The sequence below is a fragment of the Electrona antarctica genome, assembly GCF_951216825.1.
Source record: "Electrona antarctica genome assembly, chromosome: 21".
Taxonomy (NCBI): domain Eukaryota; kingdom Metazoa; phylum Chordata; class Actinopteri; order Myctophiformes; family Myctophidae; genus Electrona; species Electrona antarctica.
In genome coordinates, this window is record NC_136802.1 from 42,727,845 (window position 1) to 42,799,933 (window position 72,089).

The 72,089-nt window shown below is 42.4% G+C and overlaps 1 protein-coding gene across 1 annotated transcript; it reads left to right on the top strand.

Annotated features, from left to right (window-relative positions):
* Positions 1-39,226: 39,226 nt before the first annotated feature.
* LOC306914045 (uncharacterized protein) lies at positions 39,227-46,848 on the top strand. Its single transcript, XM_079490933.1, has 3 exons — positions 39,227-39,367; positions 43,700-43,985; positions 44,196-46,848. The coding sequence occupies exons 2-3, from the start codon at positions 43,760-43,762 to the stop codon at positions 45,479-45,481; spliced, it is 1,512 nt and encodes a 503-aa protein (XP_079347059.1). The 5' UTR covers positions 39,227-39,367; positions 43,700-43,759; the 3' UTR covers positions 45,482-46,848.
* The last annotated feature ends 25,241 nt before the right edge of the window (positions 46,849-72,089 follow it).

Genomic DNA, 72,089 nt, shown 5'->3' on the forward strand with positions numbered 1-72,089 from the left:
TGGAACCTGAAAATGAGGATATGGTTGCAATTAAACTGGTTAAGGTGTGGAACACTGCAAGTTGTCTCGGTGCACTCTTGTGGAGACCCGATGTTGTCCTATCCTGAGTAGGCAATTGCGACGGGGCGCAAGCAATTTCTGAAGTGGTGACAAAAAACTTCCCCTTGGCGGCGGAAGAAAAGTCAGGCTGACCAGACTCTAGGTCTGGAAAAGGGAGGGAGGGAGGGATACGAAGAACCAAGCACGAAATGGCAGGTAGACGTGCAGGTATAAATACGTGGAGAAAGGGGAGGGGTTTGGGTGGAAGGTTATCAGTTACCATGGTAGATAAGTCGAGGGGAGGTACTGGATGGGTTACCATGGTGATTGATCACAGAGTGTTGCAGGAAGTTGGCCGAGGATGGAGCTTAGGGTAGATTGAGGAGGAGCAGTGTTAGTCAACGATTTATCATTGAAGGCGTGGTCTTCCTCCTGAACTTATGTTGTACCAACTCCATTTCACTAGTACAGACCACACATTCAATCGAACATCGTTTGACATGGTTTAGCGTTTATTTAGAAGAGAAGTGGAACATGAAAAGGAATGATAGAAATGAGGTGCATGTTGATATGCGTGCATATTGATATGCGTGGGATGGCCTTGGCTGTCCGTGGGGATGAGGGGGAAGGGAGGAGGATGAGGGGTTGGGAATAGGGGAAGGAGGGGGGGAGTGAGGATGTAGGAGGTTTCCGAGGGGCTGGGTGACGGGTGAAGGGGGGGGGGGAGGGTCGAGGGGTGAGGGAGACATGGATGATTTGGCGTTACAGGAGGGGGGAGGGGGTGAGGGGGGGGATGAAGGGCGAAGCCCTGATAGTGAAGACTAAGCCCCTGGGGGAGGTGAAGGAAGAGCCAGCTCGTTGCGAAGCTCTGTGGGGGGGGGAGGTGGTGGACGAAGGCCAGGTAGGATGAAGGGCGAAGCCCTGAGGGGGGATGAAGGGCGAAGCCCTGAGGGGGGAGGATGAAGGGCGTAGCCCGGGATTGAGGGGCGGCGGCCCTGAGAGATGCCCGTGTGGGCTCCGATGGGGGTATTGGACCCTGAGTATTGGCCTGGGGTCCGAAGAGAGAGGCGTCCGTCTTGGCTGACATCTGAGACGGCCCGGAGAGAGAGGCGTCCGTCTAGGCTGACGTCTGAGACGGCGCACTCCGTCATTACAGGACCCCAAGAGAGGAGTGCGTAAGAAACAGTTACTTGACGGTGGCGAGGTGGGCGTTTCTTAGACCCGAGGGCGCCTTGTCTGATGCGTGCGAGGTTGCATGCGAGATTGAAGTACTGAATTCCGAGTACCCTAGGAACCCAGGGAATGCAGGAGAGGTTGACGTGGTCCGAGGAGAGAGTCGATTCGTCCTACGTGGGTTTGAGGTGATGGTTTGAGGCGAGGAGGATGACGTGACTAGTTCTTTAGAGGCTCTCGGGAAGCCGGGGTGACGTGGAATGAGACGAGGGGTAGGAGCTTCCGACAGGAGTCTGTAGGGAAGTTGTTGCTTGATGGTGGGATTTGCGAAGCAGGTCTATGGTGTTAGAGAATGGGGGTGAGTAGCGCCGACGGAGAGCTTGGTAGGTAGGTGTGGTTTATAGTCGTGCCGGTGACCCGGGATGAGTCGTCGTAGGGTCTTCCCCCCATGATGGTTTGGGACGGAATGGTAGGTTGGAGGTGGTTAGGGTGGAGTTTAATGGTCTGGACGAGCTTCCGTTTGGTGTTGTGAACTGTGATGGTTGTTTGAGCGTGGAGAAGCGGGCGGCTGGTCAATTAAGCCCAAAGGAAGCCGCGACGATGATCTGGTAGATTCGATTGATTCTTGTAATGGACCGATGTCACTGGGTAGTTGATCCTTGTCATCGAACGGCATCACGGGGTAATCGATTCTTGAGCATGTAGTGCAGAGGGGCGGTGGCACGCTGTGTCGATGGAGGGAGGCAGGGAGGGGAAGGAGGGAGTAAAGGGGGCACGCTGTGCCGGGGGAGGTAGGAAGGAGTGGAAGGAGGCACGCTGTGCCGAGGGAGGTAGGAAGGGGTGGAAGGAGGCACGCTGTGCCGAGGGAGGGAAGGAGGGAGGCACCCTGTGCCGAGGGAGGGAAGGAGGGAGGGAAGGGAGGCGGGAAGGAAGCGCCCTGCCGAGGGAGGTAGGGAGGGAGCACGCTGTGCCGGGGGAGGCGGGAGGGGAGGGGAAGGAGGGAGGGAAGGAGGGCTGGAAGAAGGCTGCAAAGGGGGAGGGAGGCGCCCTGTGCCGAGGGAGGGAAGGAGGGAGGGAAGGGAGGCGGGAAGGAAGCGCCCTGCCGAGGGAGGGAAGGAGGGAGCACGCAGTGCCAGGAGAGGTGGGGGGGAGGGGAAGGAGGGCTGGATGAAGGCTGCAAGTCAAAGTTAATGAGCACACGATCAGTAAATTGTTTAGACTGAAGATGTCCGATGATGTTAGCGGATGCCCAGCATGCGGGCAGATAACTGGGTAAATGCTCGTTACATCAGATGTTAATGAGCAGACGATCAGTAAATTGTTTTGACTGTAGATGTCAAAGAGAGGGGACTAGTAGAACTGGGTGGGTGAGGGGTGGGTGGGTAAAAGGCTGAATGGAGGGTGAATGAATTCAATAGGTTAGGAGGGGGTGATCTGCATGATCGTGGAGCATGAGGAAACGAACACACGGATGATTGAATTGTAGCGCAATAGAATGCGTGGTTGTGATGAAAACTAGAGGCTGTCAGTACGGCCAATAGCTACGGCGAGTGGGCGTGAAGGGCACCGCAGAGAGAACGTTGTCCAGCTGTGCTTACACGGCGGTTTGTAAAGGGGGGCCCTTTGTGGAAACTGGATGCACGGCCCACTTGGAACCCGAGCCCATTAGCCCATGTCAAAACCCATGTGGGGCCCAGATGGACATGTTGGCTGGGTAGTATGAATGAAAGGTGTTGAAGGAAACTTAGCTTTGTGTGTTGTAGTTGCTTGGTGGGCGGGTGTGTAACTCAGCCTCAGTCAGCGCAGCATTTGGGAGTGACGTCATCGAATCAGCGAAAGTGACAGGTCCGTGGCAAGAAGTGTGCCGGTTTTGAAGTTGCAGCGGGGGGGGAGAGAGGTGGTCTCTCGGATCGCGGTGGTGTTTGTGTCCCGCGACGTCGATGGGCCAGGTTGGCGTTGGAAGAATAAACTGAACGGCGGTTCAGTGAGACGGCATTAACGAGATCGATGAGGAAGCAGTTGATGGCGGGGTGTCAGCGCTGGAATACGGGGTGGCTGGCTGGCGTTGGTGGCGTCTGTCCGAGGTTTCTCCGACGGGGGACGGTGCTGAATGCTGATAGTGTGGTCCGTCCGTGGTGGCAAGGTAACTTAAGTTGAGGGTAAGTTAAGTAATGATTACTTTGAAATCGGACGGGGATTCGGCGGAGGAGCAAACACGGAAGCGGCCGTGTGACTGAGAGATACGTGACGTGAGTCATACGAAGAACCAAGCACGAAATGGCAGGTAGACGTGCAGGTATAAATACGTGGAGAAAGGGGAGGGGTTTGGGTGGAAGGTTATCAGTTACCATGGTAGATAAGTCGAGGGGAGGTACTGGATGGGTTACCATGGTGATTGATCACAGAGTGTTGCAGGAAGTTGGCCGAGGATGGAGCTTAGGGTAGATTGAGGAGGAGCAGTGTTAGTCAACGATTTATCATTGAAGGCGTGGTCTTCCTCCTGAACTTATGTTGTACCAACTCCATTAGTCTATCAGCATAAAAACAAATTGATTAGGCTATAGATTATATAAAAACAACAAAAAATCCAGATGAATATCAATATTGTGATCATTTTTGAAAAGATATTGTGATATAATATTTTGCCATATTGCCCGCCCCTGCCTCATATCACTTTATTAAAGAAAAATCACACATGTGTGAAGTGAGGGGCACTCTTATCATCATACATCATCATGAATCATCTCATACTGGCCAATCAGAATGCCTGTTAGCTGATTTGCTCGTTTACATATGACGTACATTTTCCTTTCAATGTCAATGGCGTTTAATGTTTTGATGTTTAATTTATGTCATATTTAGCTGAATTTTGACCTCATTTCTCCGTTCATTGTCAATGGCAAATCTTGAGACGTGTGGGGACTAAAGCTGTATAGGAGGGGAAAAACACATTATTTGCTAACTTTTCATCGTGCTCCTAAAATAATTTGTGTGCTACTAGATTTTTCAACTTAGTAGCACACGTGCTACTTGGAAAAATGCTAAGCGTCAAGCCCTGGTTGTAGTTTTGGGTGAAGCGGTGGTCACCCCATCACCGAAAATCCAGACTATGAATAGGCCTTTACAGTCTTTCAGGGGCTGGGTAGAGCTAACCAGGCACGAGTAACATGTTCACAGCTGCATTCTTTCACCGAATGTAAAGAGGTCTGTGAAAGAAAAACTATTGTGGGCAATAAACAACAGTTAAGAACTTGCTTTCAGAGGTAGGCTACTGCTGGGATTTGAACCCAGGGTCTCCTGTTTACAAGACAGGCGCTTTCACCGCTAAGCTACAGTACCTGCCTACTAGCATGATGTTATTGATGACCTGAGATTAAGAGTCTCATGCTCTACCGACTGAGCTTACGAGGCACACATACTATTTACACAGCTGCATTTTTTCACCAGAAGCATCTCTGGAAATCTAAGCATGCATGCAAAATTTAAATCAAATGTGACCAGATTTGATCGAAGGACTGCCATTGGATTTTTTTCATTTTTGTTTGTATCATGTCATATGAAAGCAGGGAATCATAGCTTCAAATTGACATATTGGTTGTGCAGTTTGACCCACTAGTTTTTGAGATATGGCTTATAGAGTAATGTCTTGCAGAGATACAGCAATCTGAGAATTTGGTCTTCAAAGATGCAGTTCCACGGTCAGTGGCATTTGGGGGCGCTGTTTCCTCTTCATTGCTAAAATGAGGTACTCTACCCCCCCAGGCGGGGGCAGTATTGAGTCGAAAACAAGAGTGAAGCTATAGTTATTAATTCTGGGTCAGGGTATAGTAAGGAAATGAGCCTTTATAAAATTGTCAAATTCAAAAAAGTAGTAGTCCTATACTATAAATTACCCAATTGATTTACTTAAGTTAAAGTACTACTACCCTATTCATACTAATGCATATAAGGTTGAAGTGGTTAATGTATGTTTTATAATAATTATCAAAATCTACAAAGTAACTATAGTAACTGGAAAATGTCAATGTTTTAGCACCTATATTATGTTATTGGGGTAGATTCAAATAGTAGACAAAGTTGAATACATAATGCAGTTACCACAGTTTTTAATAAACGTCCCTTTGTTCTCAATAGAGGGGAACAAAAACAAAGATACACAGCGTATTTGTAGCTTTGAATCTGTGTAGGTGAAGTTGAAACCAGTTCATCTTTGTAGCTCTGTAGCTTTGTGTCTTTTGCAACAGCTATACAAACGCTTACATTGACAGAATGGTAGACAGCATCTTTGCATCTGCCTGGCCTGGACTGTTAGCCGTTAGCTCCTGCCGCTAGCCGAATAGTACTAAGCCCGTTTTCAGCTAAATGCGGAAATGTCCAGGCTAAATAACTTATCGACGGGAGTCGTGTTAATATTATTTACTCGTCAATGTCATGTTCACTCCAAATAAACAAGTATTATGCACTTGATGCGGAGAGCCATCTTATAGAAGACTTGCGATATTGAGGGGGCAGAAAACAGCCCGGTCACGTGGTTCATGTACTTGCACGAGCCCATAGACTGCAATGCATTCCGTAAACTTCCGGTTGTCCCTATTTGAGGCCTTCAAATAGGGACAAAGAAGGTTATGTAGAAGAGCCGCCATTGACTGACAGACTAACAGACAGACTGGCGCCATGAAGTAAACAGAGTTTGCGTAACTCTGATGAAGTAAAGCTTCATTCACGTTAATCATAATAGCATAATAATAATATCCGTTTCTCAAACAAATCTGAGAAATCCCAACGGCAAATATTCGGTAAAACAGCGACCCCTATTGTTCCAACAAAACAAGCAACGATGAATTAAACATTCTTGTAATGTACTTAGACTAGTATTTAAGGTAGAAATACATAACGTGACTCAGGCCATTTACCTTATATATATACACACACAATATATACAATAATTACACCAGGAATAATTAATACAAAATCAAATCACGGCAAACATTACAATCCACACAGCAAACAACACAGCAAACAATTCCTGGTATAACATCCTATTAACATCCTATTACAATCTGGCTGGTGTCTTTGACTTTGTTGGGCGTGATGGTGGGCTGGGTGGTGGCTTAGGACATGTTGTGTCTTTGGCATAGTCCTCACAAAACTCTCGGATGTGTTTGTACAGATAGGCCTGCCTCTCTCTGTCCAGTCCTGCTGGTTGTAGAGTGGGAAATCCATGCTTTGGTGGCAGGACGTTGACGTCACGAAGCAGTTGGAACTTCACCTCTTCTTCATCGTTGTGTCGTTTCTTGGCAAACACTATGCCAGGCTTGTTGGCATCAAAGCTGCATGTGATGAAATATTAAATTATGTAAGTAGTGGTTGTTATAGGGTTGAAACACAAGTTTTTATATAATTGAAAAGTGTCAATAAATACATACAAATGTTTAAATATAAAATAAACCCACCGGAAATGCTGGTACTGTTTTATGTGCTCCAGTGGGCGGAAGTATGGTTGGAGGAATTTCTGCCAGTCATAGCAGTGCACTGTTATGGAAATTATGATGTCTCATCATTGGCGATCAGCAGACAGAAGTGAAGGCACGACACAGCATCAAGGAGTCCGGCATATCGTCAATCATCGTTCTTTATTCATTGTTCCGATCATCTCAGTACAGCAGAATGGTTAACAGTCCAACAGCACTCTCCCACAGCCCTCCCCTCAATGACATACAACCCCCTTTTATTGTCAAGCAAGCCCCAGTATACAGGAAATAGATAGTCAATAACAGGTGGTCATACAACATCTCCGTTCATGGTGTTGTTCATGGTGTTTGCTGACAGACAGGAAACTACTCTAAATGGGATAACAGAGATGCTATACAAAATGTTCATATAAGGATCTGCGCTAAAGATAAGGGTGACACACAAATAAGTATACCTTTGCTGACAGCATGGAGGAGTTAAGTCAGCTGTTAGATTGACAGGAAGACTACTCTAAATGGGATATTTACACAAATACATGTATGAAAGCTATTAGTAAGTGAACATGGGAACTACAGCTGTCATTATTGACAGCTGTCGTTAGTGGTTGTTTTGGCGTGGGGACGTTAAGGTGTAATGAGCAGGAAACAAACTTATTCTAATCTGTTCTATTGCGAGGACAACAGGAAAGACACATGCTTGGTATACTGGCTTGGAGACCTCCTTGTCGACAGTGACTTGGAGATGACAGCTGTCAGATTGACAGCTGCATGAATTAGACTGAGCACATTGGTGAGCAAAGAGAAGATAAATACACAATAATGTATATACATGTATCGATCTATTTGGCATTCTAATAATTCCATTACAATTCCATCGCTTTTCATTTGGAAATGTGATCATATCAATTTCCATGGCCCAGGCAGTTTATAGAATGACAAATATTGATGATTAAAACTGTATTGCTAGATGCATGTTTGATGACAGTGATGGATCAGTATTTTCGCGTAATGCTAGACACATACACAAGACCGTAAGTATGAGATAAAGAAGGTTTCACTATTTATTTTAATTCTATTTTCACTTTAAGACTTTTAAAAATTGCACTTCTAAGAACTTTAAAAATTACACTTCTAAGAACTTTAAAAATTACACTTCTAAGAAATTTAAAAATTACTGGACACATCTAGAATCAAGACAAAACACATCTATAGTTAAATTAGAAGATAGTAAAACACATCTAGTTAAATTTAGGAAGAAATTTAGGAAGATAGTAGAACTTGTAGATCTGCTAATTATTTTTCTTCTTTCCCTATACTATTTGTTGGTAAAGTGTAATTCCACACTACAAAATACCTATAATAGTTAGTTTAAGAACCAAATGAACTGAAATGATTTAACTCAAATTAAAATAATTGAAATGGATTATATTAGGATAGAATTTAAACACTCAACAATTAAAATAATGTAATACTTTAAAACTTTAACCTGGTAAAACTTTAACATTAGGATATTCTCCATTGAAACAAAACTATGGCCACTGTTAGTCCCCTCTCAGGCTGTTTTTCACACCCGAAAATAAATAAATAAACAGACTGACAATGACCAAGTCCTGTATTTTAGGCTCTCTGCTACTTTTAACTCAGTTACACACAAACACACAAATACCTTTCCTCCCCCCCTCTCCTGCTAGCTGGACAGAGAAAGAGAGAGAAAAGGAGGCTGTAAATCAGACATTTATTTTCCAATATCGAATTAACTCAAATTAAACTGTTGCTAATGTGAACAAGGTGAGGTCTCTTTGTCTTATATTATCTCCATTCAATGTATTACTATACAATTTAATTTTCGTAAGCTCACTAGATTCGATTTTTTTCAGATCTCACCCCGAAGATAAATCTGTATTCTATTACTTAAGTTAGCCCACGGAGATAAGGACCTATTTTGAAAGCTCACTGGAACGATTTAACTGCAGATCTTACTATTCGAAAATAGTTTTTTTGTCCTCATTCATACATCACGTGGAATTTTTACAATAATTAGGCATAAATTCTTGACATGGAATTAGAATTACCGTGGGCTACCTAGTAAAACCAGACTAATTGACAGGAGACAAACTAATATTAGACTTTTAACCTTGTGCCATGCCATCTTAAATGATCGATTTCACATTATTGATTTAACACCTTGAAACACTAACTTTTGAATAGTTACTTTAGATCCATATTACTTATTTGCAAAACTGTAAATGTATTCCTAATTTGGGTTTATTGACACACACACACACACACACACTGAAAACACCTTTGACACTCTCTCCTTCCATTTTGGGAGGAGAGTGAGATGCGCTCAGTATGGTCTGTGGGTGGAAACAAATTCCACTACAACTTTACCCATTGTCCTATTTTAGGTTTCTGGTTTTCAGCTGCTGTCCTCACATACATTTTTACCAATTTTAAAGTGGATTTTAATAAGCCTAGTTATAATTTTCCCTAGACTGTTGGATTGCTTTTAACTCAGATCGTAGTTTATAATTTTGTAGTTCACTACTTGTACATGTAGTAAAACTAAAATAGATTAAATCACATAGGATAAATTACAAACTAAAGATCTAGTTACTTTCAGTTGTTTTCTCTTTAGCCAAAATTGATTTGCTGGCCTGCTTTACGGCAACGCCAAGCTTCCTGGTTTAAGGGGCACTCACGGATCATATGGCCTTCCTTGAAGCAGTAAAAACACACGGTCGTCTTCTTTCCCAAACATCGTGCATAATGTCTGTGTCGATTTCTTCTGTCTTGTTTTTCCTGGCGTCTCGCGTCCACCCTGGCAACATCAACCCTAGCCTGGGCCTGCCATCCTGGTGGTCCTGGTGGTCCTCTGGCAGCGTCAACCCTGGCTCGGGCATGCCAGTATGATGGTGGTCCTGGTCGTCTAACTCGCTGGCTGTGGTACGGCCTTGGGTTGCCCGGCTGGCTATGCCAGGCTCCCCAAGGTTGTGGGTGTTGTCTTGCAGCCCAGACGGGTGGTCTGGTGGTTACTTGATGTGGTGTCCTGGCTGTTGGTCGTGGGGTAGGCTCGATGTAGTCTGGCACATCAAGTGACAGTGCCTCGAAGCCACCCAGTAGATTGGTTATTCTTGGTTCCGTCGGTTTGGTCATTTGAAAGTCTCTGTTCTGAATGTGGTTGATGTGGTCGTTGTAGTAGCTGTCATTTGGTAGGGACACATGTAGTCGTGTGTCTCTTCTTTGGTCGTTGACAGGAATGGTGTTGGCTGCGCTGGCTTCATCGTTGTAGTTGGTTGTTTTGGCGTGCAAAGTGTAGTTGGCTTGGTCCTGGTGGTTGGTTGTGTTGGCGTGTAGTAGTAACACCGCAGTTTGAAGTTCTTGTTCCAGGAGTGTCACACGTGACTCTGCCTGGTCCATTCGCTTTTTCTGGTCCTCTAGTTGGTGTCGAAGTATCGTCTCCCTTTGCTGTGCGTCGCTCATTTCTTGTCGAAGTCTCTTTCGGCTCTGCTTTGCCCCCATCTTTAAAATTGTCGGTTTTTTTACCAAGTACTCATCTATGGTGAAGACGAGATATTGGCCCTGCGTTACAGCGTCATTTGTTATGGAAATTATGATGTCTCATCATTGGCGATCAGCAGACAGAAGTGAAGGCACGACACAGCATCAAGGAGTCCGGCATATCGTCAATCATCGTTCTTTATTCATTGTTCCGATCATCTCAGTACAGCAGAATGGTTAACAGTCCAACAGCACTCTCCCACAGCCCTCCCCTCAATGACATACAACCCCCTTGTATTGTCAAGCAAGCCCCAGTATACAGGAAATAGATAGTCAATAACAGGTGGTCATACAACATCTCCGTTCATGGTGTTGTTCATGGTGTTTGCTGACAGACAGGAAACTACTCTAAATGGGATAACAGAGATGCTATACAAAATGTTCATATAAGGATCTGCGCTAAAGATAAGGGTGACACACACATAAGTATACCTTTGCTGACAGCATGGAGGAGTCAAGTCAGCTGTTAGATTGACAGGAAGACTACTCTAAATGGGATATTTACACAAATACATGTATGAAAGCTATTAGTAAGTGAACATGGGAACTACAGCTGTCATTATTGACAGCTGTCGTTAGTGGTTGTTTTGGCGTGGGGACGTTAAGGTGTAATGAGCAGGAAACAAACTTATTCTAATCTGTTCTATTGCGAGGACAACACACTATTAGTGACACCTTAACTGACAGACAGGAAAGACACATGCTTGGTATACTGGCTTGGAGACCTCCTTGTCGACAGTGACTTGGAGATGACAGCTGTCAGATTGACAGCTGCATGAATTAGACTGAGCACATTGGTGAGCAAAGAGAAGATAAATACACAATAATGTATATACATGTATCGATCTATTTGGCATTCTAATAATTCCATTACAGCACCATCACACGGCCATCCTCTGTTCCAACCAGCTGTGCGATGTTGGGCTTTGAGCTGTTGTTCACCATTGCAGCGATGTCAGCCAGGTTGTGGGCGTCTGACTTATGGAAGATCTTCTTGAACTGACCGAAGTAGCAGTCAGAAGCAAATTTTGTGTGACCTACAATCAAAAAGTGGAGCCCGAGTTGATGATGCAGTTTGTGTATCGTGCGCCAGGCACAATACCACAAGACAAACTTGTTTTTATTCTGGCCACAGCAGTTGTCACAGTGATTCATAACACAGCAAACCTTTAACCTTGGTCGTGGGCTACAGTGAGATCCTACTCGCCGCCACCCACACGGCCAGTCGGCTGATATACCACTAGGCTCCCCTTGGTGTCCCGATAGCAGCAGTGCAGCACTCACCACAGTGGGGGAAAAGAACAACAAGCATAAAATTAGTATAAAGAAAACCCAGCTCAAAGTAACAGAACAGAAATGGCTCGAACAAAAACAATAAACTTAAACTAAACTAAACAAATCATAACAGTCATGGTGCGCACACACACACACACACACACACACACACACACACACACACACACACACACACACACACACACTTTGTTTATTTTCACATAGCATCCACCCCTAGTGTTTACATCATAACATGCTTTCTTTTTAACCTACCAGGCTCATATTTCTTTGATGTCTCCTGGTATTTACGCCAAACTTCTGCCCTGGTGGTACTAGAGGAGAGGACTTCTCCAGAAACAGTTTTTCTGGTTTGCTTGGCGCCCTGGCAAAACCACAGCATACTCTGCAGCATAACCTGATTGATTGAAGTATTTATTAACAGATTGGAAAATTACAGTACATTTCAAGCGCAACTCAATACAAAGACTGTTATTGTGGACGACACCATAAAGCATTACACTTGTTTACAATACCTCTTATGAAGGATATGACCCGCTGAATGTCATTTGGCTGCAGATAGCGCTTCTGTCGAGGTTTCTTCACAGAGCGTGGCACAAATCCATAGTCTCTGAACTACTTGTGGATAGCAATGAGTGTTTTCTCTGCCAAGCTAGAATGAAAACATTTAACATTTAAAATGTATGTGGTCATCATGCATGTATGATGAATGTATGTAGTCTAATGTATAATGTAATGTATGTAGAATCAGAATATAATTGTAATTAATATACAATGAAATATCATATAGGCTACATGAAATTAGCTATAGCAAATCTACAAGCTTACCAATGCATAAACATGTACGTTGTCCTGCAGATTTTTATGTCATTGACGATGTATTCTGTCCATGGAGCCTTCCGTTTGGTTGGCGTTTTTTTGTTGTTACTAGTCATCTCTGTTGTTCTTATGTGAGTATCATAATGTCCCATAATCAGCATGTCTCTCATGTCTGCCGCCAACATGGATATCTGCTGACGTCTGTCATATACATCTAATGGATCCAACTTTAGCATACACGACTGTGCGGAATCGTTCTCTTTATCTGCCCGGCGCTTTGTGCATCTACACATGAAGTTTCGGATTTTATTGAGTTCATTGTCTCTAATAGGATGGACAACCTCGTTGGCTAATGTCTCCTCGTGGATATTTTCCTCCACTGTGACAATGTTACAGTCTGTGTCATCATTTTCAAATACACGAACATCGTCGATATCACCTGGCAAACTGGATTCTTCGTCCGAGTCATCTTCCTCTGTCAGACTTCCAACATCACCGTCATCCATATCTAAAAACTCCTCGAGCTCCTTGTCCAATTCTAGTTGATGGCTTGGTCTCAAACCTTCTGCCCTCAACATGTTAAGTAGAGTACAAATTCTTTTAGCGATAAAATCGCGTCTAGCAGCAGGGTCCATCGTGTTCTTTTCGTTTTCTGCTTCCATGTTCATTAAACGCCACACACACAGGCAGCTGTTTCTGTCGCTGAAATAAGGAACAATAAGGAAGTAAAACACAGCCAGAGCCAATCACAGGCGCCTGCGTCATACGGAATTAGCCAATCTCAGGCCGTCACTCAACATTTCACAAAAACAAAGAAGAATAAATGCGGAAGTGTTTCAACATTTCCCCTTATACCAACGAAGAAGAAACGTAATGTTTTTTATTAATTAAACTGATATAACAACATAACGTGGCAAATAATTGTTTATTTGGAATGTACTTTGGCTGGTATTTAAGGTAAATATAACGCGACTCACTTTTATAAGTAATTTACCGCGGACATGCCGCATTTACCGCAATACATTGGCTTTAGTAATGCAGTTAGCTTATAATATTAGCACATTTAAGCTAACGGCTGGAGGACTACGGATAATCCGGTCAATAAAATCATTACACTTAAACATTAATACAATTATGTCATGTTTACATGCCGAGTTAAGCTCTGACATTTATTTCAGACCTGCGCTAACATTACATGAATAATAATATAGCTTCAGATCATTTTAGACAGAAAAATAAAAAAGGAAAAATAAAATAGTTTTTCAGCTGTCCTGAACAGTTGCCACCCCCGCGATGGCAGTCTCTATATCGCGTGGGGTCACAAATGTCAAGAGGTTCATGAAAGAAAAACTATTGTGGGCAATAAACAACATTACGAAACAGACACTTTCACCAGATAAGCCACAGTACCTGCCTAAAAGCCTGATGTTAGAGATAGATGTTATTCTCTGATAAAGTAAATGAGTTATTGAAGTTCTAAACACATTATTTTCAACCTCCATGCTAGATTTTACATATGGAACAAGAAAAGTCTCCTTTGTGATTAGAACTGTAGCCAACAGCACAACCTAGTGGACACATTCAACCTGTAGAGAGCAGGCCATGACACATTTTCTGCACTTTGTAGCATTTTTGCGTATAGTTGAACTTGACCTCATCTACAGATTGAAATGATCAGAGTCTAATAGTTTAGTGCACACTTCCGTATCATCAAAAGGCAATTGGCTTCGCCCGATGTGGGGCTCGAACCCACAACCCTGAGATTAAGAGTCTCATGCTCTACCGACTGAGCTAACCAGGCACGAGTAACATGTTCACAGCTGGATCCTTTCACCGAATGTAAAGAGGTCTGTGAAAGAAAAACTATTGTGGGCAATACACAATAGTTAAGAACTTGCTTTCGGAGGTAGGCTACTGCTGGGATTTGAACCCAGGGTCTCCTGTTTACAAGACAGGTGCTTTCACCGCTAAGCCACAGTACCTACCTACTAGCATGATGTTATTGATGACCTGAGATTAAGAGTCTCATGCTCTACCGACTGAGCTTACCAGGCACACATACTATTTACACAGCTGCATTATTTCACCAGAAGCATCTCTGGAAATCTAAGCATGCATGCAAAATTTCAATCAAATGTCAAGAGGTTCATGAAAGAAAAACTATTGTGGGCAATAAACAACATTACGAAACAGACACTTTCACCAGATAAGCCACAGTACCTGCCTAAAAGCCTGATGTTAGAGATAGATGTTATTCTCTGATAAAGTAAATGAGTTATTAAAGTTCTAAACACATTATTTTCAACCTCCATGCTAGATTTTACATATGGAACAAGAAAAGTCTCCTTTGTGATTAGAACTGTAGCCAACAGCACAACCTAGTGGACACATTCAACCTGTAGAGAGCAGGCCATGACACATTTTCTGCACTTTGTAGCATTTTTGCGTATAGTTGAACTTGACCTCATCTACAGATTGAAATGATCAGAGTCTAATAGTTTAGTGCACACTTCCGTATCATCAAAAGGCAATTGGCTTCGCCCGATGTGGGGCTCGAACCCACAACCCTGAGATTAAGAGTCTCATGCTCTACCGACTGAGCTAACCAGGCACGAGTAACATGTTCACAGCTGGATCCTTTCACCGAATGTAAAGAGGTCTGTGAAAGAAAAACTATTGTGGGCAATACACAATAGTTAAGAACTTGCTTTCGGAGGTAGGCTACTGCTGGGATTTGAACCCAGGGTCTCCTGTTTACAAGACAGGCGCTTTCACCGCTAAGCCACAGTACCTACCTACTAGCATGATGTTATTGATGACCTGAGATTAAGAGTCTCATGCTCTACCGACTGAGCTTACCAGGCACACATACTATTTACACAGCTGCATTATTTCACCAGAAGCATCTCTGGAAATCTAAGCATGCATGCAAAATTTCAATCAAATGTCAAGAGGTTCATGAAAGAAAAACTATTGTGGGCAATAAACAACATTGCTAGGAACTTGCTTTCTGAGGTACTGCTGGGATTTGAACCCAGGGTCTCCTGTTTACGAAACAGGCGCTTTCACCAGCTAAGCCACAGTACCTGACCAAACGCCTGATGTTAGAGATAGAAGATGTTATTCTCTGATAAAGTAAATTAGTTATTAAAGTTCTAAACATTAATATTTCAACCTGCATGCTATATTTTACATATGGAACAAGAAAAGTCTCCATTGTGATTGGAACTGTAGCCAACAGCACAACCTAGTGGACACATTCAACCTGTAGAGAGCAGGGCATGATACAATTTTTGCACTTTGTAGGATATTTGCGTATAGTTGAACTGGACCTCATCTACAGATTGAAATGATCAGAGTCTAATAGTTTAGTGCACACTTCCGTATCATCAAATGGCAATTGGCTTCGCCCAATGTGGGGCTCGAACCCACGACCCTGAGATTAAGAGTCTCATGCTCTACCGACTGAGCTATCCAGGCACGAGTAACATGTTCACAGCTGCATTCTTTCACCGAATGTAAAGAGGTCTGTGAAAGAAAAACTATTGTGGGCATTACACAGTTAAGAACTTGGTTTCAGAGGTACTGCTGGGATTTGAACTCAGGGTCTCCTGTTTACAAGACAGGCGCTTTCACCGCTAAGCCACAGTGCCTACCTACTAGCATGATGTTATTGATGACCTGAGATTAAGAGTCTCATGCTCTACCGACTGAGCTTACCAGGCACACATACTATTTACACAGCTGCATTATTTCACCAGAAGCATCTCTGGAAATCTAAGCATGCATGCAAAATTTCAATCAAAAGTCAAGAGGTTCATGAAAGAAAAACTATTGTGGGCAATAAACAACATTGCTAGGAACTTGCTTTCTGAGGTACTGCTGGGATTTGAACCCAGGGTCTCCTGTTTACGAAACAGGCGCTTTCAGCAGCTAAGCCACAGTACGTGCCCAAAAGCCTGATGTTAGAGATAGAAGATGTTATTCCCTGATAAAGTAAATGAGTTATTAAAGTTCTAAAAACATTCATATTTCAACCTGCATGCTATATTTTACATATGGAACAAGAAAAGTCTCCATTGTGATTAGAACTGTAGCCAACAGCACAACCTAGTGGACACATTCAACCTGTAGAGAGCAGGGCATGACACATTTTTTGCACTTTGTAGGATATTTGCGTATAGTTGAACTGGACCTCATCTACAGATTGAAATGATCAGAGTCTAATAGTTTAGTGCTCACTTCCGTATCATCAAATGGCAATTGGCTTTGCCCGATGTGGGGCTCGAACCCACGACCCTGAGATTAAGAGTCTCATGCTCTACCGACTGAGCTAACCAGGCACGAGTACCATGTTCACAGCTGCATTCTTTCACCGAATGTAAAGAGGTCTGTGAAAGAAAAACTATTGTGGGCAATACACAGTTAAGAACTTGGTTTCAGAAGTACTGCTGGGATTTGAACCCAGGGTCTCCTGTTTACAAGACAGGCGCTTTCACCGCTAAGCCACAGTACCTGCCTATTAGCATGATGTTATTGATGACCTGAGATTAAGAGGCTCATGCTCTACCGACTGAGCTTACCAGGCACACATACTATTTACACAGCTGCATTATTTCACCAGAAGCATCTCTGGAAATCTAAGCATGCATGCAAAATTTCAATCAAATGTCAAGAGGTTCATGAAAGAAAAACTATTGTGGGCAATAAACAACATTGCTAGGAACTTGCTTTCTGAGGTACTGCTGGGATTTGAATCCAGGGTCTCCTGTTTACGAAACAAGCGATTTCACCAGCTAAGCCACAGTACCTGCCCAAAAGCCTGATGTAAGAGATAGAAGATGTTATTCTCTGATAAAGTAAATGAGTTATTAAAGTTCTAAACACATTAATATTTCAACCTGCATGCTATATTTTACATATGGAACAAGAAAAGTCTCCATTGTGATTAGAACTGTAGCCAACAGCACAACCTAGTGGACACATTCAACCTGTAGAGAGCAGGGCATGACACATTTTTTGCACTTTGTAGCATATTTGCGTATAGTTGAACTGGACCTCATCTACAGATTGAAATTATCAGAGTCTAATAGTTTAGTGCACACTTCCGTATCATCAAATGACAATTCACTCTTCGCTAAGTCCCACCCAAGCCCGTTCTTGGCCAATACCACGTTAGCGACGGTTACTATGTTAGGATCCTGGTCACGCTTTCAATGCTGGTCAAAATGTTTCAGCAGTGTCAATAAATATATTTGCTGTACAGCATGTGTGGACCTCAGAAAGATGGTTTGTTTTCTTACCTTGTTATGAGCAAACTAGTCCATTCCATGAATCAGTTTATGACATCAGGAAAACTCGTTTTATTTTCGTCTTTTGATAGATTTATAAAGTAACTATTTTGGTGTGAAGCGGTTCTGGTGTTCCCAACTCTCGTTTGTAAACAAGTCGCCATGCTGTTTGAGATGCACCCAGCTGCAGTCCCAGACATTTCTCCTAAAGTGTCTCCCTCAAACACGTCCAAAATTGTGTATGGTGTTTGCGACAAGTGGACGAGATCAAATACATTTGTTTAATGTTTACATCCAACGGCCTGAGACCGAGGCTACTTCAGAAGTGGGTGTACAGATTTGGACCAATCAGATCGTTTTGTAGGCAAACCGGAACTTCTTACCACACAAACTTGTCAGGGTTGCCAGGTCTGCTTATTTCCCGCTACTTTTGGCTTAAGGCTAATAATTAGTGTATGTAATACATTACCAAAACATGAATTATCATAGACATATGCCTACATAGTATTTATAATGATAAATGCATACAATCTTTTTATTATGATTATATATGGTCATATTATTGTGTTTGTTTTGGCTTGTTTTTCTTGATTTGGCTTGAAGAGTTGGCTTGTTTTTGGAGGTGGGTTGGCTTATTTCTCTCACACAATGTGGCAACACTGAAGTCAAAACAAAAACAAGACAACCTTGACATTTTTTATTAAAAATATAACCGCATGAGTTTTCCTGATGTCATAAACGGTCAGAATCAGCTTAGTGTTCTAAAAGAGTGACTTTGAGAGCTGTTTCCCCGTTACAATGGAAGTCAATGAGAGCCTATTTTTATTTCTAATATGTACTATTAAACTGCACAACGGAGCGAAATAATTCATGGAATGGACTAGTTTGCTCACAACAAGGTAAGAAAACAAACCCTCTTTCTGAGGTCCACACATGCTGTACAGCAAATATATTTATTGACACTGCTTAAACATTTTGACCAGCATTGAAAGCGTGACCAGGATCCTAACATAGTAACTGTCGCTAACGTGGCATTGGCCAAGAACGGGCTTGGGTGGGACTTAGCGAAGAGCTAATTGGCTTCGCCCAATGTGGGACTCGAACGCACGACCCTGAGATTAAGAGTCTCATGCTCTACCGACTGAGCTAACCAGGCACGAGTACCATGTTCACAGCTGCATTCTTTCACCGAATGTAAAGAGGTCTGTGAAAGAAAAACTAGTGTGGGCAATACACAGTTAAGAACTTGATTTCAGAGGTACTGCTGGGATTTGAACCCAGGGTCTCCTGTTTACAAGACAGGCGCTTTCACCGCTAAGCCACAGTACCTGCCTACTAGCATGATGTTATTGATGACCTGAGATTAAGAGTCATGCTCTACCGACTGAGCTTACGAGGCACACATACTATTTACACAGCTGCATTTTTTCACCAGAAGCATCTCTGGAAATCTAAGCATGCATGCAAAATTTAAATCAAATGTCAAGAGGTTCATGAAAGAAAAACTATTGTGGGCAATAAACAACATTACGAAACAGACACTTTCACCAGATAAGCCACAGTACCTGCCTAAAAGCCTGATGTTAGAGATAGATGTTATTCTCTGATAAAGTAAATGAGTTATTAAAGTTCTAAACACATTATTTTCAACCTCCATGCTAGATTTGACATATGGAACAAGAAAAGTCTCCTTTGTGATTAGAACTGTAGCCAACAGCACAACCTAGTGGACACATTCAACCTGTAGAGAGCAGGCCATGACACATTTTCTGCACTTTGTAGCATTTTTGCGTATAGTTGAACTTGACCTCATCTACAGATTGAAATGATCAGAGTCTAAGGGCTGTATTTTGCGTGTCTTAAGTACCAGGTCTTATTACTTAACTTAAGGCCTGGAGGCGTGATCAATGCCATTTGGCTATTCTGAGTGGCCAAAGAGCATTGACCACGCCTCCAGGTCTTAAGTTAAGTAATAAGACCTGGTACTTAAGACACGCAAAATACAGCCCTAATAGTTTAGTGCACACTTCCGTATCATCAAATGACAATTGGCTTCGCCCAATGTGGGACTCGAACGCACGACTCTGAGATTAAGACTCTCATGCTCTACCGACTGAGCTAACCAGGCACGAGTACCATGTTCACAGCTGCATTCTTTCACCGAATGTAAAGAGGTCTGTGAAAGAAAAACTATTGTGGGCAATACACAGTTAAGAACTTGCTTTCGGAGGTAGGCTACTGCTGGGATTTGAACGCAGGGTCTCCTGTTTACAAGACAGGCGCTTTCACCGCTAAGCCACAGTACCTACCTACTAGCATGATGTTATTGATGACCTGAGATTAAGAGTCTCATGCTCTACCGACTGAGCTTACCAGGCACACATACTATTTACACAGCTGCATTATTTCACCAGAAGCATCTCTGGAAATCTAAGCATGCATGCAAAATTGAAATGAAATGTCAAGAGGTTCATGAAAGAAAAACTATTGTGGGCAATAAACAACATTGCTAGGAACTTGCTTTCTGAGGTACTGCTGGGATTTGAACCCAGGGTCTCCTGTTTACGAAACAGGCGCTTTCACCAGCTAAGCCACAGTACCTGCCTAAAAGCCTGATGTTAGAGATAGAAGATGTTATTCTCTGATAAAGTAAATGAGTTATTAAAGTTCTAAACACATTCATATTTCAACCTGCATGCTATATTTTACATATGGAACAAGAAAAGTCTCCATTGTGATTAGAACTGTAGCCAACAGCACAACCTAGTGGACACATTCAACCTGTAGAGAGCAGGGCATGACACATTTTTTGCACTTTGTAGGATATTTGCGTATAGTTGAACTGGACCTCATCTACAGATTGAAATGATCAGAGTCTAATAGTGTAAAGCTCACTTCCGTATCATCAAATTGCAATTGGCTTTGCCCGATGTGGGGCTCGAACCCACGACCCTGAGATTAAGAGTCTCATGCTCGACCGACTGAGCTAACCAGGCACGAGTACCATGTTCTCAGCTGCATTCTTTCACTGAATGTAAAGAGGTCTGTGAAAGAAAAACTATTGTGGGCAATACACAGTTAAGAACTTGGTTTCAGAGCTGGGATTTGAACCCAGGGTCTCCTGTTTACAAGACAGGCGCTTTCACCGCTAAGCCACAGTACCTACCTACTAGCATGATGGTATTGATGACCTGAGATTAAGAGTGTCATGCTCTACCGACTGAGCTTACCAGGCACACATACTATTTACACAGCTGCATTATTTCACCAGAAGCATCTCTGGAAATCTAAGCATGCATGCAACATTTAAATCAAATGTCAAGAGGTTCATGAAAGAAAAACTATTGTGGGCAATAAACAACATTGCTAGGAACTTGCTTTCTGAGGTACTGCTGGGATTTGAACCCAGGTTCTCCTGTTTACGAAACAGGCGCTTTCACCAGCTAAGCCACAGTACCTGCCTAAAAGCCTGATGTTAGAGATAGAAGATGTTATTCTCTGATAAAGTAAATGAGTTATTAAAGTTCTAAACACATTCATATTTCAACCTGCATGCTATATTTTACATATGGAACAAGAAAAGTCTCCATTGTGATTAGAACTGTAGCCAACAGCACAACCTAGTGGACACATTCAACCTGTAGAGAGCAGGGCATGACAATTTTTTTGCACTTTGTAGCATATTTGCGTATAGTTGAACTGGACCTCATCTACAGATTGAAATGATCAGAGTCTAATAGTTTAGTGCACACTTCCGTATCATCAAATGACAATTGGCTTCGCCCAATAAGGACTCGAACGCACGACCCTGAGATTAAGAGTCTCATGCTCTACCGACTGAGCTAACCAGGGACGAGTACCATGTTCACAGCTGCATTCTTTCACCGAATGTAAAGAGGTCTGTGAAAGAAAAACTATTGTGGGCAATACCCAGTTAAGAACTTGGTTTCAGAGGTACTGCTGGGATTTGAACCCAGGGTCTCCTGTTTACAAGACAGGCGCTTTCACCGCTAAACCACAGTACCTACCTACTAGCATGATGTTATTGATGACCTGAGATTAAGAGTCTCATGCTCTACCGACTGAGCTTACCAGGCACACATACTATTTACACAGCTGCATTATTTCACCAGAAGCATCTCTGGAAATCTAAGCATGCATGCAAAATTTCAATCAAATGTCAAGAGGTTCATGAAAGAAAAACTATTGTGGGCAATAAACAACATTGCTAGGAACTTGCTTTCTGAGGTACTGCTGGGATTTGAACCCAGGGTCTCCTGTTTACGAAACAGGCGATTTCACCAGCTAAGCCACAGTACCTGCCCAAAAGCCTGATGTTAGAGATAGAAGATGTTATTCTCTGATAAAGTAAATAAGTTATTAAAATTCTAAACACATTCATATTTCAACCTGCATGCTATATTTTACATATGGAACAAGAAAAGTCTCCATTGTGATTAGAACTGTAGCCAACAGCACAACCTAGTGGACACATTCAACCTGTAGAGAGCAGGGCATGACACATTTTTTGCACTTTGTAGCATATTTGCGTATAGTTGAACTGGACCTCATCTACAGATTGAAATGATCAGAGTCTAATAGTTTAGTGCACACTTCCGTATCATCAAATGACAATTGGCTTCGCCCAATGTGGGACTCGAACGCACGACTCTGAGATTAAGACTCTCATGCTCTACCGACTGAGCTAACCAGGCACGAGTACCATGTTCACAGCTGCATTCTTTCACCGAATGTAAAGAGGTCTGTGAAAGAAAAACTATCGTGGGCAATACACAGTTAAGAACTTGGTTTCAGAGGTACTGCTGGGATTTGAACCCAGGGTCTCCTGTTTACAAGACAGGCGCTTTCACCGCTAAGCCACAGTACCTGCCTACTAGCATGATGTTATTGATGACCTGAGATTAAGAGTCTCATGCTCTACCGACTGAGTTTACGAGGCACACATACTATTTACACAGCTGCATTTTTTCACCAGAAGCATCTCTGGAAATCTAAGCATGCATGCAAAATTTAAATCAAATGTCAAGAGGTTCATGAAAGAAAAACTATTGTGGGCAATAAACAACATTACGAAACAGACACTTTCACCAGATAAGCCACAGTACCTGCCTAAAAGCCTGATGTTAGAGATAGATGTTATTCTCTGATAAAGTAAATGAGTTATTAAAGTTCTAAACACATTCTTTTCAACCTCCATGCTAGATTTTACATATGGAACAAGAAAAGTCTCCTTTGTGATTAGAACTGTAGCCAACAGCACAACCTAGTGGACACATTCAACCTGTAGAGAGCAGGCCATGACACATTTTCTGCACTTTGTAGCATTTTTGCGTATAGTTGAACTTGACCTCATCTACAGATTGAAATGATCAGAGTCTAATGGTTTAGTGCACACTTCCGTATCATCAAAAGGCAATTGGCTTCGCCCGATGTGGGGCTCGAACCCACGACCCTGAGATTAAGAGTCTCATGCTCTACCGACTGAGCTAACCAGGCACGAGTAACTTGTTCACAGCTGCATTCTTTCACCGAATGTAAAGAGGTCTGTGAAAGAAAAACTATTGTGGGCAATACACAATAGTTAAGAACTTGCTTTCGGAGGTAGGCTACTGCTGGGATTTGAACGCAGGGTCTCCTGTTTACAAGACAGGCGCTTTCACCGCTAAGCCACAGTACCTACCTACTAGCATGATGTTATTGATGACCTGAGATTAAGAGTCTCATGCTCTACCGACTGAGCTTACCAGGCACACATACTATTTACACAGCTGCATTATTTCACCAGAAGCATCTCTGGAAATCTAAGCATGCATGCAAAATTTCAATCAAATGTCAAGAGGTTCATGAAAGAAAAACTATTGTGGGCAATAAACAACATTGCTAGGAACTTGCTTTCTGAGGTACTGCTGGGATTTGAACCCAGGGTCTCCTGTTTACGAAACAGGCGCTTTCACCAGCTAAGCCACAGTACCTGCCTAAAAGCCTGATGTTAGAGATAGAAGATGTTATTCTCTGATAAAGTAAATGAGTTATTAAAGTTCTAAACACATTCATATTTCAACCTGCATGCTATATTTTACATATGGAACAAGAAAAGTCTCCATTGTGATTAGAACTGTAGCCAACAGCACAACCTAGTGGACACATTCAACCTGTAGAGAGCAGGGCATGACACATTTTTTGCACTTTGTAGCATATTTGCGTATAGTTGAACTGGACCTCATCTACATATTGAAATGATCAGAGTCTAATAGTTTAGTGCACACTTCCGTATCAATGACAATTGGCTTCGCCCAATGTGGGACTCGAACGCACAACCCTGAGATTAAGAGTCTCATGCTCTACCGACTGAGCTAACCAGGCACGAGTACCATGTTCACAGCTGCATTCTTTCACCGAATGTAAAGAGGTCTGTGAAAGAAAAACTATTGTGGGCAATACACAGTTAAGAACTTGGTTTCAGAGGTACTGCTGGGATTTGAACCCAGGGTCTCCTGTTTACAAGACAGGCGCTTTCACCGCTAAGCCACAGTACCTGCCTACTAGCATGATGTTGTTGATGACCTGAGATTAAGAGTCTCATGCTCTACCGACTGAGCTTACGAGGCACACATACTATTTACACAGCTGCATTTTTTCACCAGATGCATCTCTGGAAATCTAAGCATGCATGCAAAATTTAAATCAAATGTCAAGAGGTTCATGAAAGAAAAACTATTGTGGGCAATAAACAACATTACGAAACAGACACTTTCACCAGATAAGCCACAGTACCTGCCTAAAAGCCTGATGTTAGAGATAGATGTTATTCTCTGATAAAGTAAATGAGTTATTAAAGTTCTAAACACATTATTTTCAACCTCCATGCTAGATTTTACATATGGAACAAGAAAAGTCTCCTTTGTGATTAGAACTGTAGCCAACAGCACAACCTAGTGGACACATTCAACCTGTAGAGAGCAGGCCATGACACATTTTCTGCACTTTGTAGCATTTTTGCGTATAGTTGAACTTGACCTCATCTACAGATTGAAATGATCAGAGTCTAATAGTTTAGTGCACACTTCCGTATCATCAAAAGGCAATTGGCTTCGCCCGATGTGGGGCTCGAACCCACGACCCTGAGATTAAGAGTCTCATGCTCTACCGACTGAGCTAAGCACGCACGAGTAACATGTTCACAGCTGCATTCTTTCACCGAATGTAAAGAGGTCTGTGAAAAAAAAACTATTGTGGGCAATACACAATAGTTAAGAACTTGCTTTCGGAGGTAGGCTACTGCTGGGATTTGAACCCAGGGTCTCCTGTTTACAAGACAGGCTGCATTATTTCACCAGAAGCATCTCTGGAAATCTAAGCATGCATGCAAAATTTCAATCAAATGTCAAGAGGTTCATGAAAGAAAAACTATTGTGGGCAATAAACAACATTGCTAGGAACTTGCTTTCTGAGGTACTGCTGGGATTTGAACCCAGGGTCTCCTGTTTACGAAACAGGCGATTTCACCAGCTAAGCCACAGTACCTGCCCAAAAGCCTGATGTTAGAGATAGAAGATGTTATTCTCTGATAAAGTAAATGAGTTATTAAAATTCTAAACACATTCATATTTCAACCTGCATGCTATATTTTACATATGGAACAAGAAAAGTCTCCATTGTGATTAGAACTGTAGCCAACAGCACAACCTAGTGGACACATTCAACCTGTAGAGAGCAGGGCATGACACATTTTTTGCACTTTGTAGCATATTTGCGTATAGTTGAACTGGACCTCATCTACAGATTGAAATGATCAGAGTCTAATAGTTTAGTGCACACTTCCGTATCATCAAATGACAATTGGCTTCGCCCAATGTGGGACTCGAACGCACGGCTCTGAGATAAAGACTCTCATGCTCTACCGACTGAGCTAACCAGGCACGAGTACCATGTTCACAGCTGCATTCTTTCACCGAATGTAAAGAGGTCTGTGAAAGAAAAACTATTGTGGGCAATACACCGTTAAGAACTTGCTTTCGGAGGTAGGCTACTGCTGGGATTTGAACGCAGGGTCTCCTGTTTACAAGACAGGCGCTTTCACCGCTAAGCCACAGTACCTACCTACTAGCATGATGTTATTGATGACCTGAGATTAAGAGTCTCATGCTCTACCGACTGAGCTTACCAGGCACACATACTATTTACACAGCTGCATTATTTCACCAGAAGCATCTCTGGAAATCTAAGCATGCATGCAAAATTTCAATCAAATGTCAAGAGGTTCATGAAAGAAAAACTATTGTGGGCAATAAACAACATTGCTAGGAACTTGCTTTCTGGGGTACTGCTGGGATTTGAACCCAGGGTCTCCTGTTTACGAAACAGGCGCTTTCACCAGCTAAGCCACAGTACCTGCCTAAAAGCCTGATGTTAGAGATAGAAGATGTTATTCTCTGATAAAGTAAATTAGTTATTAAAGTTCTAAACACATTCATATTTCAACCTGCATGCTATATTTTACATATGGAACAAGAAAAGTCTCCATTGTGATTAAAACTGTAGCCAACAGCACAACCTAGTGGACACATTCAACCTGTAGAGAGCAGGGCATGACACATTTTTTGCACTTTGTAGCATATTTGCGTATAGTTGAACTGGACCTCATCTACAGATTGAAATGATCAGAGTCTAATAGTTTAGTGCACACTTCCGTATCATCAAATGACAATTGGCTTCGCCCAATGTGGGACTCGAACGCACAACCCTGAGATTAAGAGTCTCATGCTCTACCGACTGAGCTAACCAGGCACGAGTACCATGTTCACAGCTGCATTCTTTCACCGAATGTAAAGAGGTCTGTGAAAGAAAAACTATTGTGGGCAATACACAGTTAAGAACTTGGTTTCAGAGGTACTGCTGGGATTTGAACCCAGGGTCTCCTGTTTACAAGACAGGCGCTTTCACCGCTAAGCCACAGTACCTGCCTACTAGCATGATGTTGTTGATGACCTGAGATTAAGAGTCTCATGCTCTACCGATTGAGCTTACGAGGCACACATACTATTTACACAGCTGCATTTTTTCACCAGAAGCATCTCTGGAAATCTAAGCATGCATGCAAAATTTAAATCAAATGTCAAGAGGTTCATGAAAGAAAAACTATTGTGGGCAATAAACAACATTACGAAACAGACACTTTCACCAGATAAGCCACAGTACCTGCCTAAAAGCCTGATGTTAGAGATAGATGTTATTCTCTGATAAAGTAAATGAGTTATTAAAGTTCTAAACACATTCTTTTCAACCTCCATGCTAGATTTTACATATGGAACAAGAAAAGTCTCCTTTGTGATTAGAACTGTAGCCAACAGCACAACCTAGTGGACACATTCAACCTGTAGAGAGCAGGCCATGACACATTTTCTGCACTTTGTAGCATTTTTGCGTATAGTTGAACTTGACCTCATCTACAGATTGAAATGATCAGAGTCTAATGGTTTAGTGCACACTTCCGTATCATCAAATGGCAATTGGCTTCGCCCGATGTGGGGCTCGAACCCACGGCCCTGAGATTAAGAGTCTCATGCTCTACCGACTGAGCTAACCAGGCACGAGTAACATGTTCACAGCTGCATTCTTTCACCGAATGTAAAGAGGTCTGTGAAAGAAAAACTATTGTGGGCAATACACAATAGTTAAGAACTTGCTTTCGGAGGTAGGCTACTGCTGGGATTTGAACACAGGGTCTCCTGTTTACAAGACAGGCGCTTTCACCGCTAAGCCACAGTACCTACATACTAGCATGATTTTATTGATGACCTGAGATTAAGAGTCTCATGCTCTACCGACTGAGCTTACCAGGCACACATACTATTTACACAGCTGCATTATTTCACCAGAAGCATCTCTGGAAATCTAAGCATGCATGCAAAATTTCAATCAAATGTCAAGAGGTTCATGAAAGAAAAACTATTGTGGGCAATAAACAACATTGCTAGGAACTTGCTTTCTGAGTTACTGCTGGGATTTGAACCCAGGGTCTCCTGTTTACGAAACAGGCGCTTTCACCAGCTAAGCCACAGTACCTGCCTAAAAGCCTGATGTTAGAGATAGAAGATGTTATTCTCTGATAAAGTAAATGAGTTATTAAAGTTCTAAACACATTCATATTTCAACCTGCATGCTATATTTTACATATGGAACAAGAAAAGTCTCCATTGTGATTAAAACTGTAGCCAACAGCACAACCTAGTGGACACATTCAACCTGTAGAGAGCAGGGCATGACACATTTTTTGCACTTTGTAGCATATTTGCGTATAGTTGAACTGGACCTCATCTACAGATTGAAATGATCAGAGTCTAATAGTTTAGTGCACACTTCCGTATCATCAAAATGACAATTGGCTTCGCCCAATGTGGGACTCGAACGCACAACCCTGAGATTAAGAGTCTCATGCTCTACCGACTGAGCTAACCAGGCACGAGTACCATGTTCACAGCTGCATTCTTTCACCGAATGTAAAGAGGTCTGTGAAAGAAAAACTATTGTGGGCAATACACAGTTAAGAACTTGGTTTCAGAGGTACTGCTGGGATTTGAACCCAGGGTCTCCTGTTTACAAGACAGGCGCTTTCACCGCTAAGCCACAGTACCTGCCTACTAGCATGATGTTGTTGATGACCTGAGATTAAGAGTCTCATGCTCTACCGATTGAGCTTACGAGGCACACATACTATTTACACAGCTGCATTTTTTCACCAGAAGCATCTCTGGAAATCTAAGCATGCATGCAAAATTTAAATCAAATGTCAAGAGGTTCATGAAAGAAAAACTATTGTGGGCAATAAACAACATTACGAAACAGACACTTTCACCAGATAAGCCACAGTACCTGCCTAAAAGCCTGATGTTAGAGATAGATGTTATTCTCTGATAAAGTAAATGAGTTATTAAAGTTCTAAACACATTCTTTTCAACCTCCATGCTAGATTTTACATATGGAACAAGAAAAGTCTCCTTTGTGATTAGAACTGTAGCCAACAGCACAACCTAGTGGACACATTCAACCTGTAGAGAGCAGGCCATGACACATTTTCTGCACTTTGTAGCATTTTTGCGTATAGTTGAACTTGACCTCATCTACAGATTGAAATGATCAGAGTCTAATGGTTTAGTGCACACTTCCGTATCATCAAATGGCAATTGGCTTCGCCCGATGTGGGGCTCGAACCCACGGCCCTGAGATTAAGAGTCTCATGCTCTACCGACTGAGCTAACCAGGCACGAGTAACATGTTCACAGCTGCATTCTTTCACCGAATGTAAAGAGGTCTGTGAAAGAAAAACTATTGTGGGCAATACACAATAGTTAAGAACTTGCTTTCGGAGGTAGGCTACTGCTGGGATTTGAACACAGGGTCTCCTGTTTACAAGACAGGCGCTTTCACCGCTAAGCCACAGTACCTACATACTAGCATGATTTTATTGATGACCTGAGATTAAGAGTCTCATGCTCTACCGACTGAGCTTACCAGGCACACATACTATTTACACAGCTGCATTATTTCACCAGAAGCATCTCTGGAAATCTAAGCATGCATGCAAAATTTCAATCAAATGTCAAGAGGTTCATGAAAGAAAAACTATTGTGGGCAATAAACAACATTGCTAGGAACTTGCTTTCTGAGTTACTGCTGGGATTTGAACCCAGGGTCTCCTGTTTACGAAACAGGCGCTTTCACCAGCTAAGCCACAGTACCTGCCTAAAAGCCTGATGTTAGAGATAGAAGATGTTATTCTCTGATAAAGTAAATGAGTTATTAAAGTTCTAAACACATTTATATTTCAACCTGCATGCTATATTTTACATATGGAACAAGAAAAGTCTCCATTGTGATTAGAACTGTAGCCAACAGCACAACCTAGTGGACACATTCAACCTGTAGAGAGCAGGGCATGACACATTTTTTGCACTTTGTAGGATATTTGCGTATAGTTGAACTGGACCTCATCTACAGATTGAAATGATCAGAGTCTAATAGTTTAGTGCTCACTTCCGTATCATCAAATTGCAATTGGCTTTGCCCGATGTGGGGCTCGAACCCACGACCCTGAGATTAAGAGTCTCATGCTCTACCGACTGAGCTAACCAGGCACGAGTACCATGTTCTCAGCTGCATTCTTTCACTGAATGTAAAGAGGTCTGTGAAAGAAAAACTATTGTGGGCAATACACAGTTAAGAACTTGGTTTCAGAGGTACTGCTGGGATTTGAACCCAGGGTCTCCTGTTTACAAGACAGGCGCTTTCACCGCTAAGCCACAGTACCTACCTACTACCATGATGTTATTGATGACCTGAGATTAAGAGTTTCATGCTCTACCGACTGAGCTTACCAGGCACACATACTATTTACACAGCTGCATTATTTCACCAGAAGCATCTCTGGAAATCTAAGCATGCATGCAAAATTTAAATCAAATGTCAAGAGGTTCATGAAAGAAAAACTATTGTGGGCAATAAACAACATTGCTAGGAACTTGCTTTGTGAGTTACTGCTGGGATTTGAACCCAGGGTCTCCTGTTTACGAAACAGGCGCTTTCACCAGCTAAGCCACAGTACCTGCCCAAAAGTCTGATGTTAGAGATAGAAGATGTTATTCCCTGATAAAGTAAATGAGTTATTAAAGTTCTAAACACATTCATATTTCAACCTGCATGCTATATTTTACATATGGAACAAGAAAAGTCTCCATTGTGATTAGAACTGTAGCCAACAGCACAACCTAGTGGACACATTCAACCTGTAGAGAGCAGGGCATGACACATTTTTTGCACTTTGTAGGATATTTGCGTATAGTTGAACTGGACCTCATCTACAGATTGAAATGATCAGAGTCTAATAGTTTAGTGCTCACTTCCGTATCATCAAAATGCAATTGGCTTCGCCCGATGTGGGGCTCGAACGCACGACCCTGAGATTAAGAGTCTCATGCTCTACCGACTGAGCTAACCAGGCACGAGTACCATGTTCACAGCTGCATTCTTTCACCGAATGTAAAGAGGTCTGTGAAAGAAAAACTATTGTGGGCAATACACAGTTAAGAACTTGGTTTCAGAGGTACTGCTGGGATTTGAACCCAGGGTCTCCTGTTTACAAGACAGGCGCTTTCACCGCTAAACCACAGTACCTGCCTACTAGCATGATGTTATTGATGACCTGAGATTAAGAGTCTCATGCTCTACCGACTGAGCTTACGAGGCACACATACTATTTACACAGCTGCATTTTTTCACCAGAAGCATCTCTGGAAATCTAAGCATGCATGCAAAATTTCAATCAAATGTCAAGAGGTTCATGAAAGAAAAACTATTGTGGGCAATAAACAACATTGCTAGGAACTTGCTTTCTGAGGTACTGCTGGGATATGAACCCAGGGTCTCCTGTTTACGAAACAGGCGATTTCACCAGCTAAGCCACAGTACCTGCCCAAAAGCCTGATGTAAGAGATAGAAGATGTTATTCTCTGAAAAAGTAAATGAGTTATTACAGTTTTAAACACATTAATATTTCAACCTGCATGCTATATTTTACATATGGAACAAGACAAGTCTCCATTGTGATTAGAACTGTAGCCAACAGCACAACCTAGTGGACACATTCAACCTGTAGAGAGCAGGGCATGACACATTTTTTGCACTTTGTAGCATATTTGCGTATAGTTGAACTGGACCTCATCTACAGATTGAAATGATCAGAGTCTAATAGTTTAGTGCACACTTCCGTATCATCAAATGGCAATTGGCTTCGCCCAATGTGGGACTCGAACGCACGACCCTGAGATTAAGAGTCTGATGCTCTACCGACTGAGCTAACCAGGCACGAGTACCATGTTCACAGCTGCATTCTTTCACCGAATGTAAAGAGGTCTGTGAAAGAAAAACTATTGTGGGCAATACACAGTTAAGAACTTGGTTTCAGAGGTACTTCTGGGATTTGAACCGAGGGTCTTCTGTTTACAAGACAGGCGCTTTCACCGCTAAGCCACAGTAGCTGCCTACTAGCATGATGTTATTGATGACCTGAGATTAAGAGTCTCATGCTCTACCGACAGCTTACGAGGCACACATACTATTTACACAGCTGCATTTTTTCACCAGAAGCATCTCTGGAAATCTAAGCATGCATGCAAAATTTCAATCAAATGTCAAGAGGTTCATGAAAGAAAAACTATTGTGGGCAATAAACAACATTGCTAGGAACTTGCTTTCTGAGGTACTGCTGGGATATGAACCCAGGGTCTCCTGTTTACGAAACAGGCGATTTCACCAGCTAAGCCACAGTACCTGCCCAAAAGCCTGATGTAAGAGATAGAAGATGTTATTCTCTGAAAAAGTAAATGAGTTATTACAGTTTTAAACACATTAATATTTCAACCTGCATGCTATATTTTACATATGGAACAAGACAAGTCTCCATTGTGATTAGAACTGTAGCCAACAGCACAACCTAGTGGACACATTCAACCTGTAGAGAGCAGGGCATGACACATTTTTTGCACTTTGTAGCATATTTGCGTATAGTTGAACTGGACCTCATCTACAGATTGAAATGATCAGAGTCTAATAGTTTAGTGCACACTTCCGTATCATCAAATGGCAATTGGCTTCGCCCAATGTGGGGCTCGAACGCACGACCCTGAGATTAAGAGTCTGATGCTCTACCGACTGAGCTAACCAGGCACGAGTACCATGTTCACAGCTGCATTCTTTCACCGAATGTAAAGAGGTCTGTGAAAGAAAAACTATTGTGGGCAATACACAGTTAAGAACTTGGTTTCAGAGGTACTGCTGGGATTTGAACCGAGGGTCTTCTGTTTACAAGACAGGCGCTTTCACCGCTAAGCCACAGTAGCTGCCTACTAGCATGATGTTATTGATGACCTGAGATTAAGAGTCTCATGCTCTACCGACTGAGCTTACGAGGCACACATACTATTTACACAGCTGCATTTTTTCACCAGAAGCATCTCTGGAAATCTAAGCATGCATGCAAAATTTCAATCAAATGTCAAGAGGTTCATGAAAGAAAAACTATTGTGGGCAATAAACAACATTGCTAGGAACTTGCTTTCTGAGGTACTGCTGGGATATGAACCCAGGGTCTCCTGTTTACGAAACAGGCGATTTCACCAGCTAAGCCACAGTACCTGCCCAAAAGCCTGATGTAAGAGATAGAATATGTTATTCTCTGAAAAAGTAAATGAGTTATTACAGTTTTAAACACATTAATATTTCAACCTGCATGCTATATTTTACATATGGAACAAGACAAGTCTCCATTGTGATTAGAACTGTAGCCAACAGCACAACCTAGTGGACACATTCAACCTGTAGAGAGCAGGGCATGACACATTTTTTGCACTTTGTAGCATATTTGCGTATAGTTGAACTGGACCTCATCTACAGATTGAAATGATCGGAGTCTAATAGTTTAGTGCACACTTCCGTATCATCAAATGGCAATTGGCTTCGACCAATGTGGGACTCGAACGCACGACCCTGAGATTAAGAGTCTGATGCTCTACCGACTGAGCTAACCAGGCACGAGTACCATGTTCACAGCTGCATTCTTTCACCGAATGTAAAGAGGTCTGTGAAAGAAAAACTATTGTGGGCAATACACAGTTAAGAACTTGGTTTCAGAGGTACTGCTGGGATTTGAACCGAGGGTCTTCTGTTTACAAGACAGGCGCTTTCACCGCTAAGCCACAGTAGCTGCCTACTAGCATGATGTTATTGATGACCTGAGACTAAGAGTCTCATGCTCTACCGACTGAGCTTACGAGGCACACATACTATTTACACAGCTGCATTTTTTCACCAGAAGCATCTCTGGAAATCTAAGCATGCATGCAAAATTTAAATCAAATGTCAAGAGGTTCATGAAAGAAAAACTATTGTGGGCAATAAACAACATTGCTAGGAACTTGCTTTCTGAGGTACTGCTGGGATATGAACCCAGGGTCTCCTGTTTACGAAACAGGCGATTTCACCAGCTAAGCCACAGTACCTGCCCAAAAGCCTGATGTAAGAGATAGAAGATGTTATTCTCTGAAAAAGTAAATGAGTTATTACAGTTTTAAACACATTAATATTTCAACCTGCATGCTATATTTTACATATGGAACAAGACAAGTCTCCATTGTGATTAGAACTGTAGCCAACAGCACAACCTAGTGGACACATTCAACCTGTAGAGAGCAGGGCATGACACATTTTTTGCACTTTGTAGCATATTTGCGTATAGTTGAACTGGACCTCATCTACAGATTGAAATGATCGGAGTCTAATAGTTTAGTGCACACTTCCGTATCATCAAATGGCAATCGGCTTCGACCAATGTGGGACTCGAACGCACGACCCTGAGATTAAGAGTCTGATGCTCTACCGACTGAGCTAACCAGGCACGAGTACCATGTTCACAGCTGCATTCTTTCACCGAATGTAAAGAGGTCTGTGAAAGAAAAACTATTGTGGGCAATACACAGTTAAGAACTTGGTTTCAGAGGTACTGCTGGGATTTGAACCGAGGGTCTTCTGTTTACAAGACAGGCGCTTTCACCGCTAAGCCACAGTAGCTGCCTACTAGCATGATGTTATTGATGACCTGAGACTAAGAGTCTCATGCTCTACCGACTGAGCTTACGAGGCACACATACTATTTACACAGCTGCATTTTTTCACCAGAAGCATCTCTGGAAATCTAAGCATGCATGCAAAATTTAAATCAAATGTCAAGAGGTTCATGAAAGAAAAACTATTGTGGGCAATAAACAACATTGCTAGGAACAAGCTTTCTGAGGTACTGCTGGGATTTGAACCCAGGGTCTCCTGTTTACGAAACAGACACTTTCACCAGATAAGCCACAGTACCTGCCTAAAAGCCTGATGTTAGAGATAGATGTTATTCTCTGATAAAGTAAATGAGTTATTAAAGTTCTAAACACATTATTTTCAACCTCCATGCTAGATTTTACATATGGAACAAGAAAAGTCTCCTTTGTGATAGAACTGTAGCCAACAGCACAACCTAGTGGACACATTCAACCTGTAGAGAGCAGGCCATGACACATTTTCTGCACTTTGTAGCATTTTTGCGTATAGTTGAACTTGACCTCATCTACAGATTGAAATGATCAGAGTCTAATAGTTTAGTGAACACTTCCGTATCATCAAAAGGCAATAGGCTTCGCCCGATGTGGGGCTCGAACCCACGACCCCGAGATTAAGAGTCTCATGCTCTACCGACTGAGCTAACCAGGCACGAGTAACATGTTCACAGCTGCATTCTTTCACCGAATGTAAAGAGGTCTGTGAAAGAAAAACTATTGTGGGCAATACACAATAGTTAAGAACTTGCTTTCGGAGGTAGGCTACTGCTGGGATTTGAACGCAGGGTCTCCTGTTTACAAGACAGGCGCTTTCACCGCTAAGCCACAGTACCTACCTACTAGCATGATGTTATTGATGACCTGAGATTAAGAGTCTCATGCTCTACCGACTGAGCTTACCAGGCACACATACTATTTACACAGCTGCATTATTTCACCAGAAGCATCTCTGGAAATCTATGCATGCATGCAAAATTTCAATCAAATGTCAAGAGGTTCATGAAAGAAAAACTATTGTGGGCAATAAACAACATTGCTAGGAACTTGCTTTCTGAGGTACTGCTGGGATTTGAACCCAGGGTCTCCTGTTTACGAAACAGGCGCTTTCACCAGCTAAGCCACAGTACCTGCCTAAAAGCCTGAAGTTAGAGATAGAAGATGTTATTCTCTGATAAAGTAAATGAGTTATTAAAGTTCTAAACACATTCATATTTCACTAATTTTACTTCCCATTGAGGTCCCCTTACGTTGAATGTAGTAGGAATCCTGAAACATGAAAACGTTTTTCTTTATTTCTGCCAGGTCTCTAATACACTTTGTGCTGGGTAAGACCTCCGGAGCTCTTTGACTGAGAAAGTGTGTCAGAGCTTCTAGGCTCCCTTCATGGTCAACATTGGTGAATAAGCTTTCTAATGTAACCAGCATGTAGTCCTCCTGATCTAAATCTTGAATAGATTTCAAAATGTCGATCATGTCCATTGAATCACGTACAAAAGAAGGTAAAGAGGTGGTAAAAGGTTTTAAAAAGAAATCAACAAAACTAGACATTTTCTCAGTGACTGAGTCAATGGCTGAGACAATCGGTCTCCCCGGTGGGGAGAAGAACAAATGTTTTTAAGCAATGTTTTTAATTTTATGATGTATTCTATGTAAATTGTGTATATATATAAGTATATTTTGTATACTGTCAGAATTCTGGCTCCTCAGGAGTAATGGGACTCACCTGTGTTTTGCGGGGGTGGCACATAACGGGGGGGAGGGACTCAATCTGAGGGAACTGGATAAAAGTGATGAAACATGTGTGCATCTGTGTACTGACCTGACTAAGATCTGTCAAGATCGAAACGTTGTCGTTTATTTATTTATTTTTTATTTCTGAGTTTCTGGGTCTTACAACAGACACCCTCCTCCTGACCCAACCATGGCTGATCAGACCCCGGCCTGTGTCCAAGTGGCATGCTACACTACAGCCCACACTGTCTGTCCTGTGTCCAAGTGGCATGCTGCACTACAGCCACCACTGTTTGTCCTGTGTCGAAAGTAAAAAAATAAAAAAATAAAAAAGTTTTCCCCATAATATGTTTTGCTCTATGTGTGCGTGTGTACAGAATTCAAACTGTAACATATTGATTATTGTCACGGACAGAAGTCATTATTTCCCTTTGCATATATGCACCGGAGCGCACTCGCCTATTAGTTTGCATTGCATTCAGAACGCGGCCTTAATAGTGTCCCACTATTGACTGGCTGAATTTGAAGTTTGAACTGCGCTGTGTCAGAGAAGTAACAGATAGAAGCGCGCAAACTTTATCCCCAAACGATATCCCCCTCACCTCCGTGCTGGAAATAAAACGTCTGGGTTTCCGAGGCTACCGCTACATCCGTGCTGACGCGCGGGGCACATGAACCTCTCCGTCTCCGGTCAGTGCGGGTTGTTGTTTATTTGCATGGCTCAGAAAATAAGTAACAAACTAACATGAGAACGTTATTGCGTTGTTGGAGGAGGAGGAGGAGGAGGAGAAGGTTCACGTGGAAGGTAATGCAGATTGTATTCCGAAACTGCTGCTGGCTGCTGTGATGATAATATGTCTTCTATATTGTGTTCTGAAGGTCGGGCTGACTGCCACTAGTGTTAATGTTATTTTGTATTGTGTTCTCGGGCCGCTGCGCTGCGCGCTGCTGCTGGCGCTGTGTGCCAATGATGCCCCCTCTCCTGTTGTGTTCTTTTCTGGTCTGTGTACCAGTGTGCGACGCTGGCACGTGCAGAGGCGGGGGCTAGGGGGGCTTGAGCACCTGCCCTTTTGCAGAAAGTGCCCTTTCTCTTTTTTTTTTTTTATTATTATTATTTCATTTTCGAGGGAAAGGGCAAAACAAAGTTTTATTATTATTTTTTTTTAAAAGGTCTTGTGTGGGGGGCAATAACGGCTTGTGTGGGGGGCAAATAAGGGCTTGTGTGGGGGGCAAATAAGGGCTTGTGTGGGGGGAAAATAAGGGCTTGTGTGGGGGGCAAATAAGGGCTTGTGTGGGGGCCAATAAGTGCCATTGGCCCTTCAAGACGAACATTTGACAAGTAATGATAAATGCCACTATCATAATGAATTATCTTTTAATCTGCCATCAGTCAGTTTTAGTTTCAGACTAATGACAACATATTTCTTATTTTACTGTCCAATGACATGAAATGGCACAAGGGAAGGACTCCACAAAAAGACCACCCCCAAAAATCGGCGCACGCTACGCGCGCCCACACATGTGCCCTTTTTTGGAGTTTGAGCCCCTGCCCCCCTAGTGCTCTCTGCACGGCCCTGGCGACGCACACACTGTTTAGTATTTACTATTATAGTTTTATGTTTTGATAATCAGCGCTTTGCCATATAGATGATACACACTGTGCCATATTGCCTTGGAGAGGCCACTGTGTGCGCAGTGCTTTGTTTGACAGGCGCACCTCCACCCGCCCCTGTTAAGGCTGCCCCCCCCGTCATAAAACGATAAATCGACTCAACTTCGACTTTACTGTCTGACAAGTCGATTTGGAGAAATCTCAAGTCGTTAATGCCCTACTACACTACAGCCGCCACTGTCTCTGTCCTGTGTCCAAGTGCCATGCTACACTACAGCCCCCACTGTCTATGTCCTGTGTCCAAGTGGCATCAGCTTCGGTACAACCCCAGCTATACAGCAGAGGACAGAATGGAAAGAGCTGGATTAGCTGGAGTTGGAATAAAGGGAATATTGGTGTAATGTATTCGCTATCATACAATTCCTATGATGGATAGGATTATTTTTTATTTTTTTATTCGCACATTTTTTATTCGGGTGAGATTTAGAAAACCCTGTGGGGATTTATAAGGTTAATCTAATTTAACAAAATAAATCATAAAAATCAAACAACAACAATGGATACACAGTAGGCCTATAAATGAAAAAGTAAAAATACACATTAGTAGAAATGTAAAGTGTATGTGTAGTGTTTGTGGAAGAGACTGACATTGAATTGTTAGATGCGATTCATCAAATGGTTTTAAGTTTATTTTTTAAAATTATTTAGTGAAGATAGACTTTGATGACATCACAGTATAGAACATATAAGTGGGCGTGGTTTTCTGGACCCACTGAAAGAAACCGACCATTCATTTTTTCCCAAAAAATATTTATACATTTATTTAAAAAATATACTTAGTATTCAAATATTTATATCAATTATTTTAAGCCTAGAATCAAGCCTTCCAGGATCCTGGTGAATCATGACCATAAAACCTCTGATTCTGTGAATAAATGAAAATGAAAGACCCTAAACAAAGAGTATTTATTAAATGTAGTAAATCATATAATTAAATATGCAATCTTGTTGTTTGTTTGTTTTCTCACAGAATCAGAGGTGTTATGGTCATGACTCACCAGGATCCTGGATGGATTGATTCTAGGCTTAGAATAATTGATAGGCTATACATATTTTAGTAAATCTCTATGGGAGAGTTTTCAGCTCTATAGCTGTTCCATAGCTGCTCCCCACTGTGTTACACTGTACCATGCCCCCCCTTAGTGACCGTTTATGGTACGTGCACCGTGCACGCTCCACGTTCCAGCAGGGCAGAGCCACAGAGAGAGTTACGACATTGAGGGGGCAGAAAACAGCCTGGTCACGTGGTTCATGTTCTCGCGCGAGCCCATAGACTCCAATGCATTCCGTAAACTCCCGGGTGTCCCTTTTCAATAGAAGTCTATGTAGAAGAGCCGCCATTGGACTGAAGCCCCGTGACGTGAACTGGTGAACAGAGTTGTCATAACTCTGTCTCACTTTATATGGCTCTGCAGCAGCAGGGCTAGTGCGCATGCGCACAGCCCTTGCACAGTAGGCCTATGTGCGTTCACTTCACACACAGCAGGCCTATGTGCGTTCACTTCACACACAGCTAGCTGTTAGCCTGTTAGCAGTGTGGTTAGAAAACACTTTAATAATAATAATAATAATACTAATAGTAAAAGTTTGAAACGGTTTGAAAACAGTGTGGTCGTTAAGCAGCTCAACCCTGAAACACAGCAGGTAAGATGAACTGATTCACCTTGTTTTTACTACATTTATCCTTTATATTATTGACTCAACTTTTAACATGGAACAACACGACGAGTATTTCTCTCATATCTGCTTGTTAGTTATACATTATCCTAAACAAGCAGTAGTTAATACTAGCAGCAGTAATAATATTGTAACTTGTTATAAACAAGCAGTAGTTAATACTAGCAGCAGTAATGATATTGTAACTGGCGCAAGCCCTAGATGTTTCCCCTTTTACCTCCTTTTATGATGATTTCCTGTTTTTGGTTACTATATAGAAGTGTATCTCTGTACGTCTCTACATGTTCTGATGAATTGAAAAGGGTGGACCCGATTGTAAACAAGTAATGCCTTGCATTGAGTTGTACTTGAAATGTAGCCTACTGTAATTCTGCAAACTGTTAAAGGACCCCTTCACCACTTTTCAACCTATCTTCATATAATAGGTCCTCACTAATAATCGTGATAAAATGAAAATATTTTTCTACTCAGTCTGTGCCTCATAGTAGGACTGTGGGCAGTTCAGAAACCATCCTCCAGTGACATCATCATTAGGCAGATAATTTTTTAACCCATTTAGGCCTGAGGCCGATTCTAAAAACGCCTCTATATCCTGACCTAAGTTTTCTGAAAAACTTCAAATATTCATATAGCAGCATCAATTTTTTTTTACATTTTTGAATACTGTACAGAACCCCAAAATGGGTTCCCGGCCTGAGGGGGTAAAACACCAAAAGGGGTTCCTGCCCACAAGATTTTTTTTAACAAAAATGTTTAGATTTGTATTATCGTGATAACCATAGCTTCCATTTTCGCTTCAATCAATCAGTCTGTTATAAATGTGATCCTAAATAAGCAGTAGTTAATACTAGCAGCAGTACTAATATTGTAACTTGTTGGGGGGGCAATTTCTTAAATGCTGTTGGTAGGGCGTTCCACATTTAGTGGCATAGGAGCAAAATTAATTTAATCCATTGTTTTAGCCTAATCTGGGTTGCATGTGGTTTGTTGAACTCCCTCTGGTGTTGAGATTGTGGACTTCATTTAAATTAAGGAAGTATTTCGACAGATACATGGGTATCTTAAGGTGGTAGTGAAGGTAGTGAATCTTGTAGGCCAGGCCCATTGCAAAATGCTGTACTCTTTCGTCAATTTAAGCCATTCCAGCGGCAGGCCTATGAAAATGGGCAGGGGTGATGTGGGTTCGGGGAGTGAGACCAAGTAGTAGCCTTACCAGTTTTTTTTGGGAAGTATGGAGCCTTGTTTTAAGGGCCTTTGAGGTGCTGTGGTACCAAGAGGTGCAGAGTTAATTATTTCGCTGCTATCTACGTTTATAAATGTAGCTAGGCTAATGGTACCTACTGGTGCTATCTACGCGTATGTTCGTAGACAACCGTTTACTCCATATATGAACGCTCCGTCCGTCTGTTTACCTTTTAGCATTGCTCCGGCTAATATGGAGCTCCTCCTTCCCCATCAGCGATGGGATTTTTAAATCCAGCTCCTTTGAGCCTCCATTATAACCTGCTTTTCAAAGCGCTGTATCTCCAAAGGTTCGAGAGCTGTCCATGGTGGGCCGCCGTGCACCCGACGATCGTAAATCATGTATCGTGTATAGGAATCTTGTTCTTTGGTTGAGTTTTTTTTACATTGGTGGCCATTTTATCACAGGAAACATTAGCCTCCAGGATGGAACCTAGGTAGGTAATTTCATCTTTCTGTGTGATAATATTGTCACCCACTCTAACCAAGAAGCCATCTGCCTTGTTGAGATTACTATTTGATCCAAAGAGAATGGATTCAGTTTTTCCCAGGTGTAATGAGAGTTTGTTATCAGCAAGCCAGGTGCAGATTCTACCGAGTTCAGAGCTGAGCTGAAGGCCTTTTCAAGCTGCAGTTTGTCAAAGGTGCAAATGTAGTTTGTAAATGAGCAGGATTTGTACTCCTGGAGAGAGAGTATGTTTTGCACTCCGTCCGTGTGTGTGTCCGTCCGTCCGTCTGTCCGTTACCAGCTAATCTCCAGCACCGTTAACCTGGTCGATGCCAAACTTTGCACACACATTTTCCAGAACGGCCTATTATAGCGCCACCAGGAGGCCACAACCTGACCTGGCTTGGTGGAGACCTGTGCACTTTTTCTAGTTTAATTATTTGTTCGACTTCTCCTGGTGCGAGTTGACTTGTGACAATGAAGTCAACTTGTTGAGAAGTCGACTTTGGTTACTGTCCTATTGTGTTGTGGTGCCATTGAAATGTAACCCTAACACCAGGCACGCAGAAGAAGGGGGGGGGGGGGCTAGGGGGGCTAGGGGGGCTTGAGCACCTGCCCTTTCCCTAAAAAAAAAAAAAAAAAAAAGTTAAATAAGGGCTTGTATGGGGGGCCAATAAGGGCTTGTGTGGGGGGGGCAATAAGGGCTTGTGGTGGGGGGGCAATAAGGGCTTGTGTGGGGGGGGGGGCAATAAGGGCTTGTGTGGGGGGGAAATAAGGGCTTGTGTGGGGGGGCAATAAGGGCTTGTGTGGGGGGCCAATAAGGGCTTGTGTGGGGGGCAAATAAGGGCTTATGTGTGGGGGGCCAATAAGGGCTTGTGTGGGGGGCCAATAAGTGCCATTGGCCCTTCACGACAAACATTTGACAAGTAATGATAATTCCACTATCATAATGAATTATCTTTTAATCTGCCATCAGACAGTTTTAGTTTCAGACCAATGACATGAAATGGCACAAGGGACGGACGGACTCCACAAAAAGACCACCCCAAAAATCGCTGCGCGCTGTGCGCGCGCACACATGTGCCCTTTTCTGGAGTTTGAGCCCCTGCCCCCTCAGTGCTCTCTGCACGGCCCTGCCTAACACACACCATTGAAATGCAACCCTAACACACACCATTGTAACACATCTTAACACGGTATTGGTTTCCACACGCACATCCCACTCACACACTTGGAATCCTGAATTAAAAAATGAGAGTTGGGCTAACACCACTAGTAGTCTGGCAGCCAACAGGCTTCTTTTGTTTAAAGCGGGAAATTTATATTGTTTTTGGTTTTTGTTTTTTTTGCCTGAATTATTGTTTATATGCATACATTCATGAGTCGACTTGCTGACCGGCTGACGGTAATGAGCAATTGTTTTGTATAGGAGGATATATGTGACCATACCATTAACAACCTATATAAGGCAAGGATTCATCCATTCCATCCACAAAAACACTCCTTGGGCTAAAAACGGCAATAGCCACTTGTCCAAATGTGCCCGAAATGTGCTGACCTCATCACATTTATGATGACGGCTATGGCCGTTTTTAGCCCAATGAGTGTTTTTTGTGCAAAACTAATGCTTGGAATGGATTCAGAATCATGACAACCCCCTAGTTTGACACATCACATGCTACTTAAAACTTAGTCCACCATTGCCGGCGTAGATCAACGGCAATTGGTCTTTTATAGTGCTTTTGATTGATCAAGTCATAATGCTACTCACGTTAGCATCGGGTTGCTCATTGTCGTTTCTTTGCTGCTTGTTTTCTCCAAAAAATAGTCCAAAGTTGTTGTTTTAGTCCAATCCGCCCAACGTTCAGATAGTGATTTCTGATCGCATCGCGCAAGCCATATTACCGCATGTGGTGAAAACTAAGACATGTCGGCTGCTGCTCGTAAAACTTGTTGCTCGTTGTATTGGGCTGTGTGGGCCGGAAGTAGTTGGCGCTTATTCACAGATATTGCCTGGCTGCCTGCAGTAATTTCACATGGACACCAGGGGGGCGATGAAATTGTTAACATTATGGTAATTGTTAGGGTCTGGCCGAGCCTCGGGCCGACCCAGTTAGGGTAGGGTAGGGCCGGGGTTTGATTCTGTTTCTTGTTCCTATTCCTTGTCCCAGATGGCATTTTTGGTCCAAACAAGGTTTATTCCACGGCCCAGAGCCTGCGCTGTGATGCGCCTCCATTATGCTTTAGCATCAAACATGGAATGATGATGCATCGTCACACACACTAACATAACTTCCGGTCTGGGTTTTTTGCTCTTCAAAATAAGAGTTAAACAGGGAAAAATGATGGCGTGAATTATATCACAAGTTATCAATTAATGCTGGCGGCCTAATCGTTAAAGCATAATGAAATGTTCACATTTTGCCGTATATAGGTAATGGTATGGTCACATATAAAAACCTTATAAACTCATTATAGACTCATTAATTTATGTAAGTATATAGGCAATATTTTAGGCCAACGATATAACACATTTCACACTCCACACCCCCGGCTGCCGGACTATAGGTCTGCAGTTATTAAGTCCTTCCTTATTCACTTGATTTCAGACCGGAGTCCAGACTGCAGGTGAAGACGAACTCTCCAGACTCATAATAACTACAATACCCATGATGCATCACTCCCCGGTGAAGATGAACTCTCCAGACTCAGCCAGGGACGTTTCTATTAAACAGGAAGCTGAAGACATGTCTATTAAACAGGAAGCTGAAGATGTTTCTATTAAACAGGAAGCTGAAGACGTTTCTATTAAACAGGAAGATGAAGACGTTTCTATTGAACAGGAAGCTGAAGACGTTTCTATTAAACAGGAAGCTGAAGACCAGCCACACCTCAGTAAGTTTCATGTGAAAGAAAATATTGTTCCTGAGGAAACAATGTATTTTGCTAAAATCTTTCAGAACAGTAATAACCTGTAGTTAGTAACGGTTTAGTCAATCTTATCTTGGTAGGTAATAGCTCATTTAGTACATGGAACATGGAAGAAGAATGGATTTACATTTTAGGAATCCAGTGTTGACCATCATGTTATGTTTCTGCTCCTAGACATCCTGCACATGGTTGTGTGTAAAGAGGAGGTTTCTCCTGAACAGGAGAGGAGCCCCAGTCTGCTCCATGAGGAACTTGAGCCTTCACACATTAAAGAAGAACAGGAGGAGCTTAAAAAGGAACAGGAGGAACTATTTCAAAGACCAGAGGAACCTGTTGGGTCAACGTTGACATTACTAGCAGTGAAAGGTGAAGAAGAAAATGATGATGATGATGAAGAAGAAGAACACATATTTTCCCACTGCTCTGAGATTGAAGTTGAACTTGAATCTGACACTGAAGTCACTGAAGACAGTGATGATTGGGAGGAGACCAGTAAAGACGATGATGACGAACGGCGTGACAAGAGTTTCAGTGACTCAGGTTCCCTGAAGAAGCACCAGTGTGTCCACACTGGAGAAAAACCTTTTAACTGTGAACATTGTGACAAGAGTTTCAGTCGTTCAAGTGCCCTAAAGACACACCTTCGTGTCCATACTGGAGAAAAACCTTTCCAATGTAAACATTGTGACAAGAGTTTCAGTGTGTCAGGTAAACTGAACAGACACCAGTATGTCCACACTGGAGAAAAACATTTCCAATGTAAACATTGTGACAAGAGTTTCAGACATTCAAGTTCCCTTTGTTCACACCTTCGTGTCCACACTGGAGAAAAACCTTTCCAATGTAAACATTGTGACAAGAGTTTCTTTGACTCATCTCTCCTGAAGCGTCACCTTCGTGTGCACACTGGAGAAAAACCTTTCCAATGTAAACATTGTGACAAGAGTTTTAGTGAATCAGGTTCCCTGAAAAAACACCAGTATGTCCACACTGGAGAAAAACCTTTCCAATGTAAACATTGTGACAAGAGTTTCAGAGACTCATCTCTCCTGAAGCGACACCTTCGTGTCCACACTGGAGAAAAACCTTTCCAATGTAAACATTGTGACAAGAGTTTCAGTCGGTCATCTCACCTGAAGACACACCAGAGTGTCCACACTGGAGAAAAACCTTTCCAATGTAAACATTGTGACAAGAGTTTCAACGTTTCAAGTAATCTGAATTCACACCTTCGTGTCCACACTGGAGACAAACCTTTCCAATGTAAACATTGTGACAAGAGTTTCAATAGTTCAAGTCATCTAAAGTCACACCTTCGTGTCCATACTGGAGAAAAACCTTTCCAATGTAAACATTGTGACAAGAGTTTCAACAGTTCAAGTCATCTGAAGAGCCACCTTCGTGTCCACAGTTCTCACAGGACAATAAAAAAGATGTCCACTTTAAACGGTGTGACCTAAGTTTAAATAACTCGGGTCACTTTGCTAAGACACCATTGCATTCACACCATGGGGTACAAAAAAGAAAGTGTCCATGTGTTCCTGTCTGTCTTGGATTATGGAGACGTAATCTATAGACATGCAGCAGCATCCACTCTTAAATCCCTAGACTCTGTTTATCACTCATCGATTAGATTTATTACGGGTGATAGCTATGGTACTCACCAATGTATCTTATATAACAAGGTTGGATGGTCCTCCCTGACAGAGAGACGGAAACTGCATTGGCACCTGTTCTTGTATAAAGCCATGCTTGGATATTGTCCTAAATACATCTCAACTTTTCTGAAGTACACCCACACCCGGTCAAGTAGTTTCCCCAAATTCAAGGTACCAAAAGTTAGCTCTGAACTTGCTTTTGGCTTCTGTGGCCCTAATACATGGAATTACCTGCAAACGACATAAACCCTTAAACCCTTGGTGAGCATACAGACCCCCACAATATGTAACTGTTTTTAGATAGTTTTGAAATTTGTCTTAGCTTTTTATTTGTAAACCTATGTAATTCACATGTATATCTTTTGTTTTTCTTTTCCTGATCTTCTGATGTATTGTGATGTTTTTTCTATATGATATTGTATTACTCGACGACACTGAAAATGAGTTTGATTACTCAGTGTAATTTCGAGAATAATCAAAACTTGAATGAATGAAAAATGAGCTCACTGGGAGGCTCAAATTAAACAGCTGTATGTTCGTAGGGAGGTCGATAGACAAGGACAATATTATGGATTATTATACTGCTCCTATATTTCAAAACAAATATGGCTAAATTCTTATTCTACAGCACGGCCACCCAGTCGTGGAATGCCCTGACCCCTTCCCTCAAAAATGCAGATCACTTACATATTTTAAAACAGGCCTGAAAGTCCACCTTTCAGCAGGCCCAATGAAGCGGAAATGATCACTTCTCCTTTAAACAGGTGACGCGCCCTCTCCTAACTTTCTCCCACTCTGTACATTTAGTGTTTTATTATTTCCTGTAATGATATATTTTGTTGTTGTTGTTATTGATAATATTGAATTATTGTTGAGGGGCGCCAGCTCCTCTTATTGGGCTTTGTCTTGAGGATAGAATTGTGAGGGCGGAAGAAGTGAAGACGGCAAAAATGATTGGCTGGAATGACATTTGTGATGATTTGATTGGCTGAGCATGGAATGGAATGTGATGTATGATCACACAAGTGTGATTTGTTCTGCTATTATAAATTGATTGCATAGGACCTGAATGGAAACAAGACCGCAAGGACTTTGTTTTTGTGTTCTCCCTTTTGGAATCAGTGTTTGACTGAACGCTGTTTTACATTTATGTCTAATAAACTATTCAATCAATCAATCCTGTCAATAGAGGCCTCCATTCTCCTGATCTTTTGTTTTTCTCCTCACGTTAAACCCTTAAAGGACAACTTTGGTTGTTTTTCAACCAAGGTTCATGTTTTAGTTTATTAGAGAAAGTAAAAGATGAGTGTTATATATATTTTAATTTGCTGATTTATTTAGTTTAAACACCTTTAGCATTTTTTGGCAGGGGGCAGGGGCATTCGAACAAGTGGGTAAATGTATTTGTTTTACCATATTGTACAGAGATTTCTTAATTTTTGCTTTCTATAGTCCTACTAGACCCCAGGAAATTACATCTGGCCACAAAAGATCACGGGATCTATTGAATGTGAAGAGGGAGGTGACAAACTGACATTCTGGAAAACAGTGAATTTTATTCCAAATACTATAGGGATTCACAGTTATTGAAATGTTAGACGAATATAAACAGCTTCTATGTAGTATTTTTATTTTAAAAGATCAGCTAATACCAATATTGCATTTTAAGGCCAACAACGGCCCATACCGATTTGATGACCGATTAACAATGTGTGTGAAAAATGTCTTGAATTAAAAAATAAAGTAAGTAAAACAATGTTGAGTGTTCAACAGTCTGGCTGAACCTCTACCTCAGGGGTTCTCAACCCGTGGGTCGCGACCCCTCGGGGGGTCGCCAAATTATTTTAGGGGGTCCCCAAATTATTTAAAAAAAAAAAAAAGGGGGTTTTTAAAATTTTATTTTCACGATTTTTCAAAAATAGCAGACCTACAAGCTCGTAGCGCGCCACTCGGTGGCGCGCTATGAGCTTGTAGATCTGCTATTTTTCAATAACTAAATTATAACAATGCTTAAAACACCATAAGGGGTTCCCGCCCAAAATGGTTTAAGGTTATTGTAGCAGTCAATTTATATTGGGGGTCGGGAGGGGGCGGGGCGGGGGTCCCGAGACATTGCCAAAGCATTTCCGGGGGTCCCCGGCCAAAAACGTTGAGAACCCCTGCTCTACCTAACCCAACTCCTGTCACATCTACTACACTTTGTTTGAAATCAAAGCCCAATATGTTTCTGTTTATTGCTGCTTTTTACTGAGGTTTATGGGTCTGTATTCAGTTTGCTTTTAATTTTATTCTTATTTTTCTATTCTAAACCAATAGTTTTGATTGTATTCAAATGTCCTTTTATTGTGAATGCATCACACTTTACATTGCTCTTAACCCATTTAGACCCCCATTTGAGAATATGTTGTTCCAGGGACCCCCCAGGAAAAAGATTTGAGTTAAAAACGTTCGCTGTGAAAGAATATATATTCAAAGATTTTCACCTAAAAAATAGCAGATCTACAAGCTTGTAGCGCAGCACTCGGTGCCACGCTACGAGCTTGTAGATCTGCTATTTTTCAATAGCTAAAGTATAACATAATGTTTAAAACACCAAAAGGGGTTCCCGCCCAGATGTTGTGTGTGTAAAGCACATTGCCTTCCTTGTTGAAATGTACAAATAAACATGCTTACTCTAACGGGCAAAGCAGTGCTGTAACTTCATTACACTGTTTAGTAAATCAATTCATAAATACAAATATTATTATTATTAGACAATGAATCAATTTGTATATTTATTCAAGAGTACATTTGCCTTTTATGATCAAATGGAATAACATAGCCTGGGCCATGGCTCAATGGTACAGGCACCTTGGCTGGTAATCCCCTGGCAGTGTGCGACGGGTTCGACTCCCGATCCTGACGGCCTTTAATGCATGTCTTCCCCCCATCTCTCTCCCCATTTCCTGTCAGCCTACTGTCTGTCCCTTCATAAAAAATAAAGGCAAAAGCCAAAAAAAAAATATGGAATAACATAATAAAGTAGGCTAAGTCTATGGTATGTGTATTGAAATAAGACACCTTGGCGCAGTGACGGCCAGTGTTGTTCAAGTTACTTTTAAAAAGTAAAGAGTTATAGTTAAACAAAATACATACATACATGGATGCACCTGGGACGTATCCTCAGTGATGTATCCCAAGGTCATTGGGGTTTCGGGTCTCCCAACATCATACCCCTCACTCAGGTGACCCAGCCGGGGTGATCAAGTCCCGACTTATGTCCCAGTAGCTACCCTCGATCAGTCCCATTAGGGAAAAACCAGGGCCACACGACTTACTGTACATGGGGCTGGAGTGGTTGCTCCTTAGACCCTACACAAGACCTGATGTTATATTTCATGATTTAACATTTATTTGACTGAGTTTAATGGTCTGATTTGTTGAAAATAGCTGATCAACAAGCTCGTAGATTGCATAGTTTCAAATAGCCGATGTGTATAGGCTTCATAGTGGTGCTATTTAAAAAACAAAACACAAAATCTGGCGATCCCTGGGGGTCCCCGGACCCCAGTCTGAGACTCACTGTGCTATTGGAGGCTATATTGTTATTATAGGTCAGTCAGTAAACACTGAAGTTGGTGCTTTCATTTAAGTACATTGATTCACAATACCAGAATGCACTTTTAATTCTAATACATGAAGCAGACAGCCCTGTGATTAAATCGTTAGCATTACACTGCAACCACATTGTGGTTATGTTTTATTCACAATGCATTATTTATTTATTATTTATTCCTATCATGGTGTAGTCAAGCACAGTGGATTCATATTGTAATCGATCTGTGACATTGTGCAAAACTGTGTTCAATGAATTGCCTCATCTGCTACATTAACGCAAGTTACGAATGTAACTATGGTTATGTGAATTCCTGGATGACTGCCAGTAGGCAGTAAACAATAGTGAATATGCCTCTCGCGCTCCGCGCAGGTCGAGTCTTAATATAAACAAAGTCATGTGACGTGTAGGCTGCCCGTGCGTCCCGGTAGGCTAAGCACGTGACAGCCCACACCCGGCCTCTTAAGAATCTTCTCGCCCTGAAAGATTCCGAGTGACCATTATTACTGGCAGTCATCCAGGAATTCACATAACCATAGTTACATTCGTAACTTGCGTTATTTTTCATTCCTTCCTGACTGCCAGTAGGCAGTAAACAATAGTGGATGACTCATACCAGAGGTGTCACGAGGAATCGAACCCACCTACTAAACTGCCGTAGCAGCCAGTGGCAGGATCGCTGACGTCAGTGAGGATCCAGAGGCCACATCAAGGCGATAGAACCTCGAGAACGTGCAAGGGGCTGTCCAAGACGCCGCCGCACAGATGTCCGCCAGTGACACCCCTCTCATCGCCGCCCAGGACGTGGCAATGCCCCTGGTAGAATGGCAGATGACCTCGGAGGGGGCAGGTTTACCAGATGCTTCATAAGCCTTCTAAATTGCATCCACTACCCAGTGGGATAGCCGCTGTTTAGACAACGCGCCTCCTCTATTCTTTCCGCCGTAGCACACAAACAGTTGCTCTGAGCGTCTAATATCCCGTGTTGCCTGAATGTACAGTTGCAACGCACGGACTGGACACAGTAAGTGGGCCCTTTCCTCCGCCTCGGATGTAAACGGGGGAGGATGGAATGCCGCCAACTCTATGGCCTGGTTAACATAATCGGGGGGCAGAACCTTAGGCAAGAATGACACATTTGGCCAAAGTGTGACCCCAGTGCCACTAGCCTTCCACCGAAGGCATGCAGGGCTCACTCACACGCTTAGCTGTCGTAACTGCCAACAGAAAGGCAGTCTTAATCGATAACGAGCTCAAGGACGACCCAGCCATAGGCTCAAAGGGCGCCCTGCTCAATGCCTGCAGGACCAGAGGCAGGTCCCAAGCTGCAGTACGCCTCACCCTAGGGGGGCGTAACCTCTTGGCACCGTGCAGAAACTCACCCAGTAATGCGCACCAACTGACCTGCCATCAATATGGCTATGATTGAAGGATATAGCGGCCGTGTGCACCTTCAAGGTGGAGGCTGCACGGCCGGCATCCAGTAGACACTGTAAATAATGTAGTACGTGTTGTATAGGGCAAGAGACTGGGTCCAGACCCCTGTCGCTGCACCATAATGAGAAAGCAGCCCAGCAATTCGAGTACACCAACCCTTGCATTCCGCAAGGTCTCACATATTGAGGGGCCTAGCCCACTCAAGAGTGACTGATCCCTTTCAGTGGCCATACCCAAAGCTGAAGGAGGCTCGGCGATGGATGCCACACCTTCCCGTCCAGCTGGGACAGGAGGTCGATCCTCACTGGAAGCTGCCATGGATCCCCGTCCAACAGACTGATGAGCGTTGAATACCATATTCTCGAGGGCCACCTGGGGGCCACCAAGAGAACTCTGTGATCTGACGATCTCACCCTGTGAAGCACAGGCAACAACAGGGGGATCGGGGGAAATGCATAAAGGAGCGCTCTCGGCCAAGCGTTGGCGAGAGCGTCCATCCCGAGTGGGGCACTGGTCTCTGCCAGGCTGAACCACTGAGGACAATGAGTCGTGCCTTCCGAGGCGAATAGATCTACGTAGGCTACCCCGTGCCGATCCCAAATCAACTGTACCACCTGGGGGTGCAATCTCCACTCCCCAGGGGGCAGTCTCTGACGAGACAGATAATCTGCCACAGAGTTTAATCTGCCTGGCAGGTGCATAGCCCTCATCGAGGAAAGTAGAGGATAAGCCCACGTCCACAGGCGATGGGCTTCCCTCAGGGACTCCAGAGACCTGGTCCCTCCCTGATGGTTGACATGAAACACCACTGAGGTGCTGTCCGTCCGAATGAGCACGTGCTTCCCCCTGAGAAAGGGCAAGAAGTGCTTCAGCGCCAAGTAAACAGTCCGGAGTTCTAGCACATTGATATGGCGTCCTCTCCATCGAGAGCGCCATACCCCCTGGACTGACCTCCTCTGCCATACCGCGCCCCAACCTTGAGGCGAGGCATCTGTTGTCACCACCTCTCGTCTCGCCGGGACCGAGCCGAGAGGGACTCCACTCAGCAGGAATGCATTGTCCCGCCAGCGGCAGAGATAACCAAGGCACCTGCGAGTGACTCTGACCTTGACCCCCCTGTGTAGACAGGGGTCCATGTGAAGGCCATTGAACCACCTCTGTAATGGGCGTAGATGTAGCAGCCCCAGGGGAGTGATTGCTGAGACTGCGGTCAGCATGCCGATCAGTCTGAGCCATGTTAGGACGGTCAACCTCGCCCCCAGGCGGAAAGACCGCAGGAGGTTCTGAATTCTCTCCACCCTCTGTGCAGTCGGTCGTGCCTGCATCGATACCGAAGCTAGGGACATGCCGAGGAAGGTGGTCTGTTGCGTTGGGAGCAACGAGCTCTTTTCGAGGTTTACGGTCATGCCCAGTGCCTCGATGTGAGCGAGGACTCTGGACGTCACCTGTTCCGCCTCCCTGAACAAGGGGGCGCAAATGAGCCAATCGTCTAGGTAGGGAAGTATCTTCACTCCCGACAGGCATAGCGACGTTAAGGCTGCCCTCATACACCTTGTGAAGATGCGGGGAGCCAGAGACAGGCCGAACGGCAGTACGGCAAACTGGTAGAATTTGCCTTGAAAGGCAAAGCGGAGGTACTTTCTGTGCTCTGGATGTATAGGCACATGAAAGTAGGCATCTTTGAGGTCTATTGTGGTGAACCACTCCCCCCGTGTGATAGCCTGTAGGACGTAGCATCCGAAACGGAAGGACCTTGAGGTACACATTTAACCCTCTTAGGTCTAGTATAGGCCTGAGAGACCCATCTTTCTTTGGGATCAGAAAGTAGGTGGAGTAGAACCCATCGTTCTGTGCAGTTCCATAACTTCCATTCCGATCTGAATCTTGCCTGGAGGCGTGATCAATGCTGTTTGGCCACTCAGAATAGCCAAATGGCATTGAACACGCCTCCAGATCTTAAGTTAAGTAATAAGACCTGGTACTTAAGACACGCATAATACTGCCCATAGGGCCCTATTAAGCAAGACGAAAAACCCATGCGGTAATACAGATTTCGCCCTCGCTCTGCGCCTTTTCGTATTATGGAAGCCGTGGTGAGCGCTCACTCATATGGAATACCACGTTCCTGCATAATTTAGCATTGGGGGAGTGTCCATATGTTAATTATTTTCGCTTTGCGCTAATTGCTATTAAGCCCCTTGACCTAAAAACACTCAGCGCATACCGATTCCGCCTGGGTCTGACCACGTCTTAAAAGCAAAAAGCACTGTTTGATTTTACACTTGAGCGGCTCTGGAGTGCTGCTGGAGTGTTGCCATGTCTGTTTGCTTTTTATTATAAGCGGCTTCTTTTTCTGCAAAGTTGCTTGTAAATATTGGTAGTTGTGGTTGCTTTTCTTGTTTCTAAAGTGCTTATTTGGGCTTTTCTCCTAATGTTGTTTAAACCAGTGATCCTCACACAGCGACATTCCCATGTCAAGGACCCCCAGATGAATGCATTTGCCCAACTAAGCCAGTGACCCCCATGACAGATTTGTGTTTTTAAATGTTTCAAATAACATCTTTCAAAAATATTCCACAATTGTCACTTTTTTCAAAGATTACTTTTGAAAATAGCAGATCTACCAGCTCACAATGCATCACATTAATTCATTAAAACTATGAACTCTGACTGCAGGGGGATATATATTTATAATGATCATTATAACAATGTGCAAGAAAATATGTAAAAAGAAGGAAGAACTTTATTCATTATTTATTTGTGGACAATCAAAATATGCTGGAAATTTTAATGTGGTGTCATTAAAATGAATCTTGATATGGCAGACTCACTATCTAGAAAATAAAAACATGGCACTTCATTTAAAATAGGTTGCAGACCCCTGTTATATGCGATTCTTTAGGGAGTATGTTTATAGACCTATTTACTTGTTTCTATGAGACATGGCAACAGCAGGAGACGAGCTTTCTGGCTCAAACGTTCAAACGTTGAGATTGTTAAGGGTCATATATCGCTCATTTCTCAACCTTTTAAAAAGATTAAAACATCTCCATAATCACTGGGAAGTTAGCTTTCATATGCTGTATCACACCCGACTCAATTCTTCTTCAATAAAATGCTACGAGCGAAGACCATAACATTGGGGCCGCAGCAATACGCATGGCGCACGTATGGCATTTCAACTCATTCCTTCGTCGTGACTCAAATGAAATAAAATAAAATAAACGTTATTTTACTGGTGTTTTTCAATAGAAACAAATAGAGCGTGTGTGCAACAGTCAGTGCATATACGTGCATGCACTATAGGCTATATTTCCTCCTTGTCGGGATGGTGAGCTGAGCTCTTCACAGCCCGTTTGTCTTTCATATTATTCTTATAATATTTGATATTATAAACACTCATGGTTCTCTCATTTCTCAACCGTTTTTTAAAATGTAAAAATCCCCATATTCCTTAGGAATCTTGCTTTCATTCGCTGTATGGTACATGGTTCTATTTTTATCGAATTAAACAATATCAAACGAACTTGTATGTTCGGGGGTTAGACGATTCTGGGAACATTACGCATGGATTGCCAATTTGCCAGCCAATGCTGCGTATCTACTCGCAGTTCCATAACTTCCATTCCGATCTGAAAGGTATAGGTAGGTGCATGCCATTTCAAAGTCTTAGTTATTAATTTATGAATCAAATCAACTAGAATAAAGATTTTTACAGCTGTTTTTCATGCTTAGAACAGAAACAAATTAAGTGATGATGTGCGTATATCTCCCTCCCTTAGCATATGGCTGCGCCGCTGTAATGACTTTCCAATGAAAACTGCAAGTTACTTAACAAAATAGAGACATAGGCCTACAAGCTATGCACATCATAGCTGTGACAGCTTGTGGATCTGTTCTTTTGAGGCATAAAGGTGACAGCATGCAGTGCAATATGAATAATTAACCCAAATGTGACAAAGTCATGTCATGTCTATGGTGCCAGTCTGCAGAAAATTTCCAGAAATGTAATACCACTTGCCGAAAAGGGCGCATTCCATGAGGACATCAGCTGGTGTCGTAAAGAGAATAGTACGGACATGTTCATTGGGTAAGCCTCAAAACTCCCTGAAACACTCCCATGACTAATTCAAGGCCGTTTTGCTCACACCACGGGGTGTCGAAATCGCTTCTCACCTGGCCCATAATTGTAATATGACATTGCACCCGCCCCCACGTCTTAAAAACTGTAAAATTATATGTAATTAGATTCCACTTGCTTAATAGGGCCCCTTGGGCCCTATTATGCGTGTCTTAAGTACCAGGTCTTATTCCTTAACTTAAGACCTGGAGGCGTGGTCAATGCCATTTGGCCACTCAGAATAGCCAAATGGCATTGATCACGCCTCCAGGTCTTAAGTTAAGGAATAAGACCTGGTACTTAAGACACGCATAATAGGGCCCAGGGCCCTATTAAGCAAGTGGAATCTAATTACATATAATTTTACAGTTTTTAAGACGTGGGGGCGTGTGCAATGTCATATTACAATTATGGGCCAGGTAAGAAGCGCTTTCGACACCCCGTGGTGTGAGCAAAACGGCCTTGAATTAGTCATGGGAGTGTTTCAGGGAGTTTTGAGGCTTACCCAATGAACATGTCCGTACTATTCTCTTTACGACACCAGCTGATGTCCTCATGGAATGCGCCCTTTTCGGCAAGTGGTATTACATGTCTGCAGACTGGCACCATAGACATGACATGACTTTGTCACATTTGGGTTAATTATTCCTATTGCACTGCATGCTGTCACCTTTATGCCTCAAAAGAACAGATCCACAAGCTGTCACAGCCATGATGTGCATAGCTTGTAGGCCTATGTCTCTATTTTGTTAAGTAACTTGCAGTGTTCATTGGAAAGTCATTACAGCGGCGCAGCCATATGCTAAGGGAAGGAGATATACGCACATCATCACTTCATTTGTTTCTGTTCTAAGCATGAAAAACAGCTGTAAAAATCTTTATTCTATTTCATTTGATTCATAAATGAATAACTAAGCCTTTGAAATGGCACCTACCTATACCTTTCAGATCGGAATGGAACTGCGAGTAGATACGCACTGCGCAGCATTGGCTGGCAAATTGGCAATCCATGCGTAATGTTCCCAGAATCGTCTAACCCCCGAACATACAAGTTCGTTTGATATTGTTTAATTCGATAAAAATAGAACCATATACCATACAGCGAATGAAAGCAAGATTCCTAAGGAATGTGGGGATTTTTACATTTTAAAAAACGGCTGAGAAATGAGAGAACCATGAGTGTTTATAATATCAAATATTATAAGAATAATATGAAAGACAAACGGGCTGTGAAGAGCTCAGCTCACCATCCCGACAAGGAGGAAATATAGCCTATAGTGCATGCACGTATATGCACTGACTGTTGCACACACGCTCTTTATTTGTTTCTATTGAAAAACACCAGTAAAATAACGTTTATTTTATTTTATTTCATTCGAGTCACGACGAAGGAATGAGTTGAAATGCCATACGTGCGCCATGCGTATTGCTGCGGCCCCAATGTTATGGTCTTCGCTCGTAGCATTTTATTGAAGAAGAATTGAGTCGGGTGTGATACAGCGTATGAAAGCAAACTCCCAGTGATTATGGAGATGTTTTAATTTTTTAAAAAGGTTTAGAAATGAGCGATATATGACCCTTTATAATCTCAACGAGAAAGCCAGAAAGCTCGCTGTTGCCATGTCTCATAGAAACAAGTAAATAGGTCTATAAACATACTCCCAAAAGAATCGCATATAACAGGGGTCTACAACCTATTTTAAATGAAGTGCCATGTTTTTATTTTCTAGATAGTGAGTCTGCCATATCAAGATTCCTTTTAATGACACCACATTAAAATTTCCAGCATATTTTGATTGTCCACAAATATAAAGTTCTTCCTTCTTTTTACATATTTTCTTGCACATTGTTATAATGATCATTATAAATATATATCCCCCTGCAGTCAGAGTTCATTGTTTTAATGAATGAATGTGATGCATTGTGAGCTGGTAGATCTGCTATTTTCAAAAGTAATCTTTGAAAAAAGTGACAATAAGAATATTTTTTGAAACATTTTATTGAAACATTTAAAAACACAAATCTGTCATGGGGGTCACTGGCTTAGTTGGGCAAATGCATTCATCTGGGGGTCCTTGACATGGGAATGTAGCTGTGTGAGGATCACTGGTTTAAACAACATTAGGAGGAAAGCCCAAATAAGCACTTTAGAAACAAGAAAAGCAACCACAACTACCAATATTTACAAGCAACTTTGCAGAAAAAGAAGCCGCTTATAATTAACAGCAAACAGACATGGCAACACTCCAGCAGCACTCCAGAGCCGCTCAAGTGTAAAATCAAACAGTGCTTTTTGCTTTTAAGACGTGGTCAGACCCAGGCGGAATCGGTATGCGCTGAGTGTTTTTAGGTCAAGGGGCTTAATAGCAAAGAGCGCAAAGCGAAAATAATTAACATATGGACACTCCCCCAATGCTAAATTATGCAGGAACGTGGTATTCCATATGAGTGAGCGCTCACCACGGCTTCCATAATACGAAAAGGCGCAGAGCGAGGGCGAAATCTGTATTACCGCATGGGTTTTTCGTCTTGCTTAATAGGGCCCATTATCTCAGGGTCGTGGGTTCGAGCACCACATTGGGCGAAGCAAATTGCCATTTGATGATACGGAAGTGTGCACTAAACTATTAGACTCTGATCATTTCAATCTGTAGATGAGGTCCAGTTCAACTATACGCAAATATGCTACAAAGTGCAAAGAAATGTGTCATGCCCTGCTCTCTACAGGTTGAATGTGTCCACTAGGTTGTGCTGTTGGCTACAGTTCTAATCACAATGGAGACTTTTCTTGTTCCATATGGTGGGCTACCAAGATGAGACAAAATTACAATATATTTATTTCATCATAACCACAGCAATGTTTACGTTCCATCTCTTCTCCCAAAATAGCCGATCTACAGCTTATAGAAAGTTGTTTCCAAAGTGGGTTATGGGGACCCCCAGAGGGGGTCCAGAGAGGTAGCTAGGGGGTCCCCAGCTAAATGATAGTTTGGAACCAAATGGACCCATAAGGGTCCATTTGTACACTCAGAGTTAATTAACATTGATTTTACAATATAAATTGGGGGTCCCAGAGACAGAAATGCCATCAAATGGGGGTCCATGGACTAATGCATGTCACACTGGCGGTCCGTGACACTGCTAGATTTGTAAAAATATATGGGGTCCCTGGCATATCTCTTCAAATGGGGGTCTGCGGGCTAATTATTGTCAATTTGGGGGTCCTTGACATGAAAAAGTTTGGGGACCACTGGCCTGTAGTGAGCTTGCAGATAAGCTATTTTCTGAGAACAGGTTGTATATCAATATCTACAAGGGACGTTCAATATTTAGGGACGTTCCAATTCCTAGGGTGATGATTTATCCCCCTACCCCTTGACACTCATTATCTAGGGGCAAGGGGAAGGGGCAAGGGATAAGGGGAAGGGACAAGGGCTGAGGGGTAGGGTTAAAAAAGGAATTGGGAAAGGGCCTTAATCTCAAGGTCGTCGGTTCGAGCCCCACATCGGGCGAAGCCAATTGCCATTTGATGATACGTAAGTGTGCACTGAACTATTAGACTCTGATCATTTTCTGTAGATGAGGTGAAAGCGCCTGTTTCGTAAACAGGAGACCCTGCGTTCAGGATCCCCTTCAAACCAAGGGACTTCGCGACCAGACTTAAAACGGAGGGACATCACGTAGGGCGGAAGATGGACAAGGTAAGACACCTTTTTCGTCCTTTATTATGGAAGAATATGATAATAACCAATATTATTTGAATGTGTTAACAATCTGCATCGCCAAAAATATCGCAATCTCTAGCAATGGTTAACGTTACCTCACTTGAACTAACGATATGCTACGGCGTTGCATTCATACAACGTTACGGTAACGTTAACCATTAATTTGGCATCGGCGCTTTTTTATTTTTTATTTACCGCCGGTGCCCCGGTGGAACAACTCAGATGCAAACTAGCTTAACTAGCAGGCATCAGTCCGAGCCCCCCAGACCACGATATGTCAACATTCTGCAGTTTTGGAGCTCTTAAAAGCCGTGAAATAGCCTACTGTACCTACATAAGTTAACGCTGTCGCTGCATAACGTTGGCTACTCGCTGCAGTGATAGCTGGTATGGTTTTATCATGACCAATGTTATGCTAATCCCCACAAGTTGCAAAAGTTACATAACTAATTAGCAATGTTGTTGTTTTTCCCCCCAGGCAAACCAGCTATGGAACAGACTGCAAGCTGCTGTACAGCCTGTACATTGGATGGAGATGAATCACGATGGCATTTGTCCTAAATGTTGTTGAATTTGAAACATTGTCATTCATATCATATCATTCATATGTAGCATACCACGACTTGTCATAGGACATGATAGAAAATGACTGTTCTTAATGATATTAAAAACAATGAACACAGTGACCACAGCCCCTTCTTTCTATACTGTAAATTGTTTTTCCTTTTTTTAACCCTGTATATGATATAACTGTACCCATTCTATACAAACTGTTAATACAATAATCAATGAATCAGGTACAACTGTTGAGCAGGTGTCAGAATGAGCTATATCTAGCTGAATTACATTCTGGTGGGCTACCAAGATGAGACAAAATTACAATATATTTATTTCATCATAACCACAGCAATGTTTACGTTCCATCTCTTCTCCCAAAATAGCCGATACAGCTTATAGAAAGTTGTTTCCAAAGTGGGTTATGGGGACCCCCAGAGGGGGTCCAGAGAGGTAGCTAGGGGGTCCCCAGCTAAATGATAGTTTGGAACCAAATGGACCCATAAGGGTCCATTTGTACACTCAGAGTTAATTAACATTGATTTTACAATATAAATTGGGGGTCCCAGAGACAGAAATGCCATCAAATGGGGGTCCATGGACTAATGCATGTCACACTGGCGGTCCGTGACACTGCTAGATTTGTAAAAATCTATGGGGTCCCTGGCATATCTCTTCAAATGGGGGTCTGCGGGCTAATTATTGTCAATTTGGGGGTCCTTGACATGAAAAAGTTTGGGGACCACTGGCCTGTAGTGAGCTTGCAGATAAGCTATTTTCTGAGAACAGGTTGTATATCAATATCTACAAGGGACGTTCAATATTTAGGGACGTTCCAATTCCTAGGGTGATGATTTATCCCCCTACCCCTTGACACTCATTATCTAGGGGCAAGGGGAAGGGGCAAGGGATAAGGGGAAGGGACAAGGGCTGAGGGGTAGGGTTAAAAAAGGAATTGGGAAAGGGCCTTAATCTCAAGGTCGTCGGTTCGAGCCCCACATCGGGCGAAGCCAATTGCCATTTGATGATACGTAAGTGTGCACTGAACTATTAGACTCTGATCATTTTCTGTAGATGAGGTCCAGTTCAACTATACGCAAATATGCTACAAAGTGCAGAAAAGATGTCATATTCTGCTCTCTAGAGGTTGAATGTGTCCACTAGGTTGTGCTGTTGGCACAGTTCTAATCACAATGGATACTTATCTTGTTCCATATGTAAAATCTAGCATGCAGGTTGAAATATGAATGTGTGTAGAACTTGAATAACTAATTTACTTTATCAGAGAATAACATCTATCTCTAACATCAGGCTTTTGGGCAGGTACTGTGGCTTATCTGGTGAAAGTGTCTGTTTCGTAATGTTGTTTATTGCGCACAATAGTTTTTCTTTCATGAACCTCTTGACATTTGATTGAAATTTTGCATGCATGCTTAGATTTCCGGAGATGCTTCTGGTGAAATAATGCAGCTGGGTAAATAGTATGTGTGCCTGGTAAACTGTCGGTAGAGCATGAGACTCTTAATCTCAGGTCATCAATAACATCATGCTAGTAGGCAGGTACTGTGGCTTAGCGGTGAAAGCGCCTGTCTTGTAAACAGGAGACCCTGGGTTCAAATCCCAGCAGTACCTCTGAAACCAAGTTCTTAACTGTGTATTGCCCACAATAGTTTTTCTTTCACAGACCTCTTTACATTCGGTGAAAGAATGCAGCTGTGAACATGCTACTCGTGCCTGGTTAGCTCAGTCGGTAGAGCATGAGACTCTTAGGCCCTTTCCCAATTCCCCCCTTCTCCATGGCCCTTAGCCCTTCCCCTTGCTGATGCGCGTTCACGTGAGGAGGAAGGGTTATCTCAATTATCTTTGGAACGAGGGGTAGGGCCAAGGGGTAGGGTTAGGATCCCCTTCAAACGAAGGGACTTCGCGACCAGACTTAAAACGGAGCAACACAACGGAGGGACATCAGAGGGCGGAAGGCGGACGAGGTAAGACGCCTTTTTCGTCCTTTATTATGGAAGAATATGATAATAACCAATATTATTTGAATGTGTTAACAATCTGCATCGCCAAAAATATCGTAATCTCTAGCAAAGGTTAACATTACCTCACTTGAACTAACGATATGCTACGGCGTTGCATTCATACAACGTTACGGTAACGTTACCCATTAATTTGGCAGCGGCGCTTTATTATTTTTTATTTACCGCCGGTCGGTGCCCCGGTGGAACAACTCGGATGCAAACTAGCTTAACTAGCAGGCATAAGTCCGACCCCCCAGACCACGATATGTCAACATTCTGCAGTTGTGGAGCTCTTATAAAAGCCGTGAAATAGCCTACTGTACCTACATAACGCTGTCGCTGCATAACGGCTACTCGGTGCAGTGATAGCTGGTATGGTTTTATCATGACCAATGTTATGCTAATCCCCACAAGTTGCAAAAGTTACATAACTAATTAGCAATGGTGTTGTTTTTTCCCCAGGCAAACCAGCTATGGAACAGACTGCAAGCTGCTGTACAAGCCTGTACATTGGATGGAGATGAATCACGATGGCATTTTCATTGTCCTAAATGTTGTTGAATTTGAAACATTGTCATTCATATCATATGTAGCATACTACGACTTGTCATAGGACATGATAGAAAATGACTGTTCTTAATGATATTAAAAACAATGAACACAGTGACCACAGCCCCTTCTTTCTATACTGTAAATTGTTTTTCTTTTTTCTAACCCTGTATATCCATTCTATACAAACTGTTAATACAATAATCAATGAATCAGGTACACCTGTTGAGCAGGTGTCAGAATGAGCTATATCTAGCTGAATTACATTCTGGTGGGCTACCAAGATGAGACAAAATTACAATATATTTATTTCATCATAACCACAGCAATGTTTACGTTCCATCTCTTCTCCCAAAATAGCCGATCTACAGCTTATGGAAAGTGGTTTCCAAAGTGGGTTATAGGGACCCCCAGGGGTCCTTGAGAGAGTTCCAGGGGGTCCCCAGCTAAATGATAGTTTGGAACCAAATGGACCCATAAGGGTCCATTTGTACACTCTCAGAGTTAATTGACATTGATTTCATGCACAATATAAATTGGGGGTCCCAGAGACAAATGCCATCAAATGGGGGTCCATGGACTAATGCATGTCACACTGGCGGTCCGTGACACTGCTAGATTCGTAAAAATCTATGGGGTCCCTGGCATATCTCTTCAAATGGGGGTCTGCGGGCTAATTATTGTCAAATTGGGGGGTCCTTGACATGAAAGGGTTTGGGGACCACTGGCCTGTAGTGAGCTTGCAGATCAGCTATTTTCTGAGAACAGGTTGTCAATATCTACAAGGGACGTTCAATATTTAGGGACGTTCCAATTCCTAGGGTGATGATTTATCCCCCTACCCCTTGACACTCATTATCTAGGGGCAAGGGGAAGGGCCAAGGGATAAGGGCTAGGGCCAAGGGCTGAGGGGTAGGGTTAAAAAATGAATTGGGAAAGAGCCTTAATCTCAGGGTCGTGCGTTCGAGTCCCACATTGGGCGAAGCCATTTATCTTTTAATGATACGGAAGTGTGCACTAAACTATTAGACTCTGATCATTTCAATCTGTAGATGAGGTCCAGTTCAACTATACGCAAATATGCTACAATGTGCAAAAAATGTGTCATGCCCTGCTCTCTACAGGTTGAATGTGTCCACTAGGTTGTGCTGTTGGCTACAGTTCTAATCACAATGGAGACTTTTCTTGTTCCATATGTAAAATATAGCATGCAGGTTGAAATATGAATGTGTTTAGAACTTTAATAACTCATTTACTTTATCAGAGAATAACATCTTCTATCTCTTACATCAGGCTTTTGGGCAGGTACTGTGGCTTAGCTGGTGAAATCGCCTGTTTCGTAAACAGGAGACCCTGGGTTCAAATCCCAGCAGTACCTCTGAAACCAAGTTCTTAACTGTGTATTGCCCACAATAGTTTTACTTTCACAGACCTCTTTACATTCGGTGAAAGAATGCAGCTGTGAACATGGTACTCGTGCCTGGTTAGCTCAGTCGGTAGAGCATGAGACTCTTAATCTCAGCGTCGTGGGTTCGAGCCCCACATCGGGCAAAGCCAATTGCCATTTGATGATACGAAAGTGAGCACTAAACTATTAAACTCTGATCATTTCAATCTGTAGATGAGGTCCAGTTCAACTATACGCAAATATCCTACAATGTGCAAAAAATGTGTCATGCCCTGCTCTCTACAGGTTGAATGTGTCCACTAGGATCTGCTGTTGGCTACAGTTCTAATCACAATGGAGACTTTTCTTGTTCCATATGTAAAATATAGCATGCAGGTTGAAATATTAATGTGTTTAGAACTTTAATAACTCATTTACTTTATCAGAGAATAACATCTTCTATCTCTAACATCAGGCTTTTAGGCAGGTACTGTGGCTTAGCTGGTGAAAGTGCCTGTTTCGTAAACAGGAGACCCTGGGTTCAAATCCCAGCAGTACCTCAGAAAGCAAGTTCCTAGCAATGTTGTTTATTGCCCACAATAGTTTTTCTTTCATGAACCTCTTGACATTTGATTGAAATTTTGCATTAATGCTTAGATTTCCAGAGATGCTTCTGGTGAAAAAATGCAGCTGTGTAAATAGTATGTGTGCCTCGTAAGCTCAGTCGGTAGAGCATGAGACTCTTAATCTCAGGTCATCAATAACATCATGCTAGTAGGCAGGTACTGTGGCTTAGCGGTGAAAGCGTCTGTCTTGTAAACAGGAGACCCTGGGTTCAAATCCCAGCAGTACCTCTGAAACCAAGTTCTTAACTGTGTATTGCCCACAATAGTTTTTCTTTCACAGACCTCTTTACATTCGGTGAAAGAATGCAGCTGTGAACATGGTACTCGTGCCTGGTTAGCTCAGTCGGTAGAGCATGAGACTTCTTATCTCAGGTCATCAATAACATCATGCTAGTAGGTAGGTACTGTGGCTTAGCGGTGAAAGCACCTGTCTTGTAAACAGGAGACCCTGGGTTCAAATCCCAGCAGTAGCCTACCTCCGAAAGCAAGTTCTTAACTATTGTGTATTGCCCACAATAGTTTTTCTTTCACAGACCTCTTTACATTCGGTGAAAGAATGCAGCTGTGAACATGATACTCGTGCCTGGTTAGCTCAGTCGGTAGAGCATGAGACTCTTAATCTCAGGGTCGTGGGTTCGAGCCCCACATCGGGCGAAGCCAATTGCCTTTTGATGATACGGAAGTGTGCACTAAACTATTAGACTCTGATCATTTCAATCTGTAGATGAGGTCAAGTTCAACTATACGCAAAAATGCTACAAAGTGCAGAAAATGTGTCATGGCCTGCTCTCTACAGGTTGAATGTGTCCACTAGGTTGTGCTGTTGGCTACAGTTCTAATCACAAAGGAGACTTTACTTGTTCCATATGTAAAATCTAGCATGGAGGTTGAAAATAATGTGTTTAGAACTTTAATAACTCATTTACTTTATCAGAGAATAACATCTATCTCTAACATCAGGCTTTTAGGCAGTTACTGTGGCTTAGCTGGTGAAAGTGTCTGTTTCGTAATGTTGTTTATTGCCCACAATAGTTTTTCTTTCATAAACCTCTTGACATTTGATTAAAATTTTGCATGCAAGCTCAGATTTCCAGAGATGCTTCTGGTGAAAAAATGCAGCCGTGTAAATAGTATGTGTGCCTCGTAAACTCAGTCGGTAGAGCATGAGACTCTTAATCTCAGGTCATCAATAACATCATGCTAGTAGGCAGTTACTGTGGCTTAGCGGTGAAAGCGCCTGTCTTGTAAACAGGAGACCCTGGGTTCAAATCCCAGCAGTACCGCTGAAACCAAGTTCTTAACTGTGTATTGCCCACAATAGTTTTTCTTTCACAGACCTCTTTACATTCGGTGAAAGAATGCAGCTGTGAACATGGTACTCGTGCCTGGTTAGCTCAGTCGGTAGAGCATGAGACTCTTAATCTCAGGGTCGTGCGTTCGAGTGGGCGAAGCCATTTGTCTTTTAATGATACGGAAGTGTGCACTAAACTAATAGACTCTGATCATTTCAATCTGTAGATGAGGTCCAGTTCAACTATACGCAAAAATGCTACAATGTGCAAAAAATGTGTCATGCCCTGCTCTCTACAGGTTGAATGTGTCCACTAGGTTGTGCTGTTGGCTACAGTTCTAATCACAATGGAGACTTTTCTTGTTCCATATGTAAAATATAGCATGCAGGTTGAAATATGAATGTGTTTAGAACTTTAATAACTCATTTACTTTATCAGAGAATAACATCTTCTATCTCTTACATCAGGCTTTTGGGCAGGTACTGTGGCTTAGCTGGTGAAATCGCCTGTTTCGTAAACAGGAGACCCTGGGTTCAAATCCCAGCAGTACCTCTGAAACCAAGTTCTTAACTGTGTATTGCCCACAATAGTTTTACTTTCACAGACCTCTTTACATTCGGTGAAAGAATGCAGCTGTGAACATGGTACTCGTGCCTGGTTAGCTCAGTCGGTAGAGCATGAGACTCTTAATCTCAGGGTCGTGGGTTCGAGCCCCACATCGGGCAAAGCCAATTGCCATTTGATGATACGAAAGTGAGCACTAAACTCTTAAACTCTGATCATTTCAATCTGTAGATGAGGTCCAGTTCAACTATACGCAAATATCCTACAAAGTGCAAAAAATATGTCATGCCCTGCTCTCTACAGGTTGAATGTGTCCACTAGGATCTGCTGTTGGCTACAGTTCTAATCACAATGGAGACTTTTCTTGTTCCATATGTAAAATATAGCATGCAGGTTGAAATATTAATGTGTTTAGAACTTTAATAACTCATTTACTTTATCAGAGAATAACATCTTCTATCTCTAACATCAGGCTTTTAGGCAGGTACTGTGGCTTAGCTGGTGAAAGTGCCTGTTTCATAAACAGGAGACCCTGGGTTCAAATCCCAGCAGTACCTCAGAAAGCAAGTTCCTAGCAATGTTGTTTATTGCCCACAATAGTTTTTCTTTCATGAAAATCTTGACATTTGATTGAAATTTTGCATTAATGCTTAGATTTCCAGAGATGCTTCTGGTGAAAAAATGCAGCTGTGTAAATAGTATGTGTGCCTCGTAAGCTCAGTCGGTAGAGCATGAGACTCTTAATCTCAGGTCATCAATAACATCATGCTGGTAGGTAGGTACTGTGGCTTAGCGGTGAAAGCGCCTGTCTTGTAAACAGGAGACCCTGGGTTCAAATCCCAGCAGTAGCCTACCTCCGAAAGCAAGTTCTTAACTATTGTGTATTGCCCACAATAGTTTTTCTTTCACAGACCTCTTTACATTCGGTGAAAGAATGCAGCTGTGAACATGGTACTCGTGCCTGGTTAGCTCAGTCGGTAGAGCATGAGACTCTTAATCTCAGGGTCGTGTGTTCAAGTCCCACATTGGGCGAAGCCAATTGCCATTTGATGATACGGAAGTGTGCACTAAACTATACGCAAATATGCTACAAAGTGCAAAAAATGTGTCATGCCCTGCTCTCTACAGGTTGAATGTGTCCACTAGGTTGTGCTGTTGGCTACAGTTCTAATCACAATGGAGACTTTTCTTGTTCCATATGTAAAATATAGCATGCAGGTTGAAATATGAATTTGTTTAGAACTTTAATAACTCATTTACTTTATCAGAGAATAACATCTTCTATCTCTTACATCAGGCTTTTGGGCAGGTACTGTGGCTTAGCTGGTGAAAGCGCCTGTTTCATAAACAGGAGACCCTGTGTTCAAATCCCAGCAGTACCTCAGAAAGCAAGTTCCTAGCAATGTTGTTTATTGCCCACAATAGTTTTTCTTTCATGAACCTCTTGACATTTGATTTCAATGTTGCATGCATGCTTAGATTTCCAGAGATGCTTCTGTTGTAATAATTGCAGCTGTGTAAATAGTGTGTGCCAGGTAAGCTCAGTCGGTAGAGCATGAGACTCTTAATCTCAGGTCATCAATAACATCATGCTAGTAGGCAGGTACTGTGGCTTAGCGGTGAAAGCGCCTGTCTTGTAAACAGGAGACCCTGGGTTCAAATCCCAGCAGTACCTCTGAAACCAAGTTCTTAACTGTGTATTGCCCACAATAGTTTTTCTTTCACAGACCTCTTTACATTCGGTGAAATAATTCAGCTGTGAACATGGTACTCGTGCCTGGTTAGCTCAGTCGGTAGAGCATGAGACTCTTAATCTCAGGTCATCAATAACATCATGCTAGTAGGCAGGTACTGTGGCTTAGCGGTGAAAGCGCCTGTCTTGTAAACAGGAGACCCTGGGTTCAAATCCCAGCAGTACCTCTGAAACCAAGTTCTTAACTGTGTATTGCCCACAATAGTTTTTCTTTCACAGACCTCTTTACATTCGGTGAAAGAATGCAGCTGTGAACATGGTACTCGTGCCTGGTTAGCTCAGTCGGTAGAGCATGAGACTCTTAATCTCAGGGTCGTCGGTTCGAGCCCCACATCGGGCGAAGCCAATTGCCATTTGATGATACGGAAGTGTGCACTAAACTATTAGACTGATCATTTCAATCTGTAGATGAGGTCCAGTAAAACTATACGCAAATATGCTACAAAGTGCAAAAAATGTATCATGCCCTGCTCTCTACAGGTTGAATGTGTCCACTAGGTTGTGCTGTTGGCTACAGTTCCAATCACAATGTAGACTTTTCTTGTTCCATATGTAAAATATAGCATGCAGGTTGAAATATTAATTTGTTTAGAACTTTAATAACTAATTTACTTTATCAGAGAATAACATATTCTATCTCTAACATCAGGCTTTTGGGCAGGTACTGTGGCTTAGCTGGTGAAAGCGCCTGTTTCGTAAACAGGAGACCCTGGGTTCAAATCCCAGCAGTACCTCAGAAAGCAAGTTCCTAGCAATGTTGTTTAGTGCCCACAATAGTTTTTCTTTCATGAACCTCTTGACATTTGATTGAAATTTTGCATGCATGCTTAGATTTCCAGAGATGCTTCTGGTGAAATAATGCAGCTGTGTAAATAGTATGTGTGCCTGGTAAGCTCAGTCGGTAGAGCATGAGACTCTTAATCTCAGGTCATCAATAACATCATGCTAGTAGGTAGGTACTGCTTAGCGGTGAAAGCGCCTGTCTTGTAAACAGGAGACCCTGTGTTCAAATCCCAGCAGTAGCCTACCTCCGAACGCAAGTTCTTAAAGGGCCACTTCACCTCTGGAAGAAAATCCAGTCACTCAATGTTAATGGTATTTGTAATAGATAACAGTAGCACAATTTGAAATTTGCACCCTTTGACCAGAAAAATAATGAAGTCTGTGTATTTGACTAGGGGTTGACTGGATTGCTGAATTCCTACAATGCCCATAATGCTTTGCTGCGCTGTTCCTCAGGGGGAGGCTGCTTAGGTGGGCCCATAGGTGTGACTTTATGATCTTTATCCTCCCATTTTCTACAAACAACAAATACACATGGAAGTGACCCAGTGTTGCCATGTCTGCTTATTATAAGCAACTTTGGGTTATTGTTGTTGCTTGTAAATATTGGTGGTTCACAGTCACTGGTTGATGTTTTTTTTTTTTGGCTTGTTTCTAAAATGTAGTTGATATTTGGGCTTTCATCCAAATGTTTTTCACACCAGTGGTTCTCCATGAACATGCCAAGGACCCCCAAATTATTACAAAGTATTTTTCCACGTAATTTGTGCCATGGAGCCCTGTATTAGATATGTGTTCAAATATTTCAAAGATATTCCACATTTGCACTTTATCCACTCAAGATTTATTTTGAAAATAGCCGGCTTATGTGCCTAATAGGCACATAATATAAATAACCAAAAATATATGTGCATATTGTTTTGAGGCTTGTTTGCACTTTGCATGGACATGGTTGCTTATTTCTCTCACAAAGTCAAAGAACTGGCAACCTTCACTGCGGGACTGTATCCACTTTTTGCTAGCCTTTTTCGAGTGGATGACAAAAACACGACATGAAGCCATGTGTTCCTTCTTGTATAACGTGAAGTCTGCTTCTCCTTTTTCTTGAACCAGTAAACGGTTGGACATTATTTTTGTTTTGGAAGAAAGTATTCATTCTTCAGGAATTAGACAGAGCCGCTGCAGCGCATCATGCCGTCTTTACGGTTGAAAATTGTCATGTAGCTTTTTATAGCAAAGCAAACTAAATATATATAGGCTAAATTTGCATAGTATCACTAAACAAACGTGTTTTTCCTCAGAATTGTTTCGTCATTCCCACACCATGAAGAAAGTCTGTGATTGACACTGAAGGGAGATATAATGCATTTTATAATAAAACAAAACGTACGTTTCATATTCATGTGTGACTCCCAATAATTTCAGAGAACATGTTTCACTGTAACATTGTAACCATGTGTCATCATGCTTTTAATTAGTGGATATTGTAACATAGGCCATCATGTTTTACTGTAGTTCAACTGTATGGTAAGCAATCCCCAGCAAAATGATTACATGGAGAGAATGTATACAACACGTTATGCAATATGCAATTTCTGCCAAATGAAATCGTTCAAATGAACACTAGATGGAATTTGGGGTGCAACCTTTTTTTCATTGTTTACAATAGTCAATATGCAGCAAGCAGGTGTACATCATGTAAACGTTTTATTAGATAACTTCATTATAGCTGTTTTCAGAGTTTTTAAATGACATGGAAGGCTTGGAAAAGGGAATGTTCTTTTACCGAAAATAACAGACCTACAAGCTCACAAAGTGTCGAATCTGTGATGCGCTGTGAGCTTGTAGACCTTCTATTTTCGGGACCCAACGTAACAATATGATAGAACATGGCTGCGTCTATGAACTGGAATCTTGATGTAACAAGTCTACGTACTACGACACTCTGAACAGTGAACTATACACAGCTACTATCCTAACTTTATAAATCTCTCACATTAAAGCAATCGATTGCTAGAGTATGCAAGTTTACATAATGTTTACACTTTGCAGAAATACAGCCATGGTTCACATGACGCTCGTATGTCATGTTTCAGGGCTACATAAATAATACTTATTTGATCAAGTAAAAAATATCCAGGGCCAGGCTGCCCTGTATGCTCGTTTCATCTGCGCCGGGGTTGCTCTATCTGTGTATTCCGGTTCAAATAAATATTGTCCATGGATTGAGTCCGTGGATCAGTATCACTCTGCACTTCAGACGCCATGATAGTACACAAACAATATGAGGAATGCAACGGTGGGGGTGGCCTGGGGTTGTAGGTGGAACGGAATAGAGACTAGGGACACCCCTCGGGGCTGTCTTCAGGTGTAGGTGTAGCCGTGTGTAGGTGACGCGCATACTCTACGGTGACGCGAGGTTAGACTGTTGTAGTCCGGAGGGGAGGGGCCATGAGCATTCTGACGTAGATAAAATGAATTCCTTACCAGGATATCTGAAAACAGGGATTGCGCACACAAAAACCCAGGAAAAGTGTTTCTAGTGTCCTAAACATCATTAAAATAAGATCAGGTTGTGTCAGGGGTGAAGTGACCCTTTAACTATTGTGTATTGCCCACAATAGTTTTTCTTTCACAGACCTCTTTACATTCGGTGAAAGAATGCAGCTGTGAACATGGTACTCGTGCCTGGTTAGCTCAGTCGGTAGAGCATGAGACTCTTAATCTCAGAGTCGTGCGTTCGAGTCCCACATTGGGCGAAGCCAATTGTCATTTGATGATACGGAAGTGTGCACTAAACTATTAGACTCTGATCATTTCAATCTGTAGATGAGGTCCAGTTCAACTATACGCAAATATGCTACAAAGTGCAAAAAATGTGTCATGCCCTGCTCTCTACAGGTTGAATGTGTCCACTAGGTTGTGCTGTTGGCTACAGTTCTAATCACAAAGGAGACTTTTCTTGTTCCATATGTAAAATCTAGCATGGAGGTTGAAAATAATGTGTTTAGAACTTTAATAACTCATTTACTTTATCAGAGAATAACATCTATCTCTAACATCAGGCTTTTAGGCAGGTACTGTGGCTTATCTGGTGAAAGTGTCTGTTTCGTAATGTTGTTTATTGCCCACAATAGTTTTTCTTTCATGAACCTCTTGACATTTGATTGAAATTTTGCATGCATGCTTAGATTTCCAGAGATGCTTCTGGTGAAATAATGCAGCTGTGTAAATAGTATGTGTGCCTGGTAAGCTCAGTCGGTAGAGCATGAGGCTCTTAATCTCAGGTCATCAATAACATCATGCTAGTAGGTAGGTACTGTGGCTTAGCGGTGAAAGCGCCTGTCTTGTAAACAGGAGACCCTGCGTTCAAATCCCAGCAGTAGCCTACCTCCGAAAGCAAGTTCTTAACTATTGTGTATTGCCCACAATAGTTTTTCTTTCACAGACCTCTTTACATTCGGTGAAAGACTGCAGCTGTGAAAATGTTACTTGTGCCTCGTTAGCTCAGTCGGTAGAGCATGAGGCTCTTAATCTCAGGGTCGTGTGTTCGAGCCCCACATTGGGCGAAGCCAATTGCATTTTGATGATACGGAAGTGTGCAATAAACTATTAGACTCTGATCATTTCAATCTGTAGATGAGGTCAAGTTCAACTATACGCAAAAATGCTACAAAGTGCAGAAAATGTGTCATGGCCTGCTCTCTACAGGTTGAATGTGTCCACTAGGTTGTGCTGTTGGCTACAGTTCTAATCACAAAGGAGACTTTTCTTGTTCCATATGTAAAATCTAGCATGGAGGTTGAAAATAATGTGTTTAGAACTTTAATAACTCATTTACTTTATCAGAGAATAACATCTATCTCTAACATCAGGCTTTTAGGCAGGTACTGTGGCTTATCTGGTGAAAGTGTGTGTTTCGTAATGTTGTTTATTGCCCAAAATAGTTTTTCTTTCATGAACCTCTTGACATTTGATTGAAATTTTGCATGCATGCTTAGAT

What these genes read in the sequence shown, in the direction of transcription:
- LOC306914045 (XM_079490933.1), top strand. Translation starts at nt 43,760, where the DNA reads ATGATGCATCACTCCCCGGTGAAGATGAACTCTCCAGACTCAGCCAGG. An exon ending in TGAAGACCAGCCACACCTCA is followed by an intron (nt 43,986 to 44,195) that starts GTAAGTTTCATG and finishes TTCTGCTCCTAG; the next exon opens with ACATCCTGCACATGGTTGTG.